The sequence below is a fragment of the Pteronotus mesoamericanus genome, unplaced genomic scaffold (genome assembly GCF_021234165.1).
Source record: "Pteronotus mesoamericanus isolate MK-2021 breed Mesoamerican mustached bat unplaced genomic scaffold, CSHL_Meso_final contig_101, whole genome shotgun sequence".
Lineage (NCBI taxonomy): Eukaryota > Metazoa > Chordata > Mammalia > Chiroptera > Mormoopidae > Pteronotus > Pteronotus mesoamericanus.
In genome coordinates this window covers 4313296-4382666 of record NW_026555001.1, presented here as the reverse complement: position 1 = coordinate 4382666, position 69371 = coordinate 4313296, and the positions used below count along the sequence as shown (strand labels likewise).

At 40.5% G+C, this 69371-nt stretch overlaps 1 protein-coding gene across 2 annotated transcripts; it reads right to left on the bottom strand.

Annotated features, from left to right (window-relative positions):
• Nucleotides 1-39508: 39508 nt before the first annotated feature.
• KCNG3 (potassium voltage-gated channel modifier subfamily G member 3) lies at nt 39509-68561 on the bottom strand. 2 transcript variants are annotated; one of them, XM_054565842.1, is made up of 2 exons: nt 67906-68561; nt 39509-40154 (listed from the first exon to the last, which is right to left on the bottom strand). In XM_054565842.1, exons 1-2 carry the CDS (start codon nt 68559-68561, stop codon nt 39509-39511), a joined length of 1302 nt encoding a protein of 433 aa, XP_054421817.1. The 2 variants fall into 2 exon arrangements, with proteins under 2 accessions (XP_054421817.1, XP_054421820.1); XM_054565845.1 differs by having other exon boundaries at nt 67939-68561.
• Nucleotides 68562-69371: the final 810 nt, after the last annotated feature.

Here is a 69371-nt window from a genome sequence, read left to right as displayed (position 1 = left end):
TAATGAAATATTATCTGGGCATAATAAAGAATGAAACCTGGTCATTTGGGACAAAATGGATAGAATGTGAGGGCATTATGCTAAACAAAATAAGTCAGACAGAGAAAGACAAACACCATATGATTTCACTTACATGTGAAACCAAACCAAACCAAAACAAACAAAACCGAAGCACCTGAGCTCATAGGTACAGAGAACAGGTTGGTGGTTGCCAGAGGCAAAGGGTGGAGATTTGGCAAAGTGAGTGAATGTGGTCAAAAGGTACAGACTTCCAGGTATAAAATAAGTCCTGGGGATGTGATGTACAGCATCGTGACTCTAGTTAATAAAGCCATATTGCATATTTGAAAGTTGCTATGAGAGTAATCTTAAAAGTTCTCATCACAAGGAAACAAGTTTTTTCTACTACCTATGGTGACTGATACCAACTAGATTTATTGTGGTGATCATTTCACTATATACCACATTTTGTTGTGTATAATGCACACTTTTTTACCCAAATTTTTGAGGGAAAATAAGGATGCACATTATACGTGGGTATAATGATTACATATCATGGGTATGATAATCCTGTAGGTAATGCACACAAAAACGTGGGTGTGCATTGTACATGGCAAAATACGGTATATTAATGTCAAATCACTATTTTGAGCACCTGAAATGAATAAAATGGTATATGCCAATTATATGTCAATTTTTAAAAATCTCATGTGAAAGGAAATAAAATAACTGCCCTCACATTTCCAACCACCTTTTGGGACTGAAACCCTGACTGCCATGGGTGAAAACAGCGTGTGCGCGTGCCTGTCAGGGTGCTGCAGGCGCCTCGAGAGCAGGTGTTATTTTTGGGTTCAGCTTTGCATCTCCTATAAGCCGAGTACAACCTTGCACATCTCAAGCACAGATACGTCTGTTGAATATACACATAGCTCAGTGCTCTTGTTATTTCCTACTTTATAAGTAAACTGGCTTTTTTAAGTTCTGTAGTCAAAGAGAGAAGTAACAATCCCCATACCAATACAAACTCTTCCTGATCCTTCCATTTGGTCACCTACATTTGTACTTAACTCTCTGAACATTAAGTGACCTAGCAGAGTGCCAGTGTCTGCAACTGCTCTCACTCACTAGTGCAAAAACTGCAAAATCCCTTAGAGACTTTAACAATGCTCATCCAAGCACATGCTTGCCAATGCAGAATCAATACATAAATAGATCTGAAGCTGGAGTCCAACACTGACCGACCATGGCTTTTTCCAGCTCCAGTAGAGCTCTTTTAAGAAAATGCCATCCTTCTTGGGGACACAGGGTCCAGGCTTCACCCTGCAGCCAGGCTGAATATGCAGGCTCAGTCAAGGCTGGCGGCTTAAGACTGTCAAAGCCAACACAGCTTTTGAGGTTCCGGAAAACACATGACCCAGGAATAGCTTGTGGTTGGCAAAGGACGCAGAAGACTGTAACATCTTTCTATTTCCAATATGAAATACATGAGGACCAGAATTTGCCTGGGGCAGGCCTCTGGAGGACTGAGGCAGCTCTCGGCATCTCATTCACGATGTGGCTGAGGACAGCTGCAAAAGAAAGAGCTATACAGCCAGGCGGTCGCCGATAGCAGAGACGGCCACTGGTCATGGAGTCGAGAGGCCTGGCTCCACCACGAGGCGTGTGACCTTGAGCGAGTCTCACACTTCCCCAAACCCCGCTCATGAGGAGCTGCATTACCTGCCTTGCTCACTACCTGTGGTAGTCAAGTAAATTAATAGATACATATGTGCATCTTAGATTGTAAGTCACGTACAAACTGAACTATAAATTACTGACCATGGCAGCAATCAAGGGGTCCATCCACCCCAAGGACCTGGCCGTAAGGAGCCCAAGAGCAGACTGACTCCATGAGGGACGTGACCTCAGTGATTTTACTGTTCCCTCTCAAAGACTGTTCCTGAAGGAGGCTAAGCAGTTGTGTTTCTTTTGGTCAACAGTGAAGTGAAGCTCTAAGAATGAATTTTTCACATTTACTGTTCTTCAAATGATAAAACGATTTATATGCACTATAGAAAAGCAAGACAGACAAAACAAGAAAAGTTAGAATATCCATTGTCGTAGTCAGCTCAGCCTGGCATAACAAAACACTCTACACTGGGTGGCTTAAACAGCGGACATTTATTTTTTTCTCACAGGTCTGGAGGCTGAAAGCCTGCGGTCACGGTGCCCACATGGTCCCGTGCTGGTGACAGCTCTCTTCTCGGCTTGCAGATGTCCACCTTCTAGCTGTATGCTCACATGGCCTTTCCTTGATGCATGTGCGTGGAGACAGAGCTCTATTTATAAACCCACCCGTCCTTTAGGGTTAGGATCCCATCCTCATGGTCTCATTTAGCCTTAATTGCCTCCCGAAAGGCCCTATATTTAAGTAGAAAGTCATGTTGGGAGTTAGGGCTTCAATATAGGAATCTGAGGGGGACACCATTTAGTCCATAGCATCCACAATCTCACCCAACTAGAGAAAACCATTCATCATACTTTGTTACACCTTCTCCTATTCTTCTAAGCACACGGATTTAAAAGGGAAAAGAAAAAGATTATATCATGTGGAATACTTTGCAAGACAATTTTTTCATTCAGCAATACATGGTGATAGTCTTTGCACATCATCAAATTTACTTCTCTGACATTGCTTTTAGTAACTTCAGAAATTCCTTGGTGTGGCTACGTCATGGTTCCTTTAGCCCCTAATTTGGCCCTGTAGTTCACAGCCAATGTTCCTCGTTGCAGAGCGCTGGGATGAGCACCCTCGACTACGTCCTTAGGACAAGTTCCTGGGAGTGGAATTACAGGTCAGTGGGCATGCATACTTCTAAAACCTTTCACAAGTAGTGGCTGAACGTTTGTATCCATTTATACTCCCACAAAGAGCAAACGAAAACGTGGCCTCAATCTTTTTAAAAAATAAATTTTCTGTTTGGAATAAATGTTTTATCTACAGAAAAGTTGCAAAGACAGTACTGAATACAGAAAGTGTCTATATGCCTTTCATCCAGTTTCTGCTAATGTCAACACATTACCCCACCAGGGTGCATTTGTCAAAACTAAGAAATCGACACATTACTATTAATTAAGCTTCAGGCTTTATTTACATTTTACCACTTTTTCCACTAAGCTCTTCTTACTATTCCAGGATTCAATCCAGGACACCACATTGTGTTTTGTGTGGCATCACTTTTTAAATCTTATATTTTATCAACTGCAGGAGAGTCTCTGGTGTTTTGGGGGCTTGCCATCTCCCATGCTAACTAGCAGTTATGGTTCATTGCATTAGAGTAGGACTTGTTCCATCCGTGAAGTTACCGTTGTACAGGACGGTGAGGGAGAGAAACTGGCCATTGTGGTTTATTTCCCCAAACTTTGTGAAGGGCCAAGGGGAAGGCTCTCTACGTGGCAAAGGTCATGCATGCGTTCCCGCGGGGTCTCCCATGCCAGTGCTAAGCAGAAACAAAAACAGCCCCACAATTGGATTTTGCTCTATATTTGGAAAATTTGGCCCTTCATTACAAAGCAGGCTGGTGCTATCTTATTTAGTTCATTCTTTTGCTCATCTCCTGTAATCATTAAATTATAGAGCCATATTTCCAAAGCTCCAGGGGGAAAAAACGGATTAGGAATAAAATCTTTTAAGCTCCTGTAGAAATGCTCTGGGTTCATTTATGAACAGTGGGTGCAGAGCTCAGGGAATGATCTGTTCTGAACCATCCTAGGTGAATGATTTGCTTCATTTTCCACGGCTCAGCGATATCCTCTCCTTAATGCGGAACAAGGATCTGTTCTGGATGTATCCCCGACTGCTCCGTGAGGCTGTCCCCAGGGTAAAAGTGAATGAAAGGACAAGAAGTCTTGGAATACAGAATGATCAGGAGGGAGAAAATAAAAGCTGAGAAGAAAAGGTCTGCCGGGCTGTTTATCATGTTCCCCTGAATGAGGCTGTTTTGACCTGGCGGAGCAGCCCTGGGCCTTCGGGAGACTGCCTACTTAGGGACCTTCCTTCTTTCCTTCGGATGGCCCATTTCTCTTAGATGATTCAAAAACTTAAGTATTTAGTGAGTTATTAGAACAATTCTTGGAGCAGCATTTAAATTCCTGGTTACCTTCTAAGCCCCCAATCTGTCTGAAACCACAATTGATTCCTCTTCCTTGTGTCTCATTTTCTCCTGGAAGACAGCTATTTGTTTCTCTGGGAAGTCCAGTTTTGGCTTAGGGTTCTCCCCAGCTGGCGCCATCCCCCTCATTCAGAAAAGTGTTGTGGGCAGAGCTCATGGTTCTCCTGGGGGATCTTCTAGAAAGACCCTTCTGGTGACAGCTGCTATGGCTGTTCTCTCCCACAGCAGCTACACCAGATGTGGTTCTGCAGGCCAAATTTGCATTCCAAATGCATGGCTCATTTGCTTGACCATATCTGTGTTTTCAGTAAGAATGAGGGGGGAGGCCTGGCCAGGTTGCTCAGTTGGTTGGAGTATCGTCCTATGTATCAAAAAGGTTGCAGGTTCCATCCTCAGTTAAGGCACATACCTAGGTTATGGGTTCGATCCCTGGTCGGGGCATGTATGGGAGACAACCAATCAATGTTTCTCTTTCTGTCTTAAAAAAAAAATCAATTAAAAAAACCCCCATATCCTCAGTGAGGATTTTTTTAAAAAGAAGAAGAGGGGACAAATCAGAGCAGAAGACATCACTAAGATGGTGTTATTAATCCTCTATCATCCTCATGGCAACGCACAGGGAGCCTGTCCAACTCTCCTCTCCTCTGTGACTGGGAGTGAGCCCCTGAGAGCTGCCTCAGGACCCAAAGCAAACTGTGTCACCTGGCTCAGCCCCCACAACTCACAGCCAACCAGGCTGAGCTCAAACTCAGCCCCAAGTACCTTCTAGCTTGCAAAGGTGTCCTTAAAGTTGGCCTGCTTACAATCAGCTTGGTGGCCCAGGACTGGAACTTATGCCCAAGTACTGGAAGTTTCAAAGGGACAAGGTAGCAATAGGAACAGCTTATTTCTAACTACAGCTTCCTAAGAAGTCTGTACTCCTGGGCCTCCTCATTAATCAAAGGAGCAAATGTCTCTTTTTAACACTTTATCTCTCTCGTCTTGATTACATCAATCAATAAAGATGGCTTTATGAAGCCAAGTGCTTTTTCTAGTAAATTTGGCCCCTAATTTTACCTATCAGGGATAATATAGCAGAATCTGTGGAGATCACTTTATTCAGAATGAACAGAGCATCTAAAATTGGCTACAAAATTCTTTCATCGATTTGATTCAAATGAAGTCAAGATGTACCAAAGCCCACGCCTAGGAACCAGTCCTGAGGAAGCGATGTTAAATGTTGGAAAAGCTTTATAAGCATGAACGCAAGCCTCTGTCTCTCTGCCGCCTTCCTCCCATGTATTTAGGGAAGTCTGCTCCTGGTCTATGCCACAGCAGGCATCTCTCTGCCTTTCCAAATCACCTGGTCCCTTCCTGCCATCTCGGCCTCTCCTTGGGGCTTCGCTCGCACCACCACTGGTCCCAGCTTGAAACGGCAGGATCTCCTTCCTTCACGTCAGCCTACGTCAAGGGACAGATGACTGGGAGGTTGAGGAAGTGGGTGGGAGTGTGTTTACTGCCTTGTGTATTATACATCATTCACTGGAAGTACTGAGATTCACCGATAACACAGGACTGTGGCGAGTGGCAGACCCCGAAGTGCTATGGCACAGCTGTACCGGTGAGGCATGGGTTTGGGCACGTTCGTGCAGTATAGCCCAGACTGCCTAGTTTATGAACATTTACTAGCTATGTGACTCTTAGCAAGTTGGTTATTCTCTCTAGGCCTCATTGCTCATCTGTAAAACAGAAAATAATAGTACCTACCCCATAGGGTTAGCAGTGTATGGATTAGTCAGGATATAAGCCATACACTTTGAACTACTTGGCATGTAATAAATGATTATTACAAAACAAGGGTGGGGGAACCTAAAGAATTTTATTTCTCTTTTATATAAAAAAAAGTCCAGCAGTAAGTAGTCCAGACCTGGTATGGTAGCTTCAAGGTATTATAAGACCCAGACTCATCTTTATATTCCCTCCTAAAGATTACCTCATAACACAAGATAGCTGCTGGAACTCCAGTCATTGCACCTAATTTGCAGTCTGGAAGAAGAAGGGGAGGGAGATGGGCAAACAGAGGTTATCCCAGCTGAATGAATATCCCTTTAATTAACCTGCCTAGGATTCCAACCTAACACTTCAGCTTACATTTATTGGCCTGAACTTGGTCACACTTCAGATTATAAGTTATTAGCTAGAACTGAGTCATATACCATGACTAGCTACAAGGGAAGCTGGGAAACATGTTCTTTCTTGCAGGTGATAATGTGCCCAACTAAAAACTATGAAAAAGAAAGAGAAGAGTAAATATAAGGATAACAGTCTCTGGTACAACACCACAGCACAACAAACCACCTAAATTTGGATATTAAACCTGTTTTTTCCAAAGATCCTCAGCCAGATCCGCACCCCCCACCCACCACCGAACAGGAAGGGAAAGCTTTCATAGCTCTCTAAGGCACTAATTTATTGGCATCACTTTAGTTCCTGTCTCTCTCTAGGCCTTTGTCACACCTGCTCCTGTCTCACATCATCCCCTTTCTCGCTAGTCTGAGACCGCTCACTTCTCTCCAGATATTCAAAGTTCTCTTCAGTGTGATGCTGGGCACTTCGGCTTCCCCTTGGCTCTGCCCTCACCAGTATCTGAATGTCCTGGGGCCTTGCTATGGCTGGGGCAAGTCTTTCTCACCCAAAATGCTCATCAGACCAATCAGAACATTTGATTTTAAATCAAAGAATGGATAAAGCCGGCGGATAAATACATGTGTTACTCCTACTCCTTCCTCACCCTCCTTTAAAGTATCAGTAGAAGAACCTTAGAAACACAAACCCACAAACCTTGGTCTTGAAGGACCAAGAGGATGGGGAATAACATTAAAGCAACAATATTTTGGAAGCTGGAGAGTAGATGGACACATGGTGAGAGATTTAGACAGCTCCAAGAAAGCCAAATTATAAGCTGGCAAGCAGAATAACAAACAAACAGGAATCCCTTTGACCGTGTACCCAAATGGTCAGGAATTGGCAGAACAGGTACTGTGGGTAATAATGAAGGCAGAGCCTAAAGCAGGCAGATGGGTGGAAAGGCTGTTTAAGAAGCAGTTAGGCCCTGGCCAGGTTAGCTCAGTTGGTTAGAGTATTGTCCCCATACGCCAAGGATACGGGTTCAGTCTCCAGTCAGGGCACATACAAGAAGCAACCAATAAAGGCATAAATAAGTGAAACAAGAAATTGATGTTTCTTTCTTTTTCTCTCTCTCTCCCTTCCTCTCTCTGTCTAAAAATCAACCTAAAAAGGAGAAGAAAGAGGAACGAGGAGAACGGGGAGGAGAAGAGAGAGGAAGATGAGGGGAAAAGGGAGAAGGAAGAGAAGGAAAAGCAGTTTGACCCCCAGATTCCCCAGCAGAAGACTAGAGGTTACTCTCTGGAGAGAAGAGAGGGCTTCCGCTCTGGGAAAAAACAAGACCATGTTTTCAGTTGGAACACAGGAGGTTGAAGGACATTTGTATGCTGAATGTTGAAAAGTCCCAAACTCTTTTCCCCACTGGCTCCTGGATGAAAACCCTCCTGGCAGAGAATCAGACGCATCTTCCTGGGGAATAAGACTCACTGACATCAGGGGACATCTAAGGATAAGACCCAGCCAGCAAGGACAGGACCCACAGTAAGGTAAAGAGTCAGCAAAGATTGTTAGAGGAAAACCTCTCATGGGGAAGCAATCACAACAAACCAACAGAGACCATGTTGGGTAAACAAAACTAGAAAAAAAAAAGGGTCAATGACACTGTGAGAAAATAATCAGACAAAATCAGACAAATCCAGGATGTGGGACACATCACAACTGGCCAACATGACAATTATCTCTTCAACATGATAATTGGATGAAAATTTGAAAAAGGTTCAGGAGGTGCTTGTTCTAAATAAAAAGAGACAGAACCAAGTGCAATCTGTGGTTCTTGATTGGATCCTGGTTTTAAAAATAAGTTGTAAAAAATATTTTTAGAATAATCAAGGATATTTGGATATGGACTGGGTATTAGAAACCAGGGAATTAGTTTACTTTTTTTATTATTGTTTATTATTCATAGGGTGATAATGGTGTTTATGTAGGAGAATGTTCTTTTTTAAATTTTTATTTATTGATTTGAGAAAGAGAGAGGAAGGGAGAGAGAGAGGAACATTGATTTGTTGTTACACTCACTTACGCATTAATTGGTTGCTTCTTGTATGTGCCCTGACTGGGGATTGAACCTGCAACCTTGGTGTATTGGGACAGTGCTCTAACCAACTGAGTACTCAACCAGGGCTTATCTTTTTAATTGTATGCATAAGTATTTAGATGTGAAGCATCATGGTGTCTATAATTTTCTTTAAAATGGCTCAGGAAAAATATACATAGATGAATCAAATATTGTAATATATTAACAATTTTTTAATTTAGGTGAGGGAAGGTATTGGGTTTTCATTTTTATTCTTTTCTTGTGTGTTTGAAATTTTCATAATAAAAAGTAAACCAAACCAAGCAAAAAAACAATCTAGGAATGACAAAATAAACTGCGGTGTAACCTCTCCAAATCCCTCCAGAAAGAAGCTGGGTAGGAGATGGGGCTGGCATTGGGGGGTCCTTGCACGCGTGGCTACCTGGGTCCACAAGGGGTACCAAGAGTGAGGGATTCCCAACTGGAGAAGTCAGGATTCTGATCCTGGAGAACCCATGCCCAAATCTCGAGATCAGGGCAGGTGAGACTGAGGTTGACGTCACCAAAGTAGGATTAAGGACTTGGCAGAGAGATTTCAGAGCCAGAGGATACAGGATGTGGTTTCAGGCAACTGCTTTGAAAACTGATGGACAGGTGAGGTTCGGTACATTCTGTAGCCATTCAAAATTACATTTACACAAGATCATTCACTGGAACATTGTTTGTGACAGCATAAAATTTAAAGGAATCTAAATGTCCATTGTTTAGGGAACTGGTTGAATAAACTAAAACACAGCCATATAATGGAGTACTGGGCAGCCATAAAAAACAATGAGGAAAAACTAATTGCTGATATGGGATGGTCACCATGATATACTATTGAATGAAAAAAAAGCAAGGTACAGTATATAGAGTATGTTCCTTTCTGTGTGGGAGGGAGGGAAAGTACTGACATATATTATATAAGCACTGGAAAGACAATTCAGAGACAAATATAAATGGCTACCTACGGGGGAAGGAGGGAACAGAGTGGGAGAGGGGAGGGGTTGCTGCTCATATATATATATGCCTATTACGTAGTTCCAACTTCAGAATCATGGTTTACATAATCAAAAAATTCAATTGAAAAGAAAAAAGAGATATACAGAGAGTGAAATAATATGAGACAGTATTATGAGATTAGGTATAAAGGTGACATACAGCATCTTACATTCCATAGGTTTACAATAGCATGAAAAATGAGCCTAAGGCTTTACACAGAATAATGAACAAGCACATTCAGCGTTATGTGGTTACGCTAGATGGTGGGACTGAGTGTTCTTCTCTTTCTACTTGTTTTTATCTTCAAAACTCTCTTTCATGAATCTGAATTCATTTAATAATGGAAAAAAGAGAATCTATTTTTTAAGAAGACATGGCCACTGTGCTATGTATTAGAAAACGTTGCATTTGTATGGCCCCTTTGGTGTCCACAGTTCACTTATGTGTATATCTCATCATTTAATGCTCATGACAGCTCTAACAGGCCGATCTTGTCTTTAAAGTTAAGGCAAGATAATAGCACTTGGACTTGGACTCTGAGATCACTGTTCTTCGCCATGGCTCACAGGATCATTGTTCTCCTGGAATTCGGAGGCCTTCGCCTTGCTGATCCCGGTCTTCTGAGGGTCTGTCTGCACCTCTGGCCAGGGGTGAAATGACAGCCCCCCAGGAAAAGCCTGGGAACTGGGATTTGGTTCTGTCACCCAAGACAAACCTTACGGTCTACCATCAGTATTGAGACACACAACATTATACGGAAGACTCAGAATGGCTTTGAGCCCTGGCTGGGTAACTCAGTTGGTTAGGGCATTGGTCTGACATGCCAAAGTCACAGGTTTGATCCCAGGTCAGGGCACATGCAAGAATCAACCAATGAATGCGAGAATGTGTGGAACAATAAATTGATGTTTCTCTCTCTCTTCCTAAAATCAATTTTTAAAAAAATGTTTAAAAAGAATGGTTTTAATAATTATTATAACCTTCCAAATTAGATGAACAATCTTCCAGCAGAAGTCAATCCTTTAGGGACAAAGAGCAAAGAAAAAGAGGCTGAGAAATGCAGTGGCTGCTTTCAAAGGAAACCCCATTGCGATTTAAAGCACTGGGTATTTTGGACACATGTAATCTGATTATCAATCCTGAAATGGCCTTGGAACAATACAATCCACAGCAGTAGAACGTTCATCCATTCTGCTCTGCAAGTGAGGGAACTCACAAGACGCCAACAAGCTGCAGATGTGCACACAAAGATGGGAAATGGAGGGGGAAATGTTCCCATGTGTCCTGGGCAGAAGAGGGGACTTACTCTGGGGATTCAGGGCCAACAAGACAGACCCTCAGGAGTCCTGCTTGCACTAGGATCCCAGAGCTCCTCGGAGAAATGGGAAAGGAATTTGTGACACACGGTGCCGTGAACAATACTTACCCAAAGAGGAGAGACAAAGGCTTCCCAACTTCTGGAAGCTCTGTCTGGGGAGGAAGTTTTTTTTTACAAGTTTTACATTTTGATGTTAACTGTATTGTTCTTGTCCTTATTGTTTCTCTCTTTTGTATTTTTTTAAAGAAACCTTTTTAATAGTTTTAAAGTTTTGTTTTCAGGCTCAGATCTTTAATTCATCTGGAATTTATATGTATGGTATGGAATAAGGATTTTTTAAAACGTTTTACAGAAAACCAATTTTCCTACTACTGTTCATGAAACACCCATGCCTTACCACTGATTAGTGAGACCACACCTATGACATATTTAGATCTCCTATGACTTGAGCTCCTTGCTTACAGGCTCGCCCACTCATTTATTTGCTTACTCCTGCATCCACATCCCTATCTGTTCCACTCATCTGCTTGCTTGTTCCTGCACCCATATCCACCATTTAAGTTATGCTAGATGTATATTGCCTTGACTTCTGGCACTTACTCTTTTTTATCAAGATTGAGTTTGGATTGTCATAGCCATTAATCTTCTACAAGAATTTAAGAAATATCTCTCAAAGGGCCACAACAAATCTATTGGGAATTTCTGGTAGGGTCACATTGAATGTATAGGTCAATTTGGGCAGAATTGCTATTTTGAGATTATTTGAGTCTTCCTTCCTATAAACATGATTTATTTGGTTATTATTGTATGCCTTTTAAATGTCTTAATATAGTTTTTAATAGGGGTGTACAGTTCATGTTTAAGTTATTTATTTTGCTAATGATAATGGTACCTCTTTTTTTAAAACAAGTGTCCCAACTGGTTATTTTTCATGCAAAGAAGTGTTTTTTCTTGTTGTTGTTTTCATGTTGAGCTTGAATGCAGCCACCTCACAAAGAGCCATATTAGTTCTCCTACGTTCCTTGCTTGGGGGTTTTCTGGTAATGCTGTGTGACTAGGACCACTACTAGCACAGTGTTACCTGTACACTAGTAATGATCACAGGCGTCCCTGTCCTGACTTTAGTGGAAATGCTTCTAAAATTTAACCACTGGGAATGATGTTTACTGTCAGCTTTTGGTAGATATCTTTTTATCAAGTTAAGAAGGCCTCTTTGATTCCTAGTTTGCCAAGAAATGTTATCACAAATGGGTGTTAAAATTTGCTAACTGCTTTTCTGAATCTATTTAAATCATATGGCTTCTCCATAAGGAAGACATTGAGCGTATGGTCCAGGATGTTGAAAAGTACAAAGCTGAAGATGAGAGGCAGTGGGACAATGTGTCTTCCAAGAATTCATTTAATCCCATATATTCAACATGAAAGTAACTGTTGAAGATGAAACACTTCAAGGCAAGATCAACTGTGAAGCCAAACAGAAGATTCTTGACAAGTGTAATGAAATTATCAACTGGCTTGATAAAAACCAGACTGCAGAGAAGGAAGAATGTGAACATCTGCAGAAAGAGCTGGAGGAAGGCCTGCCACGCCCAGCAAGCCCAGCTGTGAGGAATGCAAGCAGGAGGCGAGCCAGGAGGGACCCTCGAGGCTTGCCCGTGGGTGGGGCCCCTCGCCGGGCGTGCCTCCTCAGGACCGCCATTGGAGGGGTTGATGAGGCCAACCTGAGCGGAGATTTCACATGCTCGACACAAGAAAACACCGGAGAATCCAAATTTGTGACAAATTCAATGGCAGTTTTGAGGTTGAGCTGTTCTAGAATAACTGGGCACTCCTGCTACTTGTCTATGGAATATGTGCACAGAAAATAAAGTGCCATTTATAAGCACTGTATTGTAAGTAGAAAATGCAATGTCTTAGATAAAACTGTATTTAAATTTGGTACCACAGAAAAACCTGTAAATTAATTTTAACATGTTTTTATTAATTTATTCAATATACTTTCCAATATTATCCTAAAATAAACTTTGCATGGTCATGATGATTTTTTACATACAAGACTAGGTCTAATGTGCTAATAATTTAATTAGAATTTCTGCATCTATGTTCTTGAGATTGGACTTTAATTTTTGCTTCTTGTCCTCTCCTTATGCAGATTATACTCTTTTCACAAAATGAGTTGAAGCAACTTTCCCCCTTTTTCTTCTTTCTAGAACAATTTGCATGACACAAGGGTTATCTTTTGTCTTGGAAATCTGACCTATAAATCTGTTTAGACCAAGTAGTCTTTGTAAGAGTTGGGAGGGGAGCCAGCAGTTTTGACTACCTATTCAGTTTATCATCTATTCAAGTTTTCATTGTTTCTAGGGTCCATTTTAATCATTTACATTTTTTAGGAAATTGTTCATTTACTAGTTTTCAAATTTCTTGGCATAGAATTATTGATATTTTTCTTTTCCTCTGTTGTGTCTCAATGCAAGGAATAGGAACCACTAATTTACTGCAAGGAACTGGGTGCTCACAAAACTAAGAACACTGGAGAAATAAGTTCTCAGTGGGGTCCTCCAAAATGACTCCCAGAACAGCCTAGAACTGACCCACAAGAGGAATTGCCAATTGTGCTATCAACAGGAAGGAAGGGGCCAGATGATGTCATAGGGACAATGGAATTCAAGAGCATACCGCAATGGCAGCAACCCAGGGTCACAAAACCAAGCCTACCCTACCATTCTAAATGGTAGCTTTGCTGGATAGAGTAGTCTTGGCTGTAAGTCCTTGCTTTTCATGACTTTGATAAGGTAAAGTTAAAGGAGTTCATGATCACCAAGCCCTTATTATATGAAATGTTAAAGGGATTTATCTAAGAAAAAGAAGATTGAAACTATAAATAGTAAAATGATGACAAACTCACAACTATCAGCAACTGAACCTAAAAACTAAAACAAAAACAAAGCGAACAACCAGAACAGGAACAGAATCATGGATATGGAGATCACATGGAGGGAGATCAGTGGGGAGAGGGAGAGGGAGAATGGGGGGGAAGGTACAGGGAATAAGAAGCAAGATTGGTAGGTGCAAAAGAGACAGGGGAGGTTAAGAATAGTACAGGAAATGGAGAAGCCCAAGAACTGATATATATGACCCATGGACATGAACTAAGGAGAGGGGAATGCTGGAGGAAATAAGGGTACCAGGCAGAGGGGGATAAGTGGGAGAAAAAAATGGGACAACTGTAATAGCATAATCAATAAAATATATGTAAAAAAAAAAAAAAAGAGGCCAAGACTAAAACTGCCTCCCAACCCTCACTCTGTGACTAGCTCAAGATACCAGACTCCAGCTTCTGCCACAACTACAATGAATTCACACCCTCAAAGCTGGATGCTAGACTGGGCGTCTCCGCAATCTTGTTTGGCAGGGGGAAAAATATGTCAATCTGGGTGAAAAAGGTAAAGGGATTGAGAAGTTCACGTTGGCAGTTACAAAACAGTCCTGGGGAATGTAAGTATAGCATAGGGAACAGAGTCAATAACAAGTAGTAAGTATGTATGGTGCCAGGTGGGTACTGGAAATGTCAGAGGGGACGCTTTGTAAAGCATATAATTGTCTCACCACTACGCCGTACACCTGAAACCAATACAAAATAATATTGAATGTAGACTGTAATTGAAAAAAAATAAAAAATAAAATGAAATGAAATAAATCAAAGCTGCCAAATTATGGTCTCTCCTTTCCTTCTCCAACCAAATCTCATGCAAGTGCTGCTATGGCAAAACCTAATTGGCATCTAGGAACCTGGTTGAAATGCGGTTTTCCTGACTGCAAATGCCTCTGTAGTCAGGAAGTCACACTTGAAGAAGGCAGAAATAACTGCTGAGTGCTGATCAACTATATCTAATACATGCCATGATTTTTAAAAATCTCTACTACCCATGCATTTATGTGCAGTTATCCTACTATTGTTTATCTCTGACTCCTTTCTTTTTTAAATTGGTTTGCTAGAGATCTGCCTATTTTATCTTTTCAATAACCTAGCTCTTGGTTTTATCGATCCTTTCTTTTTTGTGTTGTTTCAATTTGTGCTTTTCTCTTTATTTTTCCATCCCTTCTGCATTCTGCCTTTTCATTCTCTAGCCTTAAGGTGAATACTAAATAACATTTTCAATCTTTCCTGTTTCCAAATAAATGTACTGCTTTATCTGCATACCTCAATATTTGATATTATGTTAGTGTGATTTATAGGGGTTTGTTACCATCCAGTGTTTTTCCTTAGTTTCTCATTTGTCTTTTGACTTTGATTTGCTTATGTCACCGCTGTGCAGAACTTTGCAGTCAAATTCGGAAAGACCGTCTTCACTCTACAATTATGGAGGAATTTTCATGTTTCCTTCTAGTACTTTTATGTTTTTGTGTCGTACACTTATCTTTAATCTTTAATCACTTTGAAGCTTTTGTGGTGTATGCTTTGCGGTAGGGATTCAGTTATTTTTTTTTCCCCAGATGGCTCCCTGACTGGTCTCAATACAATTTATTGAATAATCTTTTTTTCCCACTGATTTGTGACAGTCCTTTTTGATATATATAAATATTTTCTTATGTATTTTAATCTTTTTTATTTTTATTCTATTTCATTGTTTTGTGTCTAGTCACCCATTGATCCTCTATTGTTTTCATTTTTGAGAGTTTATGTGCTTTAAAGTCTGGAGGGCTAGTTTCCATTTACTGATCTACTTTTCAGTTTTCCATATTGTTCTTGTTTATTTTTCTATATGAAGCAGAGCATCAGCACTTCTGGTCCTAAATAAGAGTTAGCGTTTTTATTGCTTCTGCATTACTTCTATAAATTAATTTAAGAGATTTGACCTCCTTATGGTGCTGAGTCTTCTGATCCAAGAATGTGGAATGTTTTTCATTTGTTCAGGTCTCCTACAATGTTCCTCAGCAATATTTTAAAGTTTTCTCCATAAGGATATTATATATTCCTTAATAAATTGATTCTTAGGTATTTGTGCTTTGTGCTTGATATGGGTTAATTGGCACTTGACCTTCATTCTCATCTACTTTGCTGATCCCCCTCTGAATAACAGGGGCTGAAAGGCAAAAAATTAAAATTAAAATAAAATAAAATGGCACTAGCCAGACCGTGACAGCTAGAATTCTGGATGTGACTTGGTTTGGCTAAGCACATGCGTGCATGCAAAAGCAGGAAAGTGGAAACAGGCAGCGAGCCTGCTGCTGCTACGGGGGTGGCCGGCGGGTGAGGGTGGCCTGAAGCGGTGTTTATAGCCCCTGGACTCAATATTTCAGTATCCAGTCACCACCTATTTGGACCTGTGGGGACTGTGGTGGCCGCGGCGGCAACAGCTTCCTGACCTCTGAATTTCGGCTATGATGATTTAACTTGGAAATTATGAATCTCATGAATCCTCAACTGTATATATCATTTAAAATATTATGTAATACTCATGTAACATATACAGTCTGTCAGACCCTGGTACAAGCAATTTTTTTTAATTAAAAATGATTACTTACACTGGTAATGAGCACCTAAATCCTTGTATTCTTTGTGCTTAAAATACCCAGGAATGATTTTGGTTTCCTGAATGGAATCCTGAGTCAGTATTTTATCTTTTGTGTAGCTATTTTGAATAAAAGGGTCTCCTGTCATTATAGCTTCTGTTTGTGTTTGTAAACACAAAGACCTGTCAATTCTTCAGATAGCTGTATTAAAATCTCCCATTACGATTATAAACTTGTCAAATTTTATTAGCTTTGCTTTGTATATTTTAAATGCTCTTTTCTGGGGTATAAAGTATGTGTTTATTATTATTTCTTGGTATATTGTTTCTTTTAGTAGTATAAAATAACCTTTGTGCATATTAATTTCTTTCTCCTTAAACAATATTGGGCCTATCATTATTATATTGTTACATATAATTTTTTTTTAAGAGAGGACGGGAGATGGAGAGAGAACGAGGGAAAATCTTTGATCAGTTGCCTCCTGAATGCACCTCCACAAGGGACCGAAACTGAAACCTACGCATGAGCCCCAACCAGGAATCAAACCTGCAACCTTTTCGTTTAAGGGACAATGCTCCAACTAACTGAGCCACACCTGCCAGGCCAATATACTATATTGTTACACTGAGTTTCTTTAGGCTAATAGTTAAAGGGTTTTGTTTTGGGTTTTTTTGCCTTTTTTTAAAAGGAAGCAAAACATTTACGTGGCTGAAAATTTAAGAGTATACAGTGATGTCTTCTATCCTTGACCTCAGCTACCTAGTTGTCTCCCCTCCTGAGGCACCTGGATTCTTTTTTGCATTCCTTTATTTTGAAGCTTTCCATGTCACATGTTAAAGGAATATTTCTTATAAACAGTACGTAGCTGGATTTTTTAAAATCCAGTAAGTCTCTGCTCTTAAGAGAAGAATTTAACCTCCTTATATTGTGATTACTGATTTATTTAAATGTGTTGGTGCCATCTTGCTTTTTCTATTTACTATATTTTTTCCTTTTTTTAATGATTTTTATGGTATTTTTTTCCCATTACCATTTAGTCCCTTATGTCCCCGCTCCCCCGCAATCACCACACTGTTGTCCATGTCCATGAGTCCTTTTTCCTTTGTGTTCAATCCCTTCCCCACCCCATAGCTGTCATCCTGCTCTCTAGGCGTCTGTCTCTATTTTGCTTGTTAATTCAGTGTATTCATTAGATTCCACATATGAGTGAAATCATACAGTATTTGTCTTTCTCTGACTGGCTAACTTCACTTAGCATAATTTTCTCTAGGTCCATCCATACTGTCACAAAGGTAAAACTTTCTTCTTTTTTATAGCTGAGAAGTACTCCATTGTGTAAAGGTACCATAGTTGTTTTGTCCACTCATCTACTAATGGATACTTGGGCTGTTTCCATATCTTGGTGATGATAAATAATGCTTCAGTAAACATAAGGGTGTTTATGTTCTTTCGAATCAGTGTCTTGACTATACTTTTTCTTTACCTTTCTTTCTCTTGCTTTCTATTGAATAGATAAGAATTTATTCTATTTCTTTTTCTGGTGATTAAGAAGTTATATATTTTACTTCTATTCTTCTAGTGAAGTATTACCTGTTTGATTTTATTTTTTTAAGATTTTATTTATTTATTTTTAGAGAGAGGGGAAGGGAGGGAGAAAGAGAGGGAAAGAAACATTGATGTGTGAAACATTGATCAGTTGCTTCTCACACGCCCCCAACCAAGCACTTGGCCCACAACCCAGGCATGTGCCCAAACCAGGGATTGAACACCTGACCTTTTGGTCCGTGGGACAACACCCACCCCAGAGCCACACGAGTCACAGCAACCAGTTTCATTTTAAACACACACATACATACCCATGCAAATAAAACTGTTCCAAAATAGTAATTATTACATTCAAGGTTTGCCAACATGGTTTCCAATTTCTTTCTTTCTTTCTCTTTTTTTTTGTGAGATCATGCCCTTTCCTTTGGATTCATTTTTATTCTTGCTGAGGCACAGTTTTTAACTATCCTTCTAGTGAAGTTATATAAATTCTCAGTCTTGGTAGTAAGTTCTCTTAATCTTTTTGTGACTTGAAGTATTTCTATTTTACACACATTATTGATAGGTTAGCTGGGTATAAAATTCTATGTCTAAATTATTTTCCTTTAGTACTTTGAAAGTGTTTGGGTTTTTGTTTTTTTTTTTTGGCAACTATTTGTGCTAATAAGAATGCACTTTCATTCTGATTATCATTCTAGATAATGTCTTTTCTCTCTGGTAGCTTTTAAGATGATTCTCTTTATTCTTAATAGTTTGTAATTTAACTGCAACGTTCTAAGTATAATTTCTCTTCTTCATTTTCTTCTTTTGCTCTTCTTTGTATTTTTTGTAATCTGCCTCAGGATACAATAAGCACTTTCAATCTGACAACTTGTGTCCTTAAATCTTGGAAAATTCTTATCTGTTTTGTTTTCGAATATTGCCTCTTCTTCACTCTTTTTATTCCCTCCATCTGGAACTCCTAGTTCACATAAACTGAAGTGTCTCAATCGACCATCGATGTCATCAACTATTGCCTTCCTGTTCCGTACTCTAAGAGGTTTCCTCAGTTCCATTTTGCAGTTCCCTAATTCTCTCCTTCAATGTGTTCAGATTAGTTTTTCATTCCAGTGACTATCTTTTCCACATATACCTGTCCTTGCATCATAGACTCTTATCTTCCTTCACTGATACTAGTCCCTCTACTATAGCTAAGCATTTTAAATGTACTTTTTATTTGAAAGTCTTTTGGATTGGCCTATTATTTCTATTTCCTAATGGAAATTCTCTCATTTGTTAGATTTGTTGATTCTCCTCCATAGGGCTTTGTAATTGATCTTTGAGAGCTTATCTTGGGAGTTTTATCCTGCTTGTGTCCCTTCCTGTTAAGTGGTTTATTTGGTGCTATGATTCAGCCTTAACAGGTGCAGGGATCTAGGCTGAGTCAGGCAGTGTGATTCTAGACCCTGCACCAACTCAGTGAGGTCTCACCTGTATCGAAGCCTTTTCCTTTCTTCCCATGGCCATAGACAAGTGTCACATTCCTGGTTACAACCCTATAGTAATTTAATTTGCTCTCAAATATTTACCTCCTCTCCCTGTAAGAAGATTATATTTTTTCACCCCAGTAATGTCAGGCTGTGTCATGTAGCTAGTTTTGTCAATAAAAATGCAAATAAAAATGAAGTGTGACATTTTCAAGTAGAAACTTTAAGAGTCTGCATGTTTTCACCATATTTTTTTCTTTGACAAGAATAGCAACATCCCAGATAAAAGCAGTTTCTTCACCTTGGACCCCAAATTGAAGAGGATGTGGCACAGAATCAAAGCCAACCTGTGAAAGACATGTAATGTGAGCAAGAAATATACTTTTGTGATTGTAAGAAATTAAGATTTGGGGGTTGTTGGTTATCACTGCATAACTTAGTTCAAGGGAACATATACACTTTTAGCTGTCAGATGTAACTACACTTAAAATTTTTTATCATATACTTACATCATTTCTGAGTGATCAGAGGAAATGCAAATGTTACATATTAATTGTGCTTTTCTTTTTATCATGGTAAAATGTATATAAAATTTACCATTTTAACCTTTTTAAGTGTACAATTCAGTGGCTTTAAGTACAAAGTGTTGTGCGACCATGGCCACTACCCATTTCCAGAACTTTTTCATCATTCCAAACAGAAACTCTATACCCATTAAACAACAATAACCCATTTTTTTCTCTTCCCCCCTCCCAGCCCTGGTAACCACTATTCTACTCTCTGTCTCTACAAATTTGACAATTCTAGGTACCTTATATGAGTGGAATCATACAATATTTGTCCTCTTGTGTCGGGCTTATTTCACTTAGTATAATGTCTTCAAGGTTTATACATGTTGTAGCCTGTGTCAGCTTTTTTAAGGCTGAGTAATATTCCATTGTGTACATACCACATTTTGTTTATCCAACCATCTATTAATGGACATCTGAATTGTTTCCACCACCATTTTGGCCTATTGTTACTGTGCTTTCTTGATCAAATAGCAGCCAAATGCACACTATTATAGAGAAAGGTCTTAAATACTATACAAACCACTGCCAATGGGTGCCTATTGGGTTGAATTTGAAGTGAAGAAAACATTGACTCTTCATTTTATATATTCCTATATTATTTAAATTTGTTACAACAATTTTTATATAATTTTTAAACTATGTAATAGTTTTAAAAATAAATGCTTCTTTTCGATAAGGGGGATGAACACAAGATAAAATAAATAGCTACAAATGTATTTTTAAAAATTATTAGTAAAAGCTGAGGGTGGCTACTCTAATCGGCCAGCCGCAGAATCTCCAGAAATGAAAAGCAGTTATTAAAAGTGAAAATCGCACTGCAGAAAGCTGTATACAACTAAAGGAAGACTCTTGCACATAACACTATCCCTTTTTTCTCTTGTAATTCTCCTATTCTCCTATATAAGATTTTATGGCTCATAATGATTAATGATAATTAGTAAAACAGTCCTTTTTGGGCAAAGTTTAAGCTTATTACAGTGCCACATTCCCTGAGTCTAAATATAATTAAGAATACACTCAGTTTCAGCTTCATCATCTGCAGTAAAATGCTACCCTTGGGTAACTGCCCTTGATTTTTAACTGAAAACGCGACTGTGATTTTAGCTGTGCAAACTACATAACATTGCTCCTGACAGGCCCAGGGGAAGTTCCCAGGTGATTAGAATAAAGTTCAAATGGTGCTTCTTAATATCCTTGGAAAAGGTTAGACTCAAGGAAATGGAAACTCGGGATCAAAGGTTTGCTAAATTAGAGCTGAAAAACCTGGCCTTAGCACTCAGCTACTTTCCTCTTTCATTTAATACAACTTGAACTTTAGCCCTTTGATTAAAAGGATCACCTCTTTATTTCAGGTCCTGGCCTTGCTGGGCATAGCTGCGACACTGTAAGTGTGTGCACACGACGGACTGACTGCAGCTCTGAGCAGGCCACAGTTGCGAGCTTCAGGGCTACATCCCCGAAACGATCTGCAGGCCAGCAGGACTCACAAGGGGCCGAGGCTGCACGTCATCAAACATGGAGGTTCCCGCACTGTTGTGGGGCAATGTACATGAAGGTTCAGTGTTAGAAGACCCAGTTTTGAGCCACAAAGAGGTAGTGTGTTTTTGGACAAATTATCTAACTACCTTGAAACAGTTTCTGTATCCGTAATGGGGGTTAACAACCCCCCCGTTTCACTCCCAGGATCACTGCAAAGACTAAGCAGTATCGTGGGTGTGAAAGGGCACTGGGACGGCTGGTCCTCATTGTCCTTCCTCCTTGGTCATTTGATTTGGGTTCCCATGGGGCCACCAACCACAATGGTAAATCATTCTGACCTTTCCAACACTGATCAGTTTTGAAAATCTGACTTTACCTGAATGACCAATTATGTAAATCCTCTATGTCCCAGCTTGTATCTGTAACCCAGACCAGCCATTACTCAAATGCACTGTTAGAAACAAAGGGGACTGTTTTATGAATGAGTTTATCATCACAAAACTATAGGCTACCATGCAAAATGACTCAATGGGCCCTGTCCAGTGTGGCTCAGTTGGTTGGGCATCGCCCCACAGAGCAAACGGTCAACAGTCTGGTTCCCAATCAGGGCACATGCCTGGGTTGCGGGCCTGGTCCCCCGCTGTGGCACGTGCAGGAGGCAATTGATCAATGTTTCTCTCTCACACCGATGTTTCTCTTTCTCCCTACCTTCCTCTCTAAATAAATAAATAAAGTCTTCTTCAAAAAAATGTCTCAATGGGAGTAAAAACCAAACAACAAAACAGTAGTATAAACCGATCTCAGTTTTAGAAGGAAGATCTTGGTATATACATACATACACAGAAAAAACAGTAAAAGAAAGCATGCCACAGGGAGCACTTACCATCCTGCTCCCGGCACGTGCCCTCCATCTTGGCTCAAATAATCTCAAAGAGATTCCGTAAAAAAAAAAAAAAAAAAAAAAAAAAGCCACAATATTTTTAAAAAGGGGTTATCTGAGTTTCTGCGCTCAACAAATATTGGGCACCAAATACCTGCTGGCCTCGGTCCTATGTACTGGTGATTCAGTAATTAATTATCCATATAAGGTCACTGTTCTAGTGAAATGCACATAGTTCAGAAGTGATTTTAATAAAGGAGGGCCAATGGGATGACAGTACATCTAAGGAACCTACTCTATGACAAGGGTCAACACGGCCCTCTGGGAAAAAGACATTTACATTAAAATCTGAAGGATATGGGGGAGTTAGCTGGAGAGCGGGGTAGACGTACAGTAACAGCAAAATAGATTTTGATTTTCATCTTCCTGATTATCTGTAACATTTTTAATGAACATAATACTTACAGTCTTTATTCTTCAATTGGTAATATCTTGACACTCCAAGGCAGAATGTTGTCTGGTCATACACAAAGTTAGTTAATTTCCTGGTGTTCGTCTGGGCCCTGCTGTAGGCCTTATACTCTTAGGCACTGGAAGAGGCAAAGGGAGAACAAAGCTAAATGGCCCAGAGTCTTAGAATCAGAAAAAAACCTTGGAAAACATCACCTCATTTTTTTAGTCCAGAAACAGGACCACAGACATTAAGCATTTAAGCAGGACCACGCTGCAAGAGCAGCCAGCCCCACAGCAACAGTCGGCATGATTTGACAAGTTTGGTTTCTGTTTCATTTTAAAATCTCCAATCCTCCAATTTGTGGTTTTTGATGTAGCTGGCTAGCCACTAAAAGTGACTAAGAGACATGGCTATTGGTAACTCAGGTGTTACTGCAACTGACACAGTGAGAAGCCACTGCTCATCGATTACATGAGGAAAATAATTTAATGAGGTAAAATCCAAGGCTGAAGAGGGTGTGGTGACACCATCAGTTCATTGCTGATGAGACTGCAAATCAGTACACCCCGGTGAGAACCAGCGTGACAGTGTATTTCAAAGGCCATAAAAATAAGATTCTTGGGTCCAGTAATTCCATTTCTGGCAATCTTATCCTAAGGAAATAAGTCTGGCACATCCCTAAGGAAATATTAAAAGTAATGGCTATGGAGATTCCACAATAACAAGGGGAAGTTTACACTCATTCTGTACATCCGCCACATTTATAAACATGTTTATGAAGAAGGCTATATAACCTGCATCTGTGCCTTAAGCCACCAGAGTGGCTTTCTCCAAAGTCTCCTACAATTCCTGGTTGCTGAACCTGACTATGGTTCAGTCTTCCACTCACCTGAGCGTTGGGAGGCAGCTAACACCCCCACCTTCCTGCTGCGCCCCTCAGACTCCTTTCCCCCTCTTGCCCCTTTGGTAAGCCCTGAAGCCAAGCTCAACTTACTTCATCTCTTCCCTTGCCATTCTCTTCCAAAGGAATTTTTCATATCCTTTTCCAAACTAGCTTCTCTTCCCATCTATGTGCCAAGGATTCCCAAATCCTGACCATTTGGATAACTCTAGATTGTCCTCTCTCCTGGGCTCAAGGCACATTCACTAGAGCCTGCTGGCGATTTCCATTTGGATGCTGCCCAGGCTTCTCAAATTTAATGCCTCACATGCAACTATTAACTCTTTCCCACCAAAAGCTGCTCACTCTTACCTTCATCTTTGTCTCTCATCTTTGCTACTGGATCCTCTCTCATCACTTCCCCCTACCAGGATGATGACCACAAGAGTTTTTTAAATGGTCCCACTGTCCCCACTCCCCTCTACCCTTAACTTACCTGAAAAAGTGATTCTCCTAAAGGACAAATCCCTGGAGGTCACTCCCCTGACTTAGGACCTTCAGTGGCTCTCTGACAGCAGCATAAGGCCAACTCCTTGGCTGATATGAGGCCTTTCCTCATCTGGCCTCTGCCCACCCAATGGCGCCACTCACACTCTTCTCTATGTACTTGCCCAACCACGTTCAATTGCCAGAACAAGCCACGTTCTCTTGCTTTGGTACATAATGAACCCTGTTAAGTGCTACAAAGCCTCGTCTGCCTCCCTAAACTGAAATTACAAATCACTCCTCCAAGGAAGCCCTCCTTGACTACTGAGCTAAATGAGGCGGCCGTCGTCTGCGATCCATGGCAGCCACTCCCTAACCTTTACCTTACCCCTAGACCTCTTTAATGTTTTACTCCTGGTCTCTCCCCTCCAGGGGCTCTTTAAGGAAAGAGAGTGTCTTCTAAATGTGGGTCCAGAGCCTGGCACCGAGAAAAATGAGGCAAGAGGAAGAAAATAAAGCCAAATGGTGACAGCAACTTATTACACTGATAGAGATGTATGTGCTTATTTTTTCTCTTCCTGTTTGCTATATTCTCCAGTATGCAGATTCTACTATTTTTATCCTTTAAAAAAATCAGTTCATTTTTAAGCTGTGTCCAATGTCTCCTACATATCTCTAATAAAAGAACTCACTGCCTAAGTCAAGTCAAATTGCTCTCTCCCCAGACCTCTCTGGCTCCAAGAAACTCCCTGCCTCAAGCTCCACAAATTCTTCAGAACTTAGCAAAGGAGAAGCGCTCACTTCACCACTCTTAGCAGACAAAAGGACCACCCACACACACAAAAATTCCTTGGCCTTGAAAAGGTTGCATTGCTCTGCAGCTGAGAGCCAAAACCCATTCCTGGCCAAACACTCATCAGAACCTCACTGTGTTCACAGCCTAACACAAATGGAGAGGCACATTCACAGAACCTGCCTGAGATTTCCCAGGGATGGAGATGATGGAACTTCCGGGTGGCAGATTTCTCACCTTGTCAATCTGAGACATCAATAAAAGATGGGTGGGAGGATCTCTGAAAATTCTTTTGGTTTTTTGAGGGCTTTGTTTTGTTTTGTTTTGTTTACCAAAACATAATTATCTTCTTGGGTATCAGAATTTTCAATCATACACACTGGCTTATAATTCTTTTAAATTTGTGAAAAACAATCCAACCATATAATATTCAGTCTGACATTTGCTGTTATTTTTCCTTAAAAGAAAACAAAAACCTGGTTAAAAAAAAAAAACAAAACTCTGTTGAGAAGTAAAGCCTGTGGCTTAGAAATCATCACTCTGATTAACAGCCCCTAAGTGTTACCTGACAAATGGATTTCTATCATAAATGCAATTAACACAAATTTCTTGTGATCCCCACTGTTTTTAGAAAAGTTTATGTCCAGCTCTTGAAGCAGTAACTTTAAGAGCAGTAAATCAAAGGAGGCCTCACCTTAGCACGTGAGCAGACTAGACTGTTTTTCCCCCTCAGTCAGCAGAGACCCCCGAGGGGAGGGCTGGACCCTGGCTCCACAGCTGTCCAAGGAGGTCCCTACCCCTCTACCCTCAGGAGTCCTTGCATCTACTCCTGGAGCAGCACTTTCCACAATGAAGCCCATTGTCAGGCTCTACGGAGTCCATCAGGACAAACAGCGCCTCTGCCCTCAGGAAATCCCTGCCTGAGGCCCTGCTAGCCTCCCACCTGGGGGTGACTCCACCAAGCATTTGGGCGGTGCCTGAGCAGGTGTTTCTGGCAGGGAGGCAGAAACACCATCCAAATTCAAGGACCGCTGGAGTCTAGGAATGTCAAATCTGAACTCACTTCCTGCAGGAAATCAGGGGTGTGCAGGAACAGGAGGGCCGAAGGGAAGGAGGGAGGGCCATGTAGCCTTTTCCCTGGGAGAAAGGAAAGGGTCAGGCAGGCATGTGTATCACTGAGAACATTCAGCAGCATTTAGAAGATACAATTTCCAAGGTTTTTGGCTCAACTCAACACATAGAACATGTCTATAGGTACCCATGTTCATCTCCTGGAAACTTACCTCATGGAGATTACTTATATTCTTATGACAGAGAAGAGGAGTCGTTAAAATGGAGAGAGGATGTGAAAGCAGGTCAGAGGAAGAGGAAAGGGTTGATTCAAAGCCACGTGACCACCAAAGGCACCCTCACAGCCCAGAGACACCTGTTGTGCTTCATCCACCATTAGTTTATTGCAGAGTGAAGTTTTGGCAGAACAAAGGGCAAATAAGTCCAGGAAGAATGAATTACCCTAATTAATGAAGTGAACTCAACAGATAGTACATGTATTTAGTATCAGCTGTAGGTGGTTCTCAAAGTCAAAATTTATTAACTATTCAAATATTCAAGCTGTACAGGTTTTTTCAGATGTACATACAACATATTTATATCGTAACAAAGTTATTTTTTAGTAAAATATTTCCTTTAAGGGCTAAAGATGCTAAAAAACTTCAACTGCCAATTAATTAAATATTTGATATACATAGGTATTATGAAAGGTCTGACATAAATACATATAGTAAGTCACACAGCTGCAAGAGAAAAGCTATGACTCATGATTGCACATTTGACCTATCCCATACTAAAGCAGAAAACGAATTGTGCCTCATAGATTTTAAGAACCTTTTTATTCGAAGATAAAAGCTATATCCATTTAAACCATCATTCCTAAGAGAGCTACCAAACAATAAAATTATTACCTTAAATCCCAAACTACAATACAATGTTTACTATTCTAATTACCTTCCCTATTGGTTGGTACAGTACATCTGATCCCTTCATGATCTATGCAGTGATGATTAATGATGACAATCAGCAGTAGTTCCGTACACATAGCAGAAGTGGTGGAACTGGTCATAGACACACCTGAATCACTACTCCCGCAGAGAACAGAGTCAATAAAATAATGATTAAAAGCAATACACATTTTTTATGTTCAATCACTTGCTATCTTTAGCAGTAAACGCCACACAATACACACACATTATTTGTTCCATAAAATATTCTCATGTCATAAACTTTTCAATCCGGGTTCAGATTATTAACAATAAAAACGTTCATCTTCTTCCTTACCTCTGTGGACTTTAGGAGGCCCTCATTTACCAGGTACATAGAAAGATGAGTAGCTGGATAGACAATCTGACCATAGACTGTTTGCAAAACAGAAATGCTCTATTTTAAGGCAAGTATCTTTATCACATACATACACAGCAATTTATCCACTGGTGAACTTCATCACATGACAGTACAAAATTCAGCAAAAAACTGAGGTATAACTTAACATAAATACAAATGTCAGAAAGTGTTAAGACATTCTCAATGTATGTAACATCTTTTACCCATAACTAGAGAACTCTTCCCTAAGTTCACAAATACCCGAGATTCTGAATTCTTAAAAAAAAAAAATGCTAGAAATTAAATACTCTAAAATCTTTGCAATAAGGCTGTTCACATAAGGCTAACCTTTGCTATAAGGCTACATCAACTTGGTTCCTGAAAACAGCAAAATGTGCTCCAGAATTTAAGCTATTCTGAACTAAAGAGAGAGGAACTAGTCTCAAGAGAGATAATGAGGTGATGATTTCATTGAGCAAAAGGAAATAGGCAAAGCTTAAAATACATCAAATAATAACTTTTTCTATCACATTTCACTGTGAAACTAACCTATGGTGCTCAAAAGATGGTGGAATATATAAGGGACATTTTTAGTGTAAAACAGACATATATTTACCTCTACCTAAATAATTTAAATGGAATTAAATCCATAACTTGATAATATATACTTTAAAATCTACATTCTATGACCTTTATAAAAGTAGACCTACTCTTTACTTTCAAGTTATAAGAACAGTTTATCTTTGGACATGTCCAGCCAATGGCTACATATAAAATGGAAGTTAATACTAATCTAAGTCACGCCATTATGTGCATTAACACGTAAGCCATCATCCGTTTGGGGCCCTAATAATGAAAAATCATTGATACTACATAAAGTGGGAAAACTAAACCCCAGATTTCTGCTCTAGTCTAGAAACTTATAGTCACTATGTATTTTTAATTATTGAACAGTTTGATGCAATGACATTCAGTGAAAAACTCTGATTACTAATTATACTCATGTTAAAAATGCTTTCCTTAAAATGAAAATACAGCATTCATTACACCTAAATACAAAAGGAGACTAATGACAAGGTAGGTTTTTTTTTTTAAGTTTGGCAATTACTGCACTCGTTTCCTCTGCCAAACTCCCAGTGATGTGGGGAGGGAAAAAAAATCCCAATTATGTTCACCTAACAATTTAATCAAGTGCTCTGGAAAATATTGTTCTGAGGAGAAGTTAATCAGAAGTTGCTCATTAAATTTCCATATTAAATCATAATAAGGGAAACAAAATGGGATTCAAAAAATTCGACTATGTAACTGAATAAATTATAATGACAGAGACAAATGTTATACAAAATTTGGAAAATTCAAGAGCAAACATTTTGGTAACTTCATTCTTGGTTGTACATGATGAAAAGGAATTCAAATTGTAGATGGACGAATGGAAGTTTCCATTTAAACAACTGCACACAGCATAACCAGAAAGACCCACAACCCAAACTCTGCTTCCAGAGCGATGTCAGGTGTCACGTGGTCATGGGTGGTAGGATTTCCACCTGGCTCCTACAGAACGGGCATGAAGCACCTTCAAGGTGTCACGGTCAGCAAACTCAGAGAGCTGCTCCTTTACAAAAATGTCTTAGTGTTGGTTAACAGTGGGAGTAGGGATAGAGAACCAGCAAGTGGACATACTTCAGGGCTCCTTTATTTCAAGGGATCTAGAAATCTGCTTATTTAGTCATTAACCAAATATACCACTGACTTCAAATACCCGCACTTCTGGAGACAGCCACAAATCTGTCACAGCTTCTGCCCACAGAGTGAGTCACTTGTGTTGTAACTGTGACTGATCACAACAGCAAAGTGAGCTCTGGGTAAAACCAGCTTTCTGCTCAGAGTGCACCAGGAAAGGCCAATCAGAGTACTTGCTTCTCTGCCTGCCCATCTTGTCTAATCAGCAAAACGCCACAAACCCCGGGGCCAGCTACTGCATGGCTCTGTGCGGTACCTCTGCAGGCAACCTAGGGCAGCTCCAAGGCTTCCTCCCAAAGGAATCTGTCCTGCCCACCGCAGCCTCCCGGCCTCGGAAAGATCGCTTCCCCTAAGCCAGGAGGGCTGGCTTGGAAAACTGGTTCCCAATCTCGAACATGGTAAGGCTAAGCTAACGCTGCTCTGGAATGTGAACAGGGAAAGAAAGAAAAAAAGAGATCAGCCAGGGGGATACCAAGAGGAGGAGACAGTGGAAGAGGTTGCAGAGATGCCACGTGGCCGACAGTGACTGCAACCCTGAGAGGGAGGAAGACACACATCAGATCCACGGACTCGGTGTCGCAGCTGCTGCTGTCTTTACAAGAAACATCCTCTGGTGACCTACATGTTCCCTGTAACAAAGAACCAATAAATACAGGAACAATGATGTATTTTTGTGTTACTACTAGTTACATATTTTGTTCCTTAGCAAATTTTGTTTTTTAGGATAACCCTAGGGTCAGATTTATTTTCAGGATACTTAATAAAAGTATTAAGCAGAAATAAAAGAATTATAAAACACTAGCACATCAGTGTTAGTGAAGAAGTTGCCATGGTTTTCATTACTCTACACACTTTGGGAATTGTAACCATTATTCAAGCATTCAATGACTAGTAGTTGGGACTCCTACTATTTTTAAGAATAGTTGCTATGAGTAGCACTCGCTGCATTTATTTTCCTAAATATTTTGAGTGAAAATGTAACATTGCAAATGTAGCATACCCCAAATTTTGGATCATAACTCCATTAGGTTTGAATATTATTAACATCTGTATTGAAGATTATTAACAGTCACCCAGCACACCCATGCAATTTATTTAAAATGTAGCCATTAGCCAAGGCCTTTGGGGCGTATGTACAAAATTAGAGAACTGTTAAGTATGCAGTCAAGCACTACATTAACAATATTACTCATGAAAAAAATGCCAGTGGGGTTCTACCCATTAAAAGTTAGCCGGACTGGAAAACTCGATCTTGCAGGTGATCTTCCAAGCCACCTCGGGAAGGGTTGTTTATAGATAACCTTGAATTTTTCTCCAATTATTTTATTGACGTAGTTCCCTGGAGGAAATTCAGCATGATTATTTTCATGGTGAGGGATTACATTAAAATATCTGGGTTTAGCATTTGTGTAAAAAACCTCAGGCTAAACCAAAGAACGGATCTTCTGTGCATAACAAAAGGGATAAAGGGATTTTTCAAAGGGCATCTGCCAGGGCGAGACCCACTGATGGTCATCTCCATGTGCCCTACAGGGCATGGCACAGCAGTGGCACGTATTAGGTAAAAGCTCCTACTGTGTGCACACAAAAGGTTTTTTAAAACGTTCATTTCTCCTACAGTAATACTACAGGTTAATCAATGATCAAGTCTTGTTTTTGAGACGAATGGCTTCTTCCCCCAGAAATCCAGTGATTCTTGCACTTTCTGGAAAGAGGCAGACTTTAAAACACTAGGACATCCAATTTCAGGAAACTCAGACAGGCCCTCTGTTTCTCAAGTTTTTCTACCAAGGCATCCCCGAGGCAGGCAGAGGACGAGAACTCTAAGAGCTCCGGCCCTGACTGCTCAGGGAGACAGCCTGCCTTTTCCCCCACTGCCAAGGACCCTCCTAGCGCTCCAGGAGTGTCTGAGTATGGGCAGCACAAGTCAGGAAATAAAGTGGAATTAAAATAAATGAACAAACAGAAACAAATTATCTCTTTTGTGTCTGTGTGTCTCTGTACCTTTAGGCAAGTTAACACAAACTCAAATTAACTTGGGTTAATGAAGAGGATCCGTTTAATAGCCTTAGAATCCATTAAATGTACATCAACTGGCGAACTGTAAAAACCATCAATGAGCACTTCTATGGCTTCAATCTGATTAGTATCTTGTATAGCTTTAGAAACTCACTTCAACAAAATTTATTTCCCAACACAGACAGTATGACAACTCAACTCACAATAAAATCTGTCCGTCTCTTCACAGAAACCTATCGCTGAAACATTATCATTAGAATCCAACATCCTTTCCTGGTGAAAACACTCAACCAACTAGGAATACAAGAAAATGTCCTCAACCTGCTCAGGGCATCCATGAAAAGCCCATAGCTAACATCATACTCAATGGTAAAAACTGGAAGTTTGACTCCTAAGGTCAGTAAGTAAGACAAGGATGTCCACTCTCATCACTTCTATTTGGCATTGTACTAGAAATTCTAGCCAGCGTAATTAATTAGGCAAGAAATAAAAGGGAGGAATAAGTAAAACTACCTCTGTGAATGGTATGATCTTATACATAGAACACTGTAAAAATTCTCAAAAACAAAACATCTTTTACAGCTGATATCCAAGGTCAGAGGATACAGGATCTATATACAAATACCAGCATATTTCTATCCACCAGCAATAAACCATCTGAAAATAAAATTAGAAAACAATTCCATTTACGATAGCATCAAAAATAAAAAATACTTAAGAAAAAATTAAACCGGAGAAGTGAAAAGCTTGTACACTGGAAACTATAAAACACTGGAAGACATTAATGAAGACTTAAGTAAACGAAAACATAAACTGTGTCCATGGATTGGAAGGCTTAATATTGTTAAGAAGGTGATGCTTCCTTAATTGATTTCTAATCCTTATCAAAATTGAATTTTTATCCCTATCAAAATTCTAAGTGCTTTTTTTGGAGTGGGGGAATGGACAAGCTGATACAAAAATTCAATATAAGTGCAAAGGACCCAGAATAGCCAAAACAATCTTATAAAATAAGAGGAACTCACGCTTTCTGATTTCCAAACTTACTACAAAGCTACAGTCTTCTGTGTGGCTCTGGCATGAGAACAGACATATAGAACAATGGGAAAGAACCAAGAGTCCAGAAATAAACCCACACGTGTATGGTCATTTGATCTTTGACAATGACCATTCAATGGTAAAAAAAGGAACAGTCTTTTCAACAAATAGTGTTGGGACAACTGGCTACCACCTCCAAAAGAATGAAGTTGGACCCCTACCTCACACCATATCACAGACCTGAAAGTAAGGGCAAATACTATAAAATTTTTATAAGGAAGCATAGGAATTAATCTTGAGTTTCTTAGATACAACACCAAAAGCACAAGAGAAAAAAAATATACTGGACTACATAAAAAAATTAAAACTTGTGTGCTACAGATAATATCATTAAGAAAGGGAAAAAAACCCTCTCAAACTGAGAGAAAAATATTTGCAAATCATGGATCTGCTAAGGGTCTAGTGTCCAGAATATATGAAGCACTCTGACAATTCAACAATGAAAAGACAAAGAATCCATTTTTTCAAATGGGCAAGGGATGTCAATAGACATTTTTCCCAAAATGATATACAAATAATCAATAAGCACATGAAAAATATGCTCACTACCATTAGTCATTAGCGAAACACAAATCAAAATCACGATGAGGTACGATTTCATACCCATGAGGATGGGTATTATACCCCAAGAAAGGAAAACGAACCCTGAGGAGGGCACAAGGAAGCTGAAAGCCTCACATGCTGCTAGAGGGAAAGTTACATGGTTCAGCTACTCTGGAAAATGATATGGCACATCCTTAAAAATTAAACTTATTGTTAACATGTGACCCAGTAACTCCATTCCTAGATACATACACAACAGAATGAAAAATGTGTTCACACAAAAACTTGTACATGAATGGTCACAGCAGCATTGTACATAACATCCAAAAATTGGAAATAACCCAAGCGCCCAAGAGAGAAATAAACTAAATTGGAATATCTGTACAATAGAATATTATTCAGTAATAAAATGAAGTACTGGCACATGTTACAATATAGATGAACCTTAAAAACATGCTAAATGAAGAAAGTCAAACACAAAAGACCTTGTGTTTCCATTTATACCCAATGTCTACAGGCAAATCCACAGAGAAAGAAAGTAGATTAGTGGTTACCAGGGTGATGGGTGAGGGGGGAATGGGGAATGACTACTAATGAATACGGGGTATATGAAAACGTTCTGGAGTTAGAAAGTGGTGATGGTCACACAGCTCTGTGAATAAACTAAAAACCACAGAACTGCACACTTCGAAATGATAAATTTTATGGTATGTGCATTTATCTCAATAAAAAAAATTTCATTGTTAAGACCATTTCTTATTTATTATTTAGTTCCACTTTTTTAAGAAAATTATTTATTTCTAGAAAGAGGGGAAGCAAGGGAGAAAGAGAGGGAGAGAAACATCAATGTGTGGTTGCCTCTCGCACGCCCCCCACTGGGGAATCCGGCCACAACCCAGACATGTGCCCTGACTGGGAGTTGAACCGGCGACCCTTTGGTTTAGCAGGCTGGCATTCAATCCACTGAGCCACACCAGCCAGGGCTAGTTCCTCTTTTTTAACTTACCTAACTAGTCTTCCAAAATAGCCTAAAGCTTATCAACAAAACCACTATTCCTCATGCCCTTCCCTAGCCATTTGTCTTGGATGGCATGCTTAACCACACGTGTGGTTTTCTACTGAATAGGATGCAGGTCACTTCTGTGAGGGAGAGAAAAGCAGCACAGATTTAAAATGGGTAATAAAAAGAAGTTATCCATCTACCATCCGCAGCGACCCCTCATAAAACTTTTGTAGGGCCCAGGAAACCATACCTTTTATTATTAATAGTTGATAAAAGTCTTCATTACTAAGTCAAATGTTATATCTGATTTCATACATAGCAGATTTTCAATAATTGGATCTGATTCTGATCCTCATGCAGGTATGGCCTTCATTCTTGTGTACTTGAAAAATCAAATCTAAAAAACATATACTTTAGGAGATGGTAACACAACAGAAGGGTGACTCACAGGTTGAAAGAATCCCCTAATTGAGTTCCTGCCTATAAAATATTATGTTTTCAATTTTTTTTTCACCCAAATGACTGGAAACCTATTTACTACAAAAAGTGGGATGCACCTAATTACTTTTTGCCACAGTGCTCCTATCCCTGCCTTGCACTGCAGCACAGAAGAAAAATCAGAAATTTTAAAATGTTAAGAAAAAGATACAAACATACATATGCTCAATTTCTACCTGATCTTTTTAAACTGAGGTGACTGGAAGGTAATAAAAGGTGAGTTCCCTTACATTTTTATAAGATACGATTTTAATTATTTTTTTAAAAAACTTGCAAATGGTAAAATTTTCTGAATACAGAAACAAAATTAGGTAGTTTAAGTAAAAAAACCCCTAAATTTTCCAATTCTGTCCTATGAACAAAAATAAGCAGCTGTCACATGGACCAGGAAGCTAAGCCTTACATCGATTTCATAATTCTCCATTTTACTTCCCAGGGTTTCCTATGAAAGAGTGGCTAGAGCTAAAGAGATAAGACAAATACACATATCGCCATGGACACACACGCACAGACATTTCTCTAGTGTCAGAGTTCAAGGTGTATAACCCAAGCACTGCTCTCCACTGAGGAAGTGGAGTTCTCCTACCCTCTCTATTGTAGAGGCCGTGGAATTCCATCAACGCTGCAAGATCAAGCTTGTTAACACACAGTAAAAAGCAATGAATAAGTTACAAAAGCCTTTGACATCAATACAGAAAGGTACCTGTCATTACTTACACTTCCTTTCTTCAATAAAAACAAACAGACAAACAAACACACACTATTAACAATACCCCTTACAGATGGCGTCTACTGGGGCATGGGCAGACTCATAGGATTATTTCAAAACAATTGAAATAACTGAAATCTATGGAGGGAAAAAACCTACTTAATACAGAATTATGGGAAATTTTAGTATTAGTTTTAATACAATCTTATATAAATAAAGCAAGAGCAACACTTCACATATAAACGACACAGCACTACTTAGCCCTAGTAGGTGGAACCCAAATAATACCTTTTCCCCCTGGCTTTTCATCCATTAAATGTCATTAATGCTTCCACTGTACTTGGTATAGTGTTGGTATTTTTTAATATAAGTCAAAGGATTCTCACCAAAGTTACTTACTTCGTTTAAATTACAGAATAATGCAGGTTATTGAATTCAATCCCCTAAAGAGTAAACTGACAATTGCACCTACACTAATGGCCAGCAGTTGAAGCGCTTCTTGGGAATGTGTGACGGAACTGGAAAAATTTAAATGTTTAGGCATGCGTGGGGAATTGCTCAAAGGAAAACATGTTAATCACAGAATGGGACAATGTAATCACGCTTGTGGTGGCATTTCACACGCCTCGGGAAGGCTCCGCAGCATAGAGCAGTAAATCATGAATTTACTTTCAGGGGCAGAACTGATATGCCGTCCTCTGAGTGCAGATGGGTCTGGAAAGGCAGGAAGCACAACACCGTATGCAAGCACGCTGAACAAACAGAGAAGTGTGTGCAACCTTCCCTGACCAAAATGGCACTTTTCCAGAATATTCCATTAAAGCTTCAACGCATGTTACATCCTATTCAGCTATGACACTTCTCAACCTGTACCCTCTAAATACGGCAATGATAACTATGAACTCCGCTTACTTTTATATATGAACTGCATTTATTTGTATGTATGTGAGTGGGTGCATAACTGAAGTTTTGCAATTTAAAAACTCTATAGAAAATCTGAGTTCCCTATACACGGATCCCAAGCCCTCCTTCCTGACATCTAGGGTGTCTCAAAGCAACAGCTGCTTTTTATTTGACCTATAAAAAGGGGCCCCCCAAAAAATATTTTTAAAAGAAATTATTCATGCCTTCTGATGTCACAAAACAAAAAAGAAGGATGTTCAAAGAGCACTGAACCAAAAGTCTGCAAACGAGGTTTCTGGGTTTTGCCCTGACACTAGGATGGCCAACTGTCCCAGTTCTGCTTCGACTGAGGGATTTCCCAGGGTGGGGGACTTTCAGTGCTAAAACTAAGAAAGGCCCAGGCAGATCAGGACAAGTTAGTCTCCCTCGGCGTGACCAGGCTAAATCTCAACCCCCTGGGAGCAGAGCTCCCTGGCTGCCAACATTTGGATGGGATAAAGGGAATAGGGAGGGGACAGGAAGGCCTCCAGGGCCCTTTAGTGTTGTTGTTTTTTTTATTGAATTTATTGGGGTGACATTGGTTAATACAATTATATAGGTTTCAGGTGTACTCTTCTCTGCCAGTATCTGTATATTGTACTGTATGCTCCCCACCCTAAGTCAAGTCTCCCTCCATCACCATTTATCCCCCATCCCCTCTCTCACCGTCCCCCACCCCCCTTGCCCTCTGCAATCACCATACGGTTGTCTATGTCTGCAGGGCCCTTTAGTTCTAATTTCCTATGACCCTGGGAAATATTTATACCATATTTGATTGAATTATATGGTGTATGCCAAAAGGGAAGGTACCTTTATGTAGGTCAGGGAACTCTGGAAATATTTTGTGAAGCTACACATTAAGTTTGGAGTTATATAAGCTTAATAGTAAAACAGAGCTAGGAGTTTTCAGGGGGGTTTTTTTCATTTCTATAGCAAAGAGGAAAAATAAGCTGCTTCTAGAAAATATCAAGCCAACAAAGAAAATCCTTCCAACACCAAAATCTAGCTTAATCCCATCTATCCCCCTCCACCCCCTTACTTCCCAGCTCAAAGGAAACCTAGGCAAGACAGCTGTACAAAAGCATAAAAACAGGAAATATTACTTTGAATATATTTCTACAATTTTTTTAAGAATCTACAAAGGTGTGGTTACAAGTAACTGCAAAATTCTAGAGCAAAGGCAACTGTTTCAACTAGCAACTCACAGTAACAGTAGTCATAAAAGCAAAAGATAAATAAGGCCTTGAATAGTTTCAAATATGTTCTCTAATTTGTATCTTTAATCCTGAAAAATCCATTTTAGAGAATAGAGTCAGAATCTCAGGTGTGGTAAAATCAGAACAAATCTTCCGGTGCCCTCTTTCCTCTCTGGGTATTCCAATTAGGATAACATCTGACTTCCTGCTACTAATAAAGATCCTAAATGAAAGCATTTGTGCCATGAAGACTGAGTTATGAAAAATATCTAAAAGCACAACTAAGAAATTCGTCCTGTCAAATACTTCTTTTAAAGGCAATAACGTTCAAGGGAAGTTATAATAAAATGCCTCTGTTCATTTTTAGTAAAAAATAGGTAGCTGAACTGTCTTTAGGATTTATCCAATATGCTCCTTTATGAAAAGTCTGACATCTCCAACAGAAATTTCTTACTTGTTACTGAAGGGCCGCCTCACAGTCTGTGTGTGTATTCACACATGTGGCTCTCCATGTGCACATACAGGAATTTGCTTCTCCTTGCCTCTTCACACTGAAGCTTCTCCCCCCAAATCAGTGAATCGTTTCTGCCCAAATCTGTCACAGACACTGTGGAAATACGAAGGCGTGTACAAAAAAAGAGGATCCCAGTCTTCAAGAGTACTTGGGGAAGATTAAGACATAGTATTCCCACGAAGAGTTCCCTGGGTCAGCAAAATGGATGGCTATTGTATCTTCATTAGTAATATTGGGATGCTGTCATCTGCATATTATTTGCATAAATCACAAAGCCTTAATCCAAATAGGTAAGAAAAAATAAATCCATGCTATTTATTTTAAATATATTAAAATACAATAAATATACAATAAATAACATAGTTTACTTTGCGTGTGTACTGGGTAGTATACCACTTGTGCAGTAGTAGGAAAGAGGAGGTGAGATTCTTAATGGCCAAAATATCACATAAACTCAGGAAATTGGGGAAAAGGAACAGTTTTGTTATTATTACCTCAGCAATGGCAATGGCAAAGAAGTGTGGCTTCTCAAAACCCAGAGGTTTTGTTACGAACAAGCTGCTGGGCTTGGTTTTAGAGATGCAGGTATTAGCCCTTCCTCCTTCACAATCGGACCATCTCTTTCCTGGTTTTCTACCTGTACTACTTGAGGTCTAAACTAGATGATGGCTGATATTCCTTTAATGAACACTTCTGGTAACCCCTTCTTTGATAAATATATCAAGGTCCCATCCTCTCTCTGTTCCCTCCCCCACACACACACTAAATTACAGTGTACAATATTATTCATTAATTTACTACTTTAATTTTTTGGTGTTTAAACACTTAATTTATGGCAGCTGGTTAACAAAAGCAAAAATTTTAAATTCACCTTGCTAAAATTTAGCACTAAACGGTCATCAGTTTTAGATCTAATCCTAATAATCTACCCAGATTCATGTGACATCTTATTCAATAGTGTTGCAAGAAGTTTTGGTGTAGCCATAATTCACAATGGTGAAGATCAGATCAAATAATTATTCATTTGCTTTCAGATCAAATAAGTATTCAGATCAAATAAGTATTCATTGCTTTCAACTGGCTTAAAATGGCTAAGCTACACAACATCCAAGAATAAGAAAATACTCATTTCTTTTTTTATCATAACCCAGTGACAACATCTAGGCATGATTTTGGTATACATAAATATCCTTTCATTTGGTAAGATTTAAACCCATGTCGTTCAGTTGAAAAAAAGAACAGAACAAGAAATACGTGGGTTGCGTTATCATTTTTTATGTGAAAATCTTCTTGTTTGGACATCTGAATGTTAGGACCATTACCACCTAATGACAGCAATGAAATCAAATAAAATAACTCTAATAAACTGCTAAATAATATAAGCTCTCTTCATTCTAAAATACTCTTTTGAGTCATTTCAGTAAAGAGATTTTAAAAATCCAAAATGAAAGAAGTGTAGACATACTCAAGTTTCACGAAGCTGCGTGATAAAGTGAATAATAGACACAAAAATAAATCTGGGAATTGAAGAATGTGCTGGAAAAGTTTTCCAAATACTATTCTTGCTTGTATCTAGCTCCATTATGCAATTTAAATAGAGCCAAATTTTTTAAGTATTTGTTAAACAGTTCCTGCATGTGACATATGTTTCCAAGATACTTCTGACATTGATATGAGAGATTATAAAACATTTAGAAATGAAAATGTTACTCTCCAACAAAAAACACCATAACTTCCAAGCTTCCTCTGAATTCATAAGATGGAAAAACAGTTGGAAAAATAGTAGCTTTCCATTCTAAAATGTTCAAATAATATACTTTAAAACAAAAAAATATGTAATTGTTCAAGGAAGGAGGAGACAAGTATAAATAAAATAAGATCCTAAAATTAACTCTAGAAATCATTTCTTTTCCTTAGCAGTCTCAATCCTGTTTACTCCATAATAAGTAAATTGTTTTATCCCTTCAGCTGGGAAGGACAGTTTTTATCCTACCAAGATGATAACAGTGCCACGCTGCAGTGCTCACCGAGCAAGAAACACATAAATATGAAGTAGCATCAACTCTTTCTACCAAACAAAGTGTATGCAAGACTTGATTTGCAATGCATTAATTTAGGAACTCGGCGGAGAGGCTCCTACTATATCTAGCTGATCTAAACTTGAGCTCATGATAACACTGTACAAAGCTGTGGTAGATGAAAGTGATAGGTAATGCCAATAGAACAATTCCACTGACAACACAGACTCCTCCAAGAATTCTTCCAGGCATTGTGATAGGATACATATCTCCATAGCCAACTGTAGTCATAGAGATAATCACCCACCAGCAGGCAGCAGGGATGCTGGCGAAGTCCTTGTTGGATGCTTCCAGGTCCAACCCATGTTCAAGAAGCTGAGAAAGTGCACTGAAGATTGCCATGGCAACACAAATGAAGACAAGTAACATAACCATCTCTCGATAACATCGTTTGAGAGTCAAACCAAGTGTCTGAAGACCAATGAAGTGACGGGCAAGCTTAATCACCCAAAAAATCCTCATCATTCTAAGCACCCTCAAGGTGACTCCAGCCCTCTGGAGTTGAGAGTTCTCGCCTGTAAATACTGTCATTAACACGGAGATGTAATATGGCGTGATTGCCAGCAAGTCAATGATGTTCAGGGGTCTCTTGACAAACTCACACTTGTTTTTGGAGACGATGAACCTCACGATGCACTCCGCAGTGAACCAACCTATGCAGATGGCTTCAATTATCCTGTCAAGAGAAGAAAAGAAGAATCGATCATTTTATTTTTAAGCATTTTAATAGCTCTTAAGAGTTTTTCAGATAGTACTATACTGACATATTAATTCAGTTACTTATTCCAGAAAACATAAAGAACAGACAGTATTACCAACATCATCGGACCCACCAGGACGCAACAGAACAACAAATATTACAGTTCAAGTGAAAATTAAACTTGAGAAAGGTCTTATTGACATACTGCATGTAAAACCATTAACTTTTTTGAAAAAGATTTTAATTATTTATTTTTTAGAGAAAGGAGATGGTAGGGAGAGAAACATCAATGTGTGGTTGCCTCTCACGCGAACCCCCCACTGGGGACCTGGCCTACAACCCAGGCATGTGCCCTGACTGGGAATTGAACCAGCAACACTTTGGTTCACAGGACGGCACTCAATCCACTGAGCTACACCAGCCAGGGCTAAAACCATTAACTTTTTTTTTTTTTTTTGCTTGTCACTAATACTTAAAATCTCTCTTATTTTGTGAATTGAAATGAACTAGTGCTCAGCTAAACGCAACATGACACGTTATGTATCTTGTGAGGGCGGTGATTCTCAACTGTGGTGTCAGTTACGAGATAGGTCAGAGGACTTTGTTCCTATACAGTAGACACACCCGAGTTTTCAATGATGTATTTTTTTGTAAATTAGAGTGAACACAAGATCACTTCTCAAAATGGTACTCTGTATAGGCTTGGTGTGGGAGACACACGGCGGAGCCAGCTCTCCGGGCTTTGCAGGACCGCCGCGCACTCACCAGCAGGGCACCGCCACCCCGTGACTGGCACAGCGCAAACAAGGCTGAGGACTCTTGCACTGGAGCAAATCAATCACTGGGATGAATTTTCCCAAAGACCCCGCTGGCTTTCCGTAGCAATTTTTATGCAACATACATGTTTAAAAGGCCACACGTTAGCTAGAGCAGTATTTACCAACCCTTCCCCATCACTGCACGCACTGAAACTGAGTATCATACCTACACAACATACCAGCACCAAGGAGCTATGTTCCTAAAGCAGAAGCCACCTGCCTGGGGCTTCTTGCCCTTGCCCGCAGTCCCGAGGCTGAGAAAATGAAGTCTGAGCACACCAGTCAGGAAGCTTCGATCCAGAATAAGAGGTAATTCTGAGGTAATTTTTAATTAAATTACATTTTTAGGTTCAAATTAAAAGTGATTAATTACTACACCATCATTCATTTGTCTTTGCATAATTCTTTCCCATCACTGACCTTGACCCAAACATCAGAAGTGCCATAGAGAGACAAGATATTAGAGTAGGTGAGACAGGAAAGACCACAGGGCAACGTTTTGAAAAGAACTCCTCCCAGTGCACGTCACAGGATGCAAGTCGCACTGGAGGTTACTCGGGGAAACGGACACACAGAACTAGCCATGTTCCCCCACTGCCGGATTCGCAGGCTGTAAAGATAAATTTTATTTATTATTTGACTAGGTAGTACATTCATATAGTTCACATTTCAAAGGTAAGAAACAGAGGATTCAAGGAAAGCTCTCGCTCTCACCCCCTTGCCCAGCCACCCAGTCTCCCAGGCTTCATTCCAGCCACCAAAGCCTCCGGGCACTGTGTGTAAGAGCACCAGCCGCGGACCCCCGAGAAACTGCAGACCCAAGCATATTACTGTCCTGCACTGCTGTAAAAAATCACCACCAACTTGGTAGCTTAGAACAACAGAAAATTATTCCCTCCTAGTTCTAGAGGCCAGAAGTGCAAAATCAGCATCACTGCGCCAAAGTCAAGCGTTGGAGGGCCAGGCGCCCTGCGAAGGCTCTCGGAGAGAATCCCTCCCCTTGCCTCTTCCGCCGCTGGTGGCTGTGGGCCTTCTCTGGCTGACGAGCCAATCGTTGTAATCTCTGTCTCCAGGGTCCCACTGCCTCCTCCTCTTCTGTCACTGCGTCAAGATCTCTCCTGAATCCTTCTTATGGAGAGGAACGTCCTTCTTAAGGAGACGCGTGGGACAACATTTAGAGCCCACTGGAATAATCCAGGATGGTCCCCCCATCTCAGGATCCTTAATTTAACCACACCTGCACCGCCCCTTTTGCCACCTATGACAACATCCACAGGTTCCAGGGGTTAGGACATGATGTCTTTGGGGGCAAAAGCCTACCACACAAACTCAGCAGCTGAAGTCATAGCTGCCTCCACTATTTCTCTACTGTATTATCTGCCGCTCTGCTCATGGACCCCATTACTCTGCGGTTGGCAGCACTTCCCTGTCCCCATCAGAGTATCAGGAAAAGCTGCTGCCATGACAGCTTCTATGAACCTGGAGGCTTAGAAAACTGGGAGAGTGAAGAAACTTGGCAGATCTGAAGGAGAAGCCGCATTTTTTTCAATATATAGTTTCAACATATATATAACCATATATCACTTCTCCTTGGTAATGCTCATCAAATATTCCATAAGTCCCCCACATTTCCAGCCCCTCTGCAGTTAGGCAGGGTCCTGTGACCAGGTCGGACAGATGAGCTGTTTGCCAAATGATTCTATCACTTCGGGGCAGGAGCACAGAATGAGTGCTGATTCTCCTCCCTGCCATGGCAACCTGGAAGGCCTGTGCCCTCCGAAATGGCCACAAGACAGCAGGGCCCCTATGAGCCCAAGTCCCTGAGTGTCTGCGCAGAGAAGAACCTGACTCTGATTGGACCCAACATGTGAGCAACAAATAAATCGTTGTTGGGTTAGGTCACTGAGATTTCTAAATGCGTTGTTATCCTAGGTAACAAACTGGTTGGTAAACACAGTAAGATCCGCAGACAACGGTAACAGCAATGGTTTTCTTGCAGTGGCTATGGTTAAAATGTCACCAGTTCTCCAGCTAACGTAAGGGACAAGGGACATGAGCAAGAGGGCTGCACCTGCTCCCGCTCTGAGGGAGGACCCTCGCCTCTCACGGGGCACAGTTGTATTGATCTCCTACGGACTCTCCTGGCAATAAAATCCTGAGATTCTATTAAATTAAGAAGAGTAAACATTTTAATTGTGCCAGAAATACCAGAACATTTTCTGTTTAATTATTTCCACCAGCAGCCAAAGTTGTTCAGATAAAAAGGAGGAAATCCAAATGGTGCAGAATAATCCCTCAGTAAAAGAATTTCAAAGGGGTGAACTCCTCCATAATGAGGACCCCTGGGCTCTTCCTGCCCACCCCCCAAATCAGATACAGTTCGGCCAGACTCCCACGCTAACAGGACGTATCAGCGGGAGCCCTGGCGTCTCCCTCCACCCAGGAGTTTGCCAAGGCCGTCTCCAACAGCCAGCGCCACCAAGCCTGCCCGAACCCCCCACGCTTCCGAATGGCACTCTTGCCAATACCACCACCGACAACTCCTGGAAAACCGAGTACTGTTTTACTGAGCGCCACAGCCAACAGCTGGGTGTTCCCGAAAGTTCCTGCCACAAAACACACACACGCAAAAAAAGAACTAAAGCAGATAGTAGGGAACAACATATTTTTTTGAAGCCTATTCTGATTCCTTAGAGGCCAAATATATGGAAGATCGTGGATTTGTGGCTGATAAAAGTATATTTTCCTCTTATTGAGGCCTTTCAGTTGGGCAGCGTACTAGGCACTTTACAGATCATCATCTCATTTAATCCTTTCCAAGAATTCCAAGAAGTGCCTATTCCCCCTCCTATCTCTATTTTACAGATGACAAAACTGAGGCTGAAAAGTTAAACATCTTTCAAGGTCATGCAGCTAAAACATGACAGTGGCACATGTAATGAAACTTGGATCTATTGGGTTTTGAGGTTCTAAGGAACCTTTAAAAATGCTAATGATTTTATGACAATGTTCACTGTTAATATTAAATGATATATGTCAAACAGCAGCATTTTTCAAACTGTCGGTTCTTAACCCATTAATGGATCGAAACTGACATTTTTCAGGAAAAAAAATTGAAAATATCAGAGTATATCAAAGTGCTCTGCAGGATCTCGCCTCCTCACACCCACCTCCTCAGGCTGTCCTTGCTTTTTCCACTTTCCCTGCAGCAGACAGGAGCGTGCGGCGCTCTCCGTCGCCTGAGTAAGCAGGGCTCTACCTCCTCACTGCACAGCAGTTTCTCCTCTGCTGTGCCTCTGACCTCGGTTTTGGCCAACACACACACCAGATCCACACACTTTCTTGACAGATGAACAGAGACCAATGACCCTCTACAAAGAAACAACCAGGTTCTCGCCCTAATATCCAAGGACTTGCTCTGCTAAGGCAGGGGGCTACTCATGGCATATCAATCTCCATCGAAGATTAGAGTGTTTCTGTGAAAACTTACAGACAATTACTACAAATAAGCCTTACCTCCTTGCCTCTTTCTGGCATAATCAATTCTATTTTCAACCCCAAAGCACAAATTAAGTGCGTTTTGGTAGAACCGGAGGTACAGGCATATCTCAAAGACATTGCAGGCCTGGTCCCAGATCATCATACGAAGCAAGCATCTCAATAAAGCCAGTTGTAATCTTTTTGCTGATGGAGGGTCCTGCTTTCAGTTTGTGGGGAAAAAAACACCACCATCACCTTTTGAAGCACAATCAAGCCAAGCACAATAAAATGAGATATGCCTGTGGCATATATCTACTAAGTGTGACTTGGTAGAGATGAACGCTACAAATTAAGAATGAAATGGTTATGACGCTTTGTCAACGTGGCAATTTTTAACTTTTTGAGATGGCAGACTGAGACCATTCGGCATACAAAAGAAAACAGAATGGTATTATCAACCAACAAGTATGCAGCCCCATCAACCATCGGCCTACAGCCAATTCCCCACCCACATCCCCTTCCCTCCTCAAGTACTATTTTGAAATGAATCTCAGATGTGGACATGTATTCCAGAACCCTCTCTCATTCCCCCTGCCTGGTAGGTCAACCAAGTGTTCACTAATGTCCCTGACTTCAGTCTGGGTCTCGTGAGACAGATCAGTTCTAGCCAGTCCTGGAGTAAGGATGGGATGAATATCCCCATTAACTTGGATGTGATTCTAAGCTCATGGAGCACATATTTATTCACCAAACAATAAAGCTTATGATGCCTACTGTATATCAGGCTCTTTAGAGTCACCAGGAGGCTATAAAGGTGAATTAAAGATAGAACCTAACTATAGTTACTACGATGTTATTACTGGGGAAGCTGGTTGCTGGGTACCTTGGAACTCTGTGTACTATTTTTGCAACTTCTTGTAAATATAAAGATATTTCAAAATAAAAACTTTAAAACAACAACAAAAGCTACAACTTAGCTTTTTTTAAAGATTTTATTTACTTATTTTTAGAGAGGGGAAGGGAGAGAGAAAGATCAATGTGGGGTTGCCTCGCACGCACCCTCTACTGGGGACCTGGCCTACAACTCAGGCCTGCACCCTGACTGGGAATTGAACAGGCGATCCTTTGGGTTGCAGGCCAGCTCTCAATCCACTGAATCACACCAGCCAGGGCAGAACTTAACTTTTAAAAGTTCACAACTTAGTGAAAGGTAAGACATCCCCTCCTCTATAACAACCTTATCCATATAAACTCAAATATAAAATGTAGATGGTGATAAATGCAGTCATCAACATACGTTGAGTTCAGAAGAAGGTTAGTTTTCCTTCATCTGGGGCATGATTTGATAAAGTGGCAATTTAATTATAGGGTGGGGCAAAACTAGGTTTAGAGTTGTTCGTATGGAAAATAACACAGTAATTAATAAATGATAACACAAGAATAAACTGTGTTTCATGTACTCACAACTGTAAACTTACTTTCGCTTCACCCTGTATTTTGGAAAGCCTGGCACAAGCAAAGACAGGAGAGTGCTGGGTAAATCTGAGTAGTGAAAGCAATTACATTTAACAACTTAGGGGGGAAAAAAAGCCTAAGGGAGGTAGCAGGTAATAAAGATGGAAAGGTAAATTGGAGCCTGAAGTTGACTTGATGGCAATAATTATGGGTACCATTTACTGAAATAACTGCAACGAGGCTAATGCATTAAATATACCATGTCATATTTATTAGTAAATATATACCCAGAAAAGAAGTCAGGTTATTAATAGTGGTTATCCAAGGAGAAAAAGGGAGATTAGCAGGTTGAGGATTGTAAAGGTAGGAATCCATTTTTTTTTAAACTATAAGCATCTATGATTCTTTTGCTAGTATGAACTATACGATTTTAGAAGTAACTTTTAAGTATATATTATTTTTATACTTCCGGGCCCACAAGGTGGTCACCGCTATTGTATTATCCCTGTTTTATAAACAAGCTCCAGGCTAAGTCGGTGGCCTTCGCTGGGATGCTGGGTGGGCAGCACGAACATTTCTGCTGGGGTAGAGGCTGAAAACAGAAGGCCTGCTTAGGGGACCATTAAAATATTCAAAATCAAAAATAAACGCCAGAGATCGTGGGAAAAAGAAAAGGCACACAGGCAGAGAAGCATCACAGCACTCAGAGAACATGGAGCCTCGCTTGGCTGCAAAGTGAGGTGTGCAGTGGGAAGTGGGGTGACTGCAGGGATTAGGGTTGGGTGTGTACACTGAAGCCTTATGGCAAAGCTGATGGGTTCTGAAAGTCAAGTTACAGCTTTAAAGGCAAAGGGAACCCATTAAAGAGTTGGCTACAGGTGGCTTCATTCAGTAAGCGTTTCTTAAGAGGTTACTATGTGCCAGGCATATTTGCCAGGCAGCCAGCGGGCAGGAGGCTGTGGGAATAGCCATCAGGCAGGAGTTCATGGGATGACTGGGGAGTGTGCGCGGTCAGGAGGCTAGGGCACGGGCAACAAAAACGGAAGGCCCAAACTGGTGGAGGGTGATGGGAAGGTCATGAAATGAAACCATGCAGCACAGATGCCCGAAGCCTTCTACGAGACCCCGCCACTGGCTGGCTGGGAGAGGCACGGAGAGCCAGGGGAACAGGCACATGCGCTGATGCCCAGCACTCAGCCAACATCCATCACCGCCTGGAACCTCCTGGAGAGATGCGAAGGTCAGAGGGAACCAGGCAGAGCCCCCAAGACTGTCCCTAAATCAAAAAGCAAGTGGAGAAGGGAAAGCCACCCAGAAAAACCTTACTACAAGAGATGGGCCACTCTGAACCATTCTCTTTTCTTAACAGCATCTCTTCAGAGCGAAATTACTTAAAGAATTTCATCAGCACCAGGCTTCAGTGTTCGTGTTCATTAGCCTCTAACTGGGGACTCCGTCTCTGGGCTGAGTGTGAAGAAACCACCATGTTCTGTATATGACTCACCCGAGCCTCTCAAAGTCAGGGCCACCCGGGTAGGTTCTCTTTACCAGATGCTAAGGGATGCGTTTTTAAAAGACTACCATGACCTAGGTGGACACACGAGTGTAAAGTCCCAAAATCTGCGGCTCTGACTGTCACTTCTGAAACACTTCCGAGAGATGAGAGCATCAGAAACCCAGACCCACCAGCACCTGCCTCCCCAGGCCACCTGCGGTCTCCCCTCCACGTGGGCCCCTCTTCCTCCTGCGGGGACAGTAACCTCTCCAGCACCTTCACCACTATCCCAGAGAGACACACATTCATCCAGCTAATGCTACAAGGAAATCAGTCTCTTCGTGAGAACTCATCTGTTCCCCTTCCACGTGTAACTATCAGATGGGTTCTATTCCCTTGTTATTTAACTGGCAATTCATTAGTAAAAGAATGAAGAAACTAGAAGGAATATCAAGAGACCATCTCCCTTTTCAGACAAGATCATCTTATAAAAATTCATACCTATTCTTTTTCTTCAATAGCATTTTATTATTTTGATGTCAAAATAGCTTTTACCTAAAGAGACGCTTAGAAAATGAATTTCAAAAGAATGATGTTTTTAAAGGGAGGTATTTCATGCTAATATCATTATTTGTTATTTCAAATCACAGGTAAATAGTATACCCAGAGCTCAACTTATTTCTGCTTAATTACTGTGTACCAGGTACTCATATGCGAACCTCAGAACATAAATGATTCATCTTCACATACAAAGTTTCCAACACACACATTAAAAACAAAAGATTTAATTAATTATAGGGATAGTTTAAAATACCCATTTGTAAGGGCTTTTCAAACAACAAGTTAAGTGTTTTATTCTACAGTCACAGAATATAAACGTTCACAGCACTAAAAGCAGCAATTCTCAGCTCCCGTCGCGAATTACTGACGCCCAACTATCATCAGATAAAAGCTGAGTTCATGATCAGGTCATGCAAGGCTCCAGATCGCGCCACGCCTGCTTTGTACCATCTGCTCCTGTGTAAGATTTTCCCAGGCCTCTGACTTTTGCATATCTATCGCTCTTTCTTGACTAAGAGCAGCCAGACCTTCAAGCCTGAGCTTAAGCATCACCACCCTTGGAAAGCTTCACGGGGGTTCCTGGCGCGGCAGGGTTTCTCCTGTGTCCCCCAGACAGGCAGCATTTATTTATCTCCAGCACAGTGCACGTCCCACTGCGACCTGGCTCTACACTGGCTGTCGCCCCAGACAGGGGGCAAAGTGGGCTGTGTGTTGTCTCTTTCTCTTTTAAATCACTATATTGGCCTAGTTATGACACTTAATTCAACAAATGTTGTTTGAATACATGAATGGTATATTAAATTGTATTAGTGAGTGTGGCTGTTTTATCAGTCTCATAAAATATTTAGGAGAATATGATGTATTTGTTGTGTTGATTTTTTAAAAATTAAAAATAATGCATTACAATCCTTCATATCACACACTAAAATTAATGAGATGGAAAACAGTCCTCAAGGTAAAAGCTAAAACAATAAAGATTTTAGAGGCGAACACAGGAATCATCTTTGTGACTGGGCAGTGGGCAAACTTTCTTATGCAGGACACAAAAAGCAGTCTGGGAAAGAAAATGCTGATAAATTAGACTTCATTCAAAATTTAAAACTTCAGTACAGTGAAAATGAATAGCTAAGCTAGAGACTAGAGGAAAATAATCACAAAACATTTATCTGACAAAGCCCTGACTGGTGTGGTGCAATGAATGAAGCACCGGACTGCAAACTAGAGGGTCGCTGGTTCGATTCCCAGTCAGGGCACATGCCTGGGTTGTGTGGGGGCGTGCAGAGGCAACCGCACATTGGTGTTTCCCTCCCTCTCTTTCTCCTTCCCTTCCCCTCTCTCTAAAAGTAAGTAAATAAAATCTTAAAAAAAAATGTATCTGATAAAGAACTACTACCTGGGATATATTTTTAAAAAATGCCTAAAACTCAATAATAAAGACAAAAAGCTCAATTTTTAAAAATAGGCTAAGTATTTGGACAAACATTTCACGTACAAGAAGCAGTGCAAATGCCCATTAACTGATGAACTGATTTAAAAAATGTGGTATATTCATATAATACTACAAAAAGGCATGAACTTTCCTCAAAAAGTTAAATGTAGAATTACCACAAGGCCCAGTGATTCCATTCCCAAGAATCCACCCCAAAGAAATGAAAACACATGCTCACATAAAAACTTGTATGCAAATGTTCATAGCAGCATTATTCATAAAAGTCAAAAAGTGAAAACAATCCAAATGTCCATCAACTGATGAACAGATAAATAAAATGTGGCATTGCCACCCAACAGATGATTACTCAACCAGAAGGAGGAACGAAGTCCCAATACATGGTACAACATGCATGAACCTTGAAAACATTATGTTAAGCGAAAGAAGCCAGAAACAAATAGCTCCTCCATATTGTATCACTGCATTTATTTGACATCTAGTATATGCAAATCCACAGAGAAAGAAAGAGGGGAGGCCGGGAAGTGACTGACTATTCACAGGTAGGAGGTTTCTTTTTGGGGTAATCAAAGTGTTCTGGAACAGAGCTGATGGTTACACAATATTGTGAATATACAATAGTAAAAACCACTAAATTGTACATTTTCAAATGGTGGGTTTTATTATGTGAATTATATCTACTTTTTTAAAATGAATGAACTGATGTAAACAACACATGGATGAATTTTAAGAAATATTATGCTGATCAAAAGAAGCAGACATAAAAGACTACATCCTCTATAATCTTTGACAGGATCAGTGACTGAAATCGGTGGGGCTGCCTACGCAGTAAGGCAGAGGGAAACTTTTCAGTGTGAAAGAAATAATCTATGTCCTGACTGGGATGGTAATCACACAGGTATATGCATGTGTCAGATGTCAATTAACTGTATACTATATTTTGCCATGTATAATGCGCTCTTTTTTGCCCAAATTTTTGAGGGAAAAATAAGGATGCTCATTATACATGGATAGTACAAATTCCGTACCTATATAAGTGTTTTTAATTCTTTTATTTATGCTTATGCATTAAAACTGTAACTCTAGAAAACAATAACAATGCCCTGGCTAGTGTGGCTCAGTGGACTGAGTGATGGCTTGTGAACCAAAGGGTCATCGGTTCAATTCCCAGTCAAGGCACAAGCCTGGGTTGGGTGCAGGTCCCCAGTGGGGGATGCACGAGAGGCAACCACACACATTGGTGTTTCTCTCCCTCTCTTTCTCCCTCCCTTCCCCTCTCTAAAAATTAATAAATAATATCTTTTTTAAAAAGAAAGCAATAACAGTATCTGTGTGCAAAATAATACCCTGAAATATGATAATTGGTTTTGTTTCTAAATATAAATAAATTAAAAATTGAATTAAAAAAGTAAAACAAAAGAGTTTTTTTCTGAAAGTTTGGGCCAAAAACGTGGATGTACATTATACAGGGAGCATGTTATACATGGCAAAATATAGTATTTAAAAATAAGTGCATTTCATTTTATGTAAATTATATTTCAATACAATTGTTTTTTAAAGAAAACTAGATATTTCACATCAACCAGATTAGCAAAAGTTGTAAAGTCTGACAACATGTAGAAATGATGAGAATTGAGCAACAGACTCTTATTCACTACTGATAAAAGAAGAAATCAGTATAATTACTCTACAGGGCTACTAACAACGTCTAGGAGAAATGTGCATACCTTTCAATATAGCACCTCCAGTCCTAGGAGATACATTAAATAGATTCTCCTATATGTGCACTGAGACATGAACAAAACTATTTATTTCAGCACTACAGTAATAGCAAAATTTCCACTTAAAGAAGAATAAATAAATCAACATTTATTACATTATAGTTGAAATGAAGGGGCTTTATAACAGATATCAACACGCAAAAACCTAAAAAAAGATAGTTGAACTAAAAAGGCAAGCTGCAGATTCCATTGATGATACCATTTTACAAAAAAATGGTTTTAAGTATACAAAACTACCCTATATTTTATGTGTAGATACATATGCAAGCATACATAAAAAGTACTTTTAAATGTGTGGAAATTGCTTCAAAGTCAGGAAAATGGTTACTTTGGGGAAAAGAAGGAGATTTCAATGGGAAAGAAGCACCCAAGGGACTGAACTGTATTTCCTATCTCTTATTTCTTAAGCTGGGTTGTAGGTACACAGGTGTTCACTGTACTATAATCTATATTTCTTACATGCCTGAAAGACTTTGTAATGCTTCAGTACATAATTTCTTCTTCTTACCTTTGTAAAACATGTGTCTCTTTTATTTCACAGATTGTTTTGTTCTGCTGCTTAAGTTTTTGGTTGCTAGTCAAGGAAAACACATTTTGATTGGCATATGGAGCTCTACACTTTTTTAATGTTTAAATTTTGCTTTATTTTTAATAGTCTCTTATTTAAAAAATCTTCAGAGCATTTGCTGTAATGCCTTAAAACACCAACATTTAATTAAATTACAGATTAATTGAAACATAGGGAATTTTATTTTAAAAGCCCAGTATATATTGTACTGTTACCTGGTAAAACTTTATTTTTATCTTTATACAGACTGATAATTCTGCTCTTTCTTTTACTTGTTCTTAAATGACATGTGTAAAAATAACTATCAATTAAATCCAATGTGGTCCTTAATTTAGTTCCTGGGATGTGAGTCAAAAGTCCCCCACACATCATCCACACGCCCAAAGGCAAAGTAGCTGCCGCACAGAAAGCAATGGAGTTTCCGCCAAGCACACACGCTCTAGAATCAGTCCTAGGATGATTCCCAATTCTCTCTCATGGTCTGTGACTTACAGTAAATCACCTGACTTCTGTGTTGCCTTTACCTGTAACCTGACATACCAATGATCTCAGGGTGCTTTTTCTGTATAAGGCAACTCATGTGTTGCTGGGCATGTAGTGGGGAACTCCGTGATATTTACTTCACCTTCTCCCATCTCATGCACACAAGGAAATATGCACATACGCAAAGGTACTCAACGAGGTGACGTGCAGACTAGTCACGCTGCTTCAAAGGCTTTCCTTTAAAGTGTCACAAATGAAAATGTTTCCTTTTCTTCAAAAAGTATTACATCATATTATACAACCATATTCTTGGTAATCATAAATTAATGCACATCATTTGTATATAGATGTACGGGTAGATAAAATCCTGTCACAAAGTAGTCTATGAAGTGGCATTTTATCAAAGCCAAAAACTTAATGTTGCCTTCCAGGCATTTCTGTATTGCTATTTAGGGTTTAAATGCTTCTGCCCTGGCTGGTGTGGGTCAGTGGATTGAGTGCCGCCTGCGAACCAAAGGGTCAGTGGTTTGATTCCCAGTCAGGGCCCTTGCCTGGGTTGTAGACCAGGTCCCCAGTGGGAGGCGCATGGAGGGCAACCACACACTGATGTTTCTCTCCCTTTCTCTCTCCCGTCCCCGTCCCTAAAAATAAATAAATAAATCTTTAAATGCTTCCTTGGCATCCTGACCCCTTCTTGAGGTAAAGTTACTGTGTCCCTCTGGGAGCTGCTACCCCACCTGGTGTCCTCTTCCTGACCTCCTGACACTTCATGACAATACCAGGGGGAACCCCCCCACAAATGGAATTTATTTATAAAAAATTGTGTATTTATCCTTAACATGTTTAAACTTCATTCACCTTCAAAACCCCCTCCATTTGATGCCATGTACCTATTGAGATGTTTTTTCCAACTGCTCAAAACAGTTTTTGAACTCATTGATTTTGATGCCTTTGAATGCTTCTGCCAGGTTTTGTTTTGTTTTATTTTTTCACCTCTTCCACATCAGCAAAACGTTTCCCTTTGAGGGCTTTTTCATCCAGGGAAACAAAAAAAAGTTGCCTGGGCAAGACTGGATGAATAGGGAGGGTGGGGCATAGGGGTCAAAAACTGCTGAACATTCAGCACAGTGTGGGCGGGTGCGCCCGTAAATCACCCATCATGAAATGGTCAAAGGCATTGAAAGAGCCTTTGAAAACACCAGCTGGTACACTGGTAACAGATGGGTTCCTAGAATACTCACCTAGCCTGTACTACCAGCGGCCCGCCCTCCACAAGATAAATCAGGGTCCTCCCTATAGCAATATAGCCCCCAAACCATCCTGGCAGCTCTCCCCTGCCTCCAGCCCACTTGAACACCGTGGTCCCCAAGCTTTGGGCTCTTGTGACCCCTGAAAGAATTTAGGAAAAGTGTATATCATCCTTGGACATTTTTATTTTGACACTTGACAATTTTTAAGTTAAAATAGCTACAAAGCCTGCAAATTCTGGGATATTGTAAATATTTTAAAAATTTAAGTCCAACTATTACACCACTTTTTTAAAGTATCTAATGAATCCAAATGCTATAGTGTTTTAATACAACTCACCAACTCTCATTTTAAAAACACGCTAACGGCCCTGGCCAGTGTGGCTTGGTTGGAGAGTTAGCCTATACTCCGGAAGGTTGGGGATTCAATTCCCAGTCAGGGCACGTGCCTAGATTGCAGGTTTAATCCCTGATCAGTGGGTGTATGGGAAGCAACTGATCATGTTTCTCTCTCTGTCTCTCTCCCCTTTCCTCTCTAAAATTAGTAAATGTCTTTTTTTTAATATTTTTCATTATACTAACAAACTCTTCTTTAACCTAATTATACTTTATTAAAATTTTCTCATAAAACTTGTATTTCTATTCTACTTCTTCCATATAATTTGCTCTACTGTAATATATTTTCAAATATATATAATATGTGCTTGAAAATTTTTAAATATTCCATCATACTTCTCTGCAATATCAAAAATTATGCTTATATCTTTAATTTTCTTAATTACCTATTTATCTGTCATTGAATTTGCTGTAATCTGTTATTTTTCATTGAGTTATTACAAAATTCAGTATATAACTAATTAAACAAAAGATAAGATTTTATTTGAAATGCATCTTTAGTTTTTTTCTTTTCAATTAGTTCATGTCTTTTCAGCAGATGAATATTTTATATCCAAATTAATAAATGAATATTTCTCATCGGTAGAACGACAGCTTCATCTCTATTCCTATTTTCTTTCTTCTTGAATTTACTGGGGTGACACTGGTTAATAAAATTACACAGGTTTCAAGTGTGCAATTCTATAATACATCATCTGAATATTGTATTCCTATTTTTGTTTTTACAGGTTAAAGGGCTGAGAATCCTTATTTACCTAAACAAGTAGAGGAAACTGGAAGGAGTTATAGGAATGTTATTCAATTCTTTTACCTGTCATATGCCAAAATATCACGTTTTGATTATCAAAAATTCTTTTTATACCTATATAGTATTTCTATAGAAAAGGTTTGACTCAAATATAATTATGATGCAACCATCAGACAAGATCCAATTAAGGGACATCTACAAAACAATTGGCCTAGAGCCTCAAAAACATCAATGTTAAATGATACCCGGAGTGTGGTCATTGCACTGTGGGATGGGAAAATGGCCTCATCTTCTGATAAGTGCTGAAGTATTTAGGGATCAAGTGTCAAGATGTTTGCATCCAACTCTCAAAGGTTCTAGCAGTGAAGTAATAACTATAAATAGACAAACAGATCAAATGAATAATAATTATTGTTATGACAGATGATAGGAAAAATAAGGCAAAATCTTCACAATAGGTGAATCTGAGTGAAAGATACAAGGCTGTTCATTGCATTTTTTTTTATTGTAACTTTCCTATAGGTTTGCTATTTATAAAATTAAAAATTGTGGGGAAATTATTTTTAATAATTTATCTGCTGTGAAATCAATTATATTCTTCAAGTCTGTTAAAAGCAAAAACTGACAGTCACCTAACTTGCAATCAGATCTGTTGCCCATAATTAGAGTCATTCACTTTGTCACTTCCTAGGAGGTACTGCATAAAAAAATTAAAACATTAAAAAACAAAACAAAACACTTAAACCAAGACTTATCCAGTGACTGTTAAATACACCAGTTACTCTTCTACTTTGAAGCACCAGTTCTAAATCTGATAGTATTAGAAAGGGTTGGGATATTAAAATATTTCAGCACATATTTGTTAACACAACATTTTTTATTAAATGTGTGCATCTAATCATGTGATTTCAATATATTTTCACCAAAACCTTGGAACTGCACCTAGCTCATTCAGCTTGTGGAAAATGCCCACCATGTTACTGAATTTTCAAAGTCAATCCTCACTATTAAACCAATCATTCAAATCAGATGTACTTTCCTAAGGAACAGACGAATTTACTTTTCTCAATTCAAATGATGTGTAAATGGTGCATTTCTCTATGACAACCTTCTCGCTTTTGAATTGTACCAGAGAGAGGGAAAGAGAGGGAGGCAGGGATGGGGGAAAGAGGAAGAGAGAACTTAAGACAAAGAAAAGATGATTGAGCATCGTTATGCGTCAGCTGCCTGGATGAACTAAGGGCCTGCAGGACACTTTCTCATAGATTTTTCTGATACTCTTGGTATTTCTTACCAATGTCCTCCTTGTTTTGCTATCAAATGACTCTCTCTCTCTGGGAATGGCAAAGGCAAGATTATTAGAAGAGTGGTCTCTTTCATTAGCATCCACAGTTTTTACACCCTGATACAATGCACCTTATTTCAATAAGAATCAGAATGGTAAGAGCAATGCTTTTTAAAGTGGAAGAAGAATTGAGAAAGACCATTGCCTTCACCATAGGCATGTTCTCAAGCACACTGGTTTTATGAAAGTGGACACACTGAAGCGGAGGACTTGGAAACTGGTGACTTTAATATTGTGGTTCTCCAACTTTTGGGCCTCAGGACCCCTTTACACTTAAAAATTCCTGGGGTTTGCCCTGGCTGGTGTGGCTCAGTGGATTGAGTGCTGGCCTGTGAACTAAAAGTTTGCCAGTTCAATTCCCAGTCAGGACATAGGCCTGGGGTTTGTGAGAGGCAACATTTCGATGTGTCTCTCTCACATGTCGATGTTTCTCCCCCTCTCTTTCTCCCTCCCTAACCCCTCTCTAAAAATAAAATAAAAATTACTGAGGCTCCCAAAGAGCTTTTGTTTAATGTACATTATCTCTATCAATATTTACCATGTTAGATATTAAAACTAGGAATTTTAAAAAAATATTTATTCATTAATTCAATTTTAAAAAACAAACTTATTACATATACATGACATATTTTTATGAACAATAAGTGTACTTTCAACAACAAAAAAAGAGAGCAAAGTGAGTCTTTTACCTTTCTGCAAATCTCATTAAATGTCTGGCTTCGTATAGAGGGCAGCTGAATTACCCTGTTTCCACATTAAATATGTTGTGCTGTGTTGTTTTAAGGTATGCAAAAATGGCCCTGGCTGGTGTGGCTCAGTGGACTGAGTGCTCACCTTTGAACAAAAGGGTCGCCCGTTCGATTCCCACACTAGGGCACATTCCTGGGTTGCGGGCCAGGTCCCCAGTAGGGGATGCACAAGAGGGAACCACACATTTATGTTTCTCTCCCTCTCTTTCTCCTTTCCTTCCCGTCTCTAAAAATAAATTAAATTAAATTAAATTAAATTAAGTATAGAAAAACAGGTAGTTGGGGAAGGGAAGAACACTTTAATGGGCATTTCTGATAAATGTGGATATAGTTTTTTGATATTACACCAAAACTCATAAATTGGCAGTTATCTTAAAGGTTGGCAGCACTGTGGACACTGAAATCCTGTCACTGAGCTTTTGATATTTGGTTACATTAAAATCCACTGGTCCCTCTGGCACTCAGAGGGGATCTTTTGCCCTCACATACTTTTGTACACATCAGGTATTAGTCATTTAGGATGGACCAGTTACTGAATGATGCAGACCTTCCAATGTTAACACATTTCATTCTATGATATTTTACATATTACATTGATTAATATCACCACCAATCACAGTAGAAAAATTATTAAGTATTGGGCTGCTGGCAAGCATGCAATGGCAAATTCAAGTTTCCGTTCCTTTTTTTAATATATTTTATTTACTTATTTTCACAGAGAGGGGAAGGAAGCGGGGAAGAGAAGGAGAGAAACACCAGTGGGTGGTTGCCTCTCGTGCATCCCCTACCAGGGACCTGGCTTGCAACCCAGGCATGTGCCCTGACTGGGGATCTAACTGGCAACCCTTTGGTTCGCAGGCTGGCACTCAGTCCACTGAGCCACACCAGCGAGGGCTCAAGTTTTCTGAATGTCTATTTTTTTTACTTGAAATCTCTGATTTTATCACTGGCAACAATTCCTGTCTGCTGTTTTCCTAGAAATGCAGACTCACCTAGTTCATTTATGACAAAATGTCTGCTATCTACCCAGGTCTAACTAACGAGTTTGCCAGTCATTCTTTCAAATAAAGATGGTGTTTCACGAAAAAGCGGCTAGTTCTGCTCGCAGTTCATCCAGCTGCACCAGCCTTTCCCTCAAGACAGCCCTGGTATTTCCATCTGCAGCAGAAGGGCTTTCTGTAACTTCCCATTTCATCACAGAGAAGATTTTAAAATATGTACTTCAAAGCCAGGGGGTAACACAATTAGTAATTTTAATTGCTTTGTCAAGGGCATTCTTTGGTAAAACTTTTTTTAAACTGTATATGGTGCCCTAGCCATCTAGCTCCATTGGTCGAAGGTTCGTCCTGATACACCAAGGTTGCAGATCTGATCCCATCAGGGCACATATAAAAGTCAACCAATGAATGCATAAATAAGTGGGACATCAAAGTGGTGTTTCTCTTGCTCTCTCTCTCCCCCTTCCCACCCCACCCCCAAACTAATAAAGGAAAAAAGAGAAAAAAATCTTAACTGTATGTGGTGGCAGAGAATACAACTCCTAACACAGTTTGGTACCACTGACACTTCCACTGTGTCCTTGTGCCTTGTGGCATAGACTTAAATGAGGCAACACCAGAAGCCCTTCCATGACCCTAGCAGCTGCCCTAGCTCTGTGCCCACCCCTGTGCTCCCTTGTACTGCTACACCAACTCACCTGCCCATCATCAATGGCTCTGGCTCTTCCTCATAGGAAGCTCCTGGAGGAGGGCAAGGACTGTCTTCGTTATGCCTTAAGGCGACTGAGTTATTCCATGTATTAACAAATAAGACTCGCCTCCTTTTTTGAAATGTACTTCCCATTTTATTTTCTATAAAATCATAAACTTTTAATGTTACAAAAACACAGCCCTCGATTCAGTAGGACCTATGTCGCGAATCCCAGTTTTGATTGTCTATCCGTCCCTACCCACCTCCCACATTTACCAATTCAGAGTAAACTGGTAAATCTAAATCTGTAATCTGAAATCAACACAGAAAATCCCTAACTTATAAGTAAGTGCTTGATTTCCCACCCCAACCATAAACACTCATAAAAGCCCCCACTCACCAGAACTCCTATGACCCAATAGGGAAAGTTCTTAGGAAAACAGAACAATCTGAGTCAGGGTAGGCCTCTTTGAGACCCAAGGGCAGGGTTTGGCATCAGGCTGGTTAGGAGACAAGAATCAGTAATCAAATCCTGGGTCCTCAATTCTCAAAACTTAGATACTATCAGCTATCCTTATTTTACAAATGAGGATACGCAGGCTGGAAAGGACTATGTCTAAGGGAGCCCAGCTGGGAAGGCCCAGCCTCGTGACAGGCCTTGTAAAAAGCCAGACTGGAAACGTTTTAAGTTTTGCAGCCTGTCAGTCTCTGTTGCAACTATTCAACTCTGAAATAGCGGGAAAGTTGCCATAGACAATATGTAAATGAATTAGCGTGACGATGCTCCAACAAAGCTCTATTTATGGGCACTAAAATTGGAATGTCAGGTAATTTTCACAAGTCATAAAACAGTATGCTTTTGGGTTTCTTTTTTCACCATTGAAAAATGGTTTTTACATGCCTCGCTAAAGGGCTGTACAAAAACAGACAGTGGGCCCCAACTGTCTGCAGGCCACCGTGTCCCCAGTGTCCCCACCCCTTCTCCAGACCACCACCAGTCCTGCAACAGGGTGTGGGGACTGGTACAGACCCTTGCCATACAATGATGTCAGGGGGGAAAAAACGATGACATTAGGGGCACGCTCGGTCAATTACAATGATATCTTTACCCAGAAAATGGAAGAAGAAAAAAAAAGATGCCACCACAACCTGGACCAGCATGACATGGCCATTAGCTGCCTGGACCCAGGACTCAAGGCACCCTTTGGAGTGTCAGGACGAAATGGGGGTCCCAATGGCCTCACTGGGTCCACCCCTGCCTCCACACTGGGCCAGAATCATCTTTCAAAATTAAGTTGCGTTAGCTCTGGCTGGTGTGGCTCAGTGGATTAAGCACCGACCTGCAAACCAAAAGGTCACTGGTTCAAAATGCCCGAGTCCCTTTCTTAGCCATTCAAGGGCTCCAGCTTTGTAAACATTTTATACTCCTTCAAAGACACCATCAAACCATAATGCTTAAAACAGGAGGGATGGTGATGGCTGTATGACTCCAAGAATATACTGAAAGCCACTGAATATGCACTTTAAAAGGTGAGTTCTATGGTATGTGAATTATATCTCAAAAGAGCTGTTCTATTTTTTAAAAGGAGGTTATCCCCAAATGTTTGCTACTAAAATATTAGTAATATTAGTATTCTATTCCTTATTAATTGCATTATTTGAATAGCTATTATTATTAATACCAAGTAGTGCTGGACTTTTTTCATCCATTTAGCCCAGTCATTTTTTCCCCTTTGGAACTTTTTGAACATATGCACATACACGCCCATCAATTTGTAAAGATCTATGAAAAAACTGTGTTCTGCACCACCGTTTGCATTTTTTAAAAACTAGAGTCAAACTAACAATTCCACAGCAGAGCAGAGCAGGGATGTGGGTGTCAAATACCAGGTGACCACTTACTGCGTGAGTTTGAACATATCACTTAACCTACCTAAACTCAGTTATAAAATGGGCATAACAAAGTTCTACTTAATAGGATTGTTATGAGACTTAGATGACAAAAATACATGTAAAAACTTAACAAGCGACTAGCATAAGTTAAGTGTTCATTAAATATTAACTCTTATAGCCATTACTGTTATCAACTGGACAGGCACTTGTTGAATGAATTGCGAACTATCCCTATGATGAAATACCATACAGATTTTTAAAGAATGAGGAGGACTGATGCAAACTGATATGGAAAGAGTTCCAAGATATTAAGTTAAATAGGGAAAAAGTTGCCCTGGCTGGTGTGGCTCAGAGGGTTGGGTGCCAGCCTGCTAACTGAAAGGTCGCCGATTCAATCCCCATTCAGGATACCTGCCTGGGTGGTGGGCCAGGTCCCGGGGTGCGGGAGTGGTAGAGCAGCCAGCCGATGTTTCCCACACACACCGATCTTTCTCTCCCTTTCTCTCTCCCTTCCTCTCTCTCTAAAAATAAATAAATAAAACCTTTAAAAAAGAAAAGCAAAATACTAAACAAGATTATAGAGTGACCTGGTTATAAATGCTTTAAAATCTATATGATGTGTATCTATAATTATATATGCATGTATGTGTGAAAGTGTATGTTTTTATGGAGTATTTCTGGAATACTCAGAAACTGGATATGGGATCGAGGAGAAACGGGCATGTTTACTCTTCACCTCATAACACTTGGAACCATATTTTTTCCCAATAAGCAAAGTTTTCATTTTAAAAAATTAAGAGAAAAATATTGACGATAACTCGTTTATTAAAAGGGAAAAAGAAAGCACCTTGATTAAAGAAAAGCTACCGACAAAATAAAGTCTCTACTAAACTCTAAAACTGGCAGCAGAGAGAAAAACTCTGTAACACATTAAAAGAAACAGTCCACTGTGAAAGAACAGAATTGAACCGAGGTCTAGGTTATGTTCAATACTATCAGAGATCTATTAATTACTGGCTTCTGAAAATATCTGCCTTATCTACAGAGTAAAATCACTGAAACTTCCATCTTCAGATTCAAATACTGCCTTTCATTTTTAAAGTACTTAAAAACCTACTGGATTTATATAATACTGGCCTACAAGGTAATAGAAATAATAACAATTGGTTTTCAAATCTCCATCACCTGGTGTTTCATTGCAATTGCAATTTCACTTTTTAAACTGGGGCTTAAAATAACACTATAAGAAATTTTCACATCTTTACATCTTCTCAATTTCTCACCACCACAACACAAAGCTATACAAATTAAAGACCAAAGCTCCACCATGAAGTATCTGTTAGAAATAATTTCTTTAAAAAATAACCAGATTAAAATTACTGCAAGACCTTGCATGCTACAGAGATTTAAACCTCAAATGAGACCGCTGCTGCTGAGACTAACTGAGGAGACCAAAGTTCAGGGGCAAAAGAGACCAAAAGCGAAAGGACAACTACAACTTTACATCTCACCCTCTTTCTTAAAGTTCTGACTAGCAAAGGGCGTCTTGTTTATGAAACACGCAGCAATGCTTAGTCATTTTTAAAAAACTTTATCCATATCTTCAAATACCAAAAGACCATTAATCTCCTCGGCAGTACTGAAATGATACTCAAATGTTACTAAAAGGCAAATTGCCTGAAAAACCTTTAATCTGTCTTATCAATCAGATATAGCATTAGGGACATCATCATTCTAAGATTACTTACTAGGATTGTTCATTAAGGGAAGCTGTGAATGTCTTCACCAGAGATCTTTAACAGAAGGGGCGGTCCTCTCAGTGAGATGGTTTTGGTTGTATGGAAAGGAAAATGGTACATGATCCCTCTCCCACTCACCCACCGGAGACCTCACGATAGCCCCAAAGTGGAGCAGGCCCTTTATAAAAAAGAACGGGATTCCCCGTTCACTACATGCAGGCCAAGGCACTTAAGAAACAAGAGGGACCCCCAATGTCTGTGGGTCCTAACATTGCTTCACTCAATAAATCCTACCTCACACACTGGCCTAGCCCTGGCAGGTGAGTCGTCATTAGTAAAATCCACAGTTTTACCCAAATCCAATCACTTCTCACCATCTTCACTGCTACTCCTCTAGATCAAGGCCCACATTCTCTCACCTGCCACATCTTGCCACCTCTGTTCTTGCCCTCTCGGTCCTTTTTTTACCCAGCATCCACTGGTGTTTTAAAAGCACAGCAGGTCATATCTTCCTTCTCTTTTAAAACCTTCCAAAGGCTTAGCTGTCACACTTGCAACAACATCCAAACTCCTTCCCTGGGCAGGCAGGTCCTGCCGGACAGGTCATGGCCTCCTCAGATCTCATCGACTGCTCTCCTGCCCTTGGACTAAATGCTAGCCCACGCGGGCCTTCCTTCTCTGCTCTGTAGACAAGCCGAGCTCATCATCCCACAGCCTGTGCATTTCCTGCTCCCCTGTTCAGAACACTCTTCCCTCCCTCTTCCAAGGTCGGGTCTTTCTCATTCAGGTCTCAATCCACGTTCCCTTCTCATATCGTATGCAGAGAAACAACCCTGTCGTATTCTAGACTCTGTTTTTAATATCTCAAATTCTTATTTATTTGCTGACATTGCTATTTGTCTACCCTCTCACTACCACCGCTAGTCTACCAGCTCCCTGAGACTAGAAGCCCTGTCTTATGCACCTCTGTGCCCACAGCGCCTGGCACAGTGACAGGAATCAAAAACCGGTTGACAAATGGTTAGAATTTACAATTATTTTTTAATCATGTATGTATTTTTTCCTCAATAAATAGATATTAAAAGCACAGCTACTATGTCCTAAGGAAAACATGGCTTTCTTTTAATGAGGTCCTAAATTAGAAAATAAAATATTTGTAATGCGTATCATAAACAAAGGGCTAATTTCTTAATATCTTTAAAAAACCTTTAAACTATGAGTCATTGACAAAAATGAGCAAAAGGTAAAATAACTCACCAAAAAGTAAAATAAAGGACTCCAAATATATGGTAAGACAAACTTTTACTCAAAATAAAAAAACAAATTAAAGCTACTAGATACCATTTTTCACCTTTTTGCATGATAAAGATTGTAGATTATGAAGAAATACACTCTCTCATACATTGCTTGTAGGAGTATAAGTGGATACAATCTTTATGGAGAGTAATTCGGAATTATCTATAAAAATTAAAAGTCTCCATGCCCTATTACCACTTTCAGGAATTTAGCCTATGGATATAATTTAATAAAAGCAAAATAATGCACATGCACAAGGATATTTACTAAAGCATATGCTGCAGATAAGAAACAATATAAATGTCCAGAAATTATTCCACACCAGGGAATATTATGCAGCTGCAAAAAAGGAATCTGGCAACTCGCCCTGGCTGGTGTGGCCCAGTGGACTGAGCACCAGCCTGCGAACCAAAGGGTCCCTGGTTCGATTCCCAGTAAGGCACATGCCTGGGTTGTGGGCCACATACCCAGCAGAGGGTACATGAGAGGCAACCACACATTGATGTTTCTCTCCCTCTCTTTCTCCCCCCACCTTCCCCTCTATCTAAAAATAAATAAATAATAAATCTTTAAAAAATAATTTAAAGAATAGGGCAACTCTTCATAGACTCATATGGAACAATCTCCATGACATGTTGGTAAGTTAATAAATCAAATTTCAGGACAGTGTTATCACACTGCTTTTTTGTTTTTGAAAATATATATAATATGTTTTGTAAATATCTAAAATGTCTTTGAAATAACAGAAAATGCTATAACTTTGGTAACTTCTATGGAAAAGAACTCAATGGTTAAGTAATAGAGAAAGGCTTGCTTTTGTAGCTTTTGGACTTTAAACTATCATTTATATGACTATTAACCATCTAAAACAAATCAATTTAAAAGATCATATCCACACACAAAAATTTTTCACATTATTGATTTAGAAACCCCTCAAGATTTCCCCCAGCCCTGGCTGGTGTGACTCAGTGGATTGGCTCTGTGGTCGCTGGTTTGATTCCCTTTCAGGGCACATGCCTGGGTTGCAGGTCGGTTCCCAGGTTGGGGGGTGCCAGAGGCAAACACACATTCATGTTTCTCTCCCTCTCTCCCTCCCTTCCCTTCTCTCTGAAAACAAATTTAAAAAATCTTAAAAAAAAAAAAAGATTTCTTCCAAACTTCAGATTGTGTGTCATTCCAAAATTTCAGGTTAATTAGAAGAAATCATACTCTTATCTGTATTGCTGTTGCGCAATAAGTTCTTCACAAATAATCATTGCTTGATTCACCCAACATTTTTCTAGTTCTAGCACAGGATCCTGTCCTCCTCAACTAAGAGTTTCTGCCACCTGAAGACCACAGCCTTACCACACACAGCTCTTCAACATCTGCAAGGAAAGATATATTCCTGGAAGTTTATATTCTGAAATGCAGTATAAACCGTAGATATTTATTGTACCAGAATAATCATTTTTTTCCTAGAAGATGCTTTCATAATAAATAGTATAAGAGAATTTAGCTGTCGTCTCAGGCTTTTCAACTCATCTAGTTTAGAAGCTAGGACATGTTAATATGAAAAAATAATGACCATGCTAGGAAAGATATTATAGATGCCAAATAAGTAGCACAAGTAAGCAATCCCTCAAGAAATTCAAGAGGAAAATCACATTTACTAGGGTAATCAGAAAAGGCTTCAAAAGAGAAATAGAATCTGAGTTGCGCTTGATGTACGATCCAGTTTCAACAGGCAAGAGAATGCAGAGCCCATGGTGTGGCCAGTCTGGGCAGACAGAGCCTGCAGGTGGCGGAAGTGCTCCTAGCTCCTGGAAGTCTAATCAGTTCCTGAGCCTGCAACCTTCCAATGCCCTGGATTAATTTTGATTCTTCCTCATATCTCCCAGAGCTGTCATTTCTCCTCCATTCTCACCACTTCAGAGCAATCCAAGCTCTCATTCCCTCCTTACAGATAGATCTCCCAACTCATCCTCTGTGTTTCCAATCTCCTCCATCTCCAATCCACAGTGCACAACCCATGACATTACTTTATATGCATAACTCACTCACCCCAAACCCACTGATGGCTAATTACAGCTTGCAAAGACCCTTAATTCCAGGCCTTCGAACATTTCCTCTCCTACCTCTCATTCCATCACTGGACTCATACCGACTCAACATAATATCCAAATTTCAAGCCTATGCCCAGGCTGTTTCTTTTACCTGGAAAATTCTTCAGGTGGGACACACTTGGTTGTGAACACTATAGTTTATATAAATGATACCCCCTGCCACTGTACAACCTCTGCAACCTTCCAAAGATGGCTGTTTCCATCCTCCTACACCTTCAAGGCCTTCTCAGAACAACTCCATTGTTGATGAACCATACCTCTGGTTTCTACATCACCAACTTGATACCTTTTCTTCACCACACACACAGAAAAAAGTTGTAATATTTGCACACCAACAGTGCCTTGAACACAGCAGATACTCCAAAGATGCTTGTAAATTACAATGTGCTAAGTGAAGAAAGGCACACTGTGGCAATAAAGAGCCTTGAAGACCAAGAGAGAAGTTTTGACTTTATTTGGCAGGTGCCAAATATGATCAGTGATCAGAGTGATGCTTTAGAAAGGCTACTTCAGCAACCATAAGCAAGCAGGGGCTGAGGAGTTCCGTTCGAAGTGCCAGCTTAGGGGCCCTGTGGGTTGGAGGAGGCCTGTGGGAGGCTTCCTCCATAATGTGCAGCCTCCTCAGCCATTCAGTCATGCTCCGGTTTATCTGTTTGGGATAACAGATATTGATTTTCATATGCCATCAGAGTGAAGCTTAAAACTGGGCCATTAAGCCAAGAAAAGGACGCTTTTGCCTGAAATATCTGCGTATCTAGGAAACAGTGCTGACTTGAATAATTATATACATACATAAAACACATATACACAAATTAAGCATTACTCTTGTCTTCTTCCTTCACTTCTTTTGCAGTCTTCCTCTTTTCCATCTGTCTCTTCCCTTTTTGGTTTCTCTCCCTCTCCCTCAAATTATTATTCTTGTTTCCCATTTCTTCCCGAGTGTTTTATATTAATGATCTCCAGACTGCCCTTCCCTCCTCCCCAAACTCTCCCATGGCCCCCAAATTTTATTTAGCTTATTTGACTGTTTATGCTTATATACTGATTTAGTCAGTTCCCTAAATATGTGTACTAATAACTCAATCCTCCTGCTTCTTTTGCTAATGTAGCCTCAACCTTCACTAACCTTACAATTCTACAATTATTAGTAAATCATTTCAAGGTCAATCATTTTCCTATGGCCCTCTAAGAGAATCAAGGGCACTTACATATTTAGGTATATAAATTAATTTCATTGTACTGTTGTAGTACCAAGTAAGTATTCTTACTGGTAATTTGAAAACTCAAAACCTAATACATTAAACAGAATTAGCTTCCTAATGAATTTCTTTCCAAAGCACATATCTTGGATTTCATTCCAAGATGTCATATCAGTAGTGGCCTCCATGGTATTAGACAATTTTATTTACTTCTTAGATTTGTACAAAAATCTTTACTCTCCAAAGGGAGAATATTAAGTGGAGACACCCACTGCAATATCAAGGCAGATAACACCATTAGAAACATGCGCATGCCTATCAGGAAAAGATTACCTGAAGCTACCTAATTTAAAAAATGAATGAAGGGGAATCTTAAAACAGTATCAAAGGTAAAACAAAATATGCAATTTTATATTTGTGCCTAAAAAGGATGTCTCCCTTGAAAGTCCAGCTTTACTCAGGTAAGAATGATCTAAGGAAAGATTTAAATATTTTCTTTTCATCCTAAAGTGAAAAAAAAAATTAACTACTCAAATACTGTTCCTAAATTTAGGGCAGTTTAGATTTTTCTCTTCTACCAAGGTAATGGTTTTTTTCCTTCCCATACTGAAGATCCCTCTAAATGCTACAGTGTGAATCTTCGGCACTACAGGGTGGGCAGGTGCTTTGTTAACTCCCTGCTTTGTAGGAAGAGAGCAAAGTGCACAGACATCCATTATTTAGAGTCTATCGTTAACTGAATCTTCTGTATAACAATTCCATTACAGTACATATTGTATAGAGTGTGAAGAATGTGTAGGCAGTGTATAGCAGACCACATTCATAATAACAAGACTTTGTCATTTCAAAACCACTAAAAACTGGCAAATAATTCAAACTGCTTTTAGCTCAATTTTAAATTGTTGAATGCTACCAATAAAAGTTTAGAGAAATCTAATTAACCGGTTGCTAACTGCTCAAAAGTAAACTATTATCTGCCCTTCCCCATGCCCGGCGATTGGTCCACGAGAGGGGTGTCTAAGCGTGTGGACGAGAGCTGACTTGTGCCAGGGAAATAGGGGTGGGAAGTGAGCACCAACCCGTCCCTTGCTGGCCGCGCCTCGGGCTTCGCTGGGCCCCAAACCAAAACTGGCTTGGCCGCCCAGAGGCATACAGGACGGAGACGGAACCGACGGACTGGACGAACGAACGTGACAGGACGGACGCGACGGGCAAAGAAGCAGTGCGTCCTACCCGGAGGGTTCCCTCCCAGGGACGGCGGAGTACCTGCTCCGGTCATCCAGGCTGCGGTTGTCGGCTGCTGCGGCGCGCCAGTCGGGCAGTGTGCTAGCGCACAACACCACCATGGACACGATCACAAACACCACCGACACGCTAGCCAGGATCTGCGCGGCCAGGGACGATGTGGGCTCCTCGAAGGTCCGCCGCATGCGCTCCAGCCAGCGCCTGGTGGGGGCTGACTCTGCACCGCCAGGTCGCACCTCGTCGCGGCCCGGCTCGTCTGCCGAGTAGAAAGTGTAGGTGTCGGACATGCGGTCGTCGAGGCGGCGCTGGCAGCAGTACTCAAGGTGTGCTCCCTCCAGTCCCCAGTAGATCATCTCGTTGTAGAAGGAGAGCTCGCACATCCGCGGCGCGAAGCGCAGCTTTCCGTGGCCGCGCACGTAGAGCAGGATGAAGCCGAAGGCCTCAGAGTGCCGGTCGAAGAAGTACTCGTTGCGCTCGCGGTCATAGTCGTCGCACACCTCGAGCACGTCGCGCTCCGAGCGGCAGCCATGCAGCCGGCTCACACGGCGCAGCGGGAAGTCCTTCAGCAGCTCCCGGGACAACGAGTACCGGGCGCCGCCCACATTCAGCACCACGGAGGCCGCCCCGCTGCTCCCGAAGGTCATGGCTGGCCGCCCCGAGGCCCCGAGGCCCCGAGGCCCGAAGGCGCCGCGGCCCCCTAGCCGAGCAGGATCTGCCTGATGTTGGCCGATCCGGGAGCGCGCCGTCGGGGCCCGCGGGCTGTCTGGCCCACTCTGCCTCCGAGCTCCGCTTCTGCCCTTCTCTGGCCCGGGAACCCTAGGCTTTAGCCTCCTCGGCAGCACGGCGTCGCTCCTACTGGCACTCCCTCCGCGCAGCGGTACCTGCAGGCGTCCGGGGAGACCCCTCCGGCGACAGCTCTGCGCCCCACTGGCGGAGACTGATGCTGTCCGCGCCGGCGCCCCTTGAGCCCGCGGGGTACCCCCTCCAAGGCCGGGGTGTCCTCTTCAAAGCAGGACGCTGTTTCCTCCGAAGGGGCGCGGGTGCCGAGAGAGGAAGCCGGTGCGGGATGGCTTCTGATCCCCGGCTTTCCCTCCGGCCGCGGATGTGGCAACCGCCCCGCCGCCGTCCAGAGGCAAGAAGCAAAGTGAGCGGTTTCAGAGGTTGCAAGGAGCCGGCTCAGAGAGGCGGGGGCGGGGCCTCCTCGCCTCCCGGCTCCGCTCGGCTCACCTCCCAACGCGCGCCTCCCTCCTCTTCCCGCCCGCACCTCTCGGGCTTGCTCTAGCTGGGATTCCCCGGCGCCCCGCCCTGGACCTCGGGCTCCCCGCCTTCTGACGCCGTCCTCCCCCTCCGCTCCTGCAGTGGCCAAGAGGGGTCCGCGGGGCTGGGAGGTTTGAAGCGGGGAACCTCTGAATGGAAGAGGGAGTCAAGCCCCGTGGCCGGGGTGCCTGCTCCAG

What these genes read in the sequence shown, in the direction of transcription:
- KCNG3 (XM_054565842.1), bottom strand. Translation starts at nt 68,561, where the DNA reads ATGACCTTCGGGAGCAGCGGGGCGGCCTCCGTGGTGCTGAATGTGGGC. An exon ending in CCTGGGAGGGAACCCTCCGG is followed by an intron (nt 40,155 to 67,905) that starts GTAGGACGCACT and finishes TTCTCTTGACAG; the next exon opens with GATAATTGAAGCCATCTGCA.